The following is a 72089-nucleotide window of genomic DNA, read 5'->3' as shown; positions in this document are numbered from 1 at the left end:
CCTTCCAAGGAGTAAGCGTCTTTTAATTTCATGGCTGCAGTCACCATCTGCAGTGATCTTGGAGCCCAGAAAAATAGTCTGACACTGTTTCCACTGTTTCCCCATCTATTTCCCATGAAGTGATGGGACTGGATGCCATGATCTTCGTTTTCTGAATGTTGAGCTGTAAGCCAACATTTTCACTCTCCACTTTCACCTTCATCAAGAGGCTTTTTAGTTCCTCTTCACTTTCTGCCATAAGGGTGGTGTCATCTGCATATCTGAGGTTATTGATATTTCTCCCGGCAATCTTGATTCCAGCTTGTGTTTCTTCCAGTCCAGCGTTTCTCATGATGTACTCTGCATATAAGTTAAATAAACAGGGTGACAATATACAGCCTTGACGAACTCCTTATAGTATACCAAAAATGGAACATTTTAAATCATTAAAACAAAGGAGGGGGCCCATGAATTCTTTCAAGGCAAATTGTCTGCAATACATGGTTAACAAAATTGCAAAATAGTATGTTTAGAATGATCCCATTATTATTTTTTAAGTGTTAGATATTCATAAAAATTTGGAGTAACATACACCAAACTATAGTAGAGTTAGTCACTGTATCATAAATACCTATAACACTTGAAATGTTTATAACAAGGATTTATTATTCTTATATTCAGAACAAGTAGTTTAGAAAACAAACAAGCAAAAAAATTACCATTAGCAGACATTATTTTTCTAAAAGAGGCTTTTTCCTCCTCAGCCCCAACTAATCATCAGATGTCTTATAGCACTGAAGCACCAAGCAAGAGAATTTCTGGTCAAACTTTTTTTATATACTCAACTTCTGATGGCTCTTATTAATAGTTCTAGAAGGCATTAGCAAAACCATCATCATTGGCTCAAAAGTTTATATTGAATTTCATTAAACTCAGAAACCTGGAAATCTATAGTAAGCACATACTGTGAGATTTCCCTGCTGCCCCAGACGTAATAGTGATTGTTTATGAGTCCTACTATATATTATAAAATATAAGCTAATATATTCTTCTCATAGAAAATGTGACCCCATGGACTGTAGCCCACCAGGCTCCTACAACCATGGAATTCTCCAGGCAAGAATACTGGAGTGGGCAGCCATTCCTTTCTCCAGGGAGTCTTCCCGACCCAGGGATCAAAACCTTGTCTCCTGCATCTCCTGCATTGGCAGGCAGATTCTTTACCATCTGAGCCACCAGAGAATCCCAGTATATTCTTCTCATTGAGAATGAGGTAAATACAAGAATTGAAAGAACAAAATCTGTTACAGCTTCTCCATTCAAAGCTACTATAGTTAGCATCTACTTTTTAAAATCATTTTTCCCCAGTCTTCTTTTTTACAGGTATGTGATCATATTGTATAAACAATTCTGCATCTTACTTTCACTTAGCACATTTTGTCACATTATTTTAAAAGTTCTTTCATAAACATTTATATGGCTATATGATATTTTACTATTTAATAATTCCCTATACAGCTTGACATTTAAGTTTTTTTAATTTTCATTAAAATATAGTTCTTATTGAACATTTTTATATATAAAGCTTTTTCTTTTGTTCACGATTTCTCTTTAGGGTGATTCCTAGAAGTGGGATATCTGTATTCAAGGATGTCAGGATTCCTTACACAAATGACTAAATTTATTATTCTTATTTACACTCCCAACAATAAAGAAAGAGGATGCACCTTTTATTATACTCTTGCAAACATCTGATGTTATTACTAAAAACAAAAGAAAACCAAAAACCTTTGCTAATTTGATAGGTATTGAAGTCTTATTTTAATCTGCATTTCTTTTCACAAAGACATTATTTTTCTGTTTATCTGCTAACTACCTTTTTGTCTTTTGTGTGTGTGTGCTTGTGGATGTATGTACTGTCTGTTTATATTCTTTACCCATTCATCTACTGGGCTTTTAATGTTTTTTTTTTATCAAATTGCAGGAATTCTTGTATCAAGGGTGTTTATAATTTTTTAAAATAACCCTAAAGCTTACAAAAAAGTTGCAAATAGAATGTAAAGAGCAACATTCATTTTTGGCGTTCCTTGCAAGTATTACTTTTCCATTGTTTATCTTTCCGTTGTTAGGATTTTACTTTTAGATTTAAATTTTGAATTTACTGGGTATTTTGGGGGGCTGGTCAATTCTTTTTCTAATTGAAAGATAGTTAATTTACAATATTAGTTTTCAGTTCAGTTAAGTTGCTCAGTCGTGTCCGACTCTGCGACCCCATGAACCGCAGCATGCCAGGCCTCCCTGTCCATCACCAAATCCCGGAGTTCACCCAAATGTGTGCCCATCGATCGATGATGCCATCCAACCATCTCATCCTCTGTCGTCCCCTTCTCCTCCTGCCCCCAATCTTTCCCAGTATCAGGGTCTTTTCCAATGAGTCAGTTCTTTGCATCAGGTGGCCAAAGTATTGTAGTTTCAGCTTCAACATCAGTCCTTCCAATGAACACCCAGGACTGATCTCCTTCAGAATGAACTGGTTGGATCTCCTTGCAGTCCAAGGGACTCTCAAGAGCCTTCTCCAACACCACAGTGCAAAAGCATCAATTCTTCGGTGCTCAGCTTTCTTTATAGTCCAACTCTCACCTCCATACATGACCACTGGAAAAACCATAGCCTTGACTAGATGGACCTTTGTTGGCAAAGTAATGTCTCTGCTTTTTAATATGCTGTCTAGGTTGGTCATAAATTTCCTTCCAAGGAGTAAGTGTCTTTTAACTTCATGGCTGCAGTCACCATCTGCAGTGATTTTGGAGCCCCCCAAAAATAGTCAGCCACTCTTTCCCCATCTATCTGCCATGAAGTGATGGGACCAGATGCCATGATCTTCGTTTTCTGAATGTTGAACTTTAAGCCAACTTTTTCACTTTCATCAAGAGGCTCTTTAGTTCTTCCTCACTTTCTACCATAAGGGTGGTGTCATCTGCATATCTGAGGTTATTGATATTTCTCCTGGCAATCTTGATTCCAGCTTGTGCTTCCTCCAGCCCAGCGTTTCTCATGATGTACTCTGCATAGAAGTTAAATAAGCAGGGTGACAATATACAGCCTTGACATACTCCTTTTCCTATTTGGAACCAGTCTGTTGTTCCATGTCCAGTTCTAACTGTTGCTTCCTGACCTGCATATAGGTTTCTCAAGAGGCAGATCAGGTGGTCAGGTATTCCCATCTCTTTCAGAATTTTCCACAGTTTATTGTGATCCACAGAGTCAAAGGCTTTGGCATAGTCAATAAAGCAGAAATAGATGTTTTTCTGGAACTCTCTTGCTTTTTCCATGATCCAGTGGATGTTGGCAATTTGATCTCTGGTTCCTCTGCCTTTTCTAAAACCAGCTTGAACATCTGGAAGTTCATGGTTCACATATTGCTGAAGCCTGGCTTGGAGAATTTTAAGCATTACTTTACTAGCGTGTGAGATGAGTGAGATTATCAGACATATCATTTACAAATATCTTCTTCCATTTAGTAGGTTTTTTATTTGTTAATGGTTTTCTTTGCTGTCAAAAGCTTTTAAGTTGAATTCAGTCCCATATGTTTATTTTTGCTTTTGTTTCCCTTGCCTGAGGGGATAGATTCAAAAAAGTATTGCTGAGCCTTATGTCAAAGAGTGTACTGCCTAGTTTTTCTTCTAGGAGTTTTCTGGATTTTTCATCTTTACATTTATGTCTTTAATGCATTTTTAGTTTATTTTTGTATATGGTTTCAGAAAATGTTCTAATTTTATTTTTTTATATGCAGCTATCCATTTTTCCCAACAACACTTATTGAAGAGACAGTCTTTTCACCATTGTATATTTTTACTGTACTCCTTTGATTAATTGACCATATGCATATGGGTTTGTTACTGGGTTCTTTATCCAAATTATTTAATCATTTCTAAGGTAAATAATTTTCCCCACTTCAGAAATTCAATATTCACTTTTATTTTTCTCAAGACTTTTAAAATAGTTTGACTTATTTTACATTTATGTTTTTATGTATACCTAAAAATATGAGTATCTGAATTGATTTTTCCCAAAACATTTAATGAGTGTTTCCCAAGCAATTTATTGAATAATTTTTCCTGTTGTTACTGCTTTACAATGCTCCATTGACCACATATTAAATTCTCATCAACAATAGAGCCTGTTTCGTAGGTGTGTCTGCCTACTCCCATGTCTATATATGTGTTAAATTACTATAGCTTTAGATATGGCTATTCTTCCATTGAACAGTCATATTTATTTTTCCAAACTTTATGGTCATTTTATAAAGAAAATTGTTAGCTATATTAAAATTCAGTTAGATATATTAAATATGATAAACAAATTTACAAAATGTGTTTTCTCCATCAAAGAAGGTGATCTCTCTCCTTTTATATCTTTCAGGAGTTTTGTGAGTTTCTTCATATAGGTCATTCATGTTTCTTAGTCTGTTAGAATACATGGTGAACAGAATCTTTTCCCATATTTTATTATGTTTGATAACTGATTTCTGCTGCTGTGTCGAGAAATAGCAAAAATGTCTTCCAATCACAAGGAACCAATTGCATACTTATTTTATGTCCAGCACCTTATTGAGCTTTGAATCTAGAAATTCCATTTTTTATCATGGCTTTTCTAGTATATAATACCATTCATAAGTAATAATTATGTTTCCTCTTTTCCAAAATTTAGATCTCATTTATGTGCCATGTATGGTTTGCACTAGCATAATTCCAACTCAGTATTAATAATGGTAGAAGTTATATACCTGAATTTTGTTTCTAATTTTAATGAATATGTTTCTGTGAAGAATTATGTGGCTTTTGGTTTCAGATAGATTTTGTGTGTGTGTGACTTATATTAACCTATTTTTTTAACCTTAGGATATTTCTTTATTATGAAAATAATACATGTCCATTAGGAGAAAAATTGGAAGTACAAATAAGCAAGAAGAAAAAGATGAAAAGAAATCATTAACAGCAAAACCATCACTAACACTTAGGCATTTCATTCTTCAGGTCTTGTTCTGAGCATGCTAATGCAAATAAACAACTATACATTTTATAAAAGTGAGGGTATAGTATACACAGTCTATAACCTGTTTTACGACTTAAAAAACATACAGCTAGTACGTTTCCATGTTATTTAATGTTAGTGTCCCCAGATATCAGTATTCATGACAACTCCTTAGGAATTATCACTTAGCTTTCTAAACATTCTCTTCTTTTAACTATTTAAACTATTTACAAATTTTAACTGGAAAACATTTAAGTAGCTTCATGCATACGTTAGAATACCTAACCACATTCATCATTAGAATAAATTATTTGAAATGGAGATGTTGAGTCAAAGTTTTAAAGGTCTTTGAGTCTTGCTAAATTGCTGTCCCAATGATATGTGGGCTCCACCACCAGCAGGAAAGGGAAATGACTGTGTCTGAACCAACACTGCATGTTGTCATTGTTTAAAAAATTTTTTTTATTTAATTGGAGGCTAATTACTTTACAATATTGTGGTGGTAGATTTTTTAGACATTACAATAATAGTTTTTGAGTCCTGGGTTATTAAGAGCATTTTTTTAAAAAGACATGATTAATCTTGATTTTATTTTGTGCCTTTCAGCATCAATTAAAGTGATCTAGGTTTTCTTTTTTCTTCCTTAGTTGGGCTACTGATCTTATATATTAATATATTTAAAAATATTAAACAATCTTTAAGTTCCTAAGATATGTAAGCTTCTCTTCTATATTATAATGTATTATCAATTAAATTATATGTTTATAAGAAATCATTTCCTCCACTTTATCTCAGTGGATTGAAGGCTGCTTTTAAGAGTATGTGGAATATAATAGGATAGCAAAAATTCAAAATGGGAAATGTTACATAGGCTAGGCCAGAGAGAGGTTAAGTGACTTGCCCATGTTCTCACGGCTAATTAAGTGGTAAAGCCTAATTAAGTGATAATGCCAAGTTCAAACTCAAAGCATATGCTCTTTACTACCACAGTTGCTCCAGGAGTACCTGGCTTTCTGATATCCTTCTAGCTTGATCCTGGAGCACAGGTTTTAAAAGTGCATGGATCTTTGTAGCCTTCTGAAATTCTCCGTCAATACTGTGTTTCTCAGCTGGAATTTTATTAATGTTGGGCAACAATGAACTTGCATTCCATAATGAGTTCCCAGACTTGTTATTTTATATTCCCGGCTAAACAGAAACACGTTTTCCGTAACAGACAATTCAACTGAGGATAGACCTATATTATCTTATGAAAACAAAGGAGCTGAAAAAGTTCTAGAGCTGTAAATAAAATGCCCTGCCTGATAGAAATGAGCAAGGGAGGGTTCCAGAGGCAGGGTCAAGCTTTTCCTTACAAAGAGCTTTGGACCCCCTCTAACATAGGTATAAAAGGGTGGCCTTTGGTGCCAGGTTTTGTTTATTATATCACAGGTATGATATTTTTAGTCTGCATATATATAAGGCAGTAAAACCAGATGCCTGCTTTAGGCATGAAACAGATATATTAAAAATCATTGATCACTTAAAAAACAATAACTTCTTAAAAGTTACGTTACTTCTAGGAGCACTATTCAAGGTGAATGTGTATAACAGACCCTGCTGCTGCTGCTCTTAAGTCGCTTCAGTTGTGTCCGACTCTCTGCGACCCCATAAATGGCAGCCCACCAGGCTCCCCCGTCCCTGGGATTCTCCAGGCAAGAACACTGGAGTGGGTTGCCATTTCCTTCTCCAATGCATGAAAATGAAAAGTGAAAGTGAAGTCGCTCAGTCGTGTCCAATCCTTCGCGACCCCATGGACTGCAGCCTACCAGGCTCCTCCGTCCATGGGATTTTCCAGGCAAGAGTACTGGAGTGGGGTGCCATCACCTTCTCCTAACATACCTCTATGTTCCTGGAAAGTTAACTGTGTGGGATTATTATTTTAAATTTGTTGAGTAGTGGGAAAGACTTCCATAATTATGAACTTTGTTTCAGAACAATTCATCTGTAGTAATTCTGCTATGGCAATAATTAGGTAGCAGTGTCCATCGTCTTTAAAATCACTCTTGGTTTTATATAAAATTATAGTTATAGTATCTGCACATAAAAGAATGCTTTTCTTTCAACTGTTACATTCAGGTAAATCCCCAAATGACAGACTCATTAAAAACATGTTAAACAGCAATCCTGTTTTATCCTGTTGGAAAAATTTAACCATTTATGAAGGGGCTATTTCTTCTGCAAGTGTTTTTAAGTGTTGTTCTGTGTAAGACAAGTGTAAATGACTCTTAAAGTAATCAACAGAGGGTAGATTCTTCATTGGGGCTAGGCTATGTGAGTGCAGCTGGCTTAGAACAAATTCCTATCTGTGGATTCATAAACCAGGGCATGGAAATAAATGCCATAATCTAACATTGTTCCTGGAGATTTCTCAAGGTAGTAAAGAATATAACAAAGATTTGAGGAGAAACCTTTTGATTTTTGTATGTTGCTCATCTCACACGCTAGTAATGCTTAAAATTCTCCAAGCCAGGCTTCAGCAATATGTGAACTGTGAAACTCCTGATGTTGGTTTTAGAAAAGGCAGAGGAACCAGAGATCAAATTGCCAACATCCACTGGATCATGGAAAAAGCAAGAGAGCTCCAGAAAAACATCTATTTCTGCTTTATTGACTATGCCAAAGCCTTTGACTGTGTGGATCACAATAAACTGTGGAAAATTCTGAAAGAGATGGGAATACCAGACCACCTGATCTGCCTCTTGAGAAACCTCTATGCAGGTAAGGAAGCAACAGTTAGAACTGGATATGGAACAACAAACTGGTTCCAAATAGGAAAAGGAGTATGTCAAGGCTGTATATTGTCACCCTGCTTATTTAACTTCTATGCAGAGTACATCATGAGAAACGCTGGGCTGGAAGAAGCACAAGGTGGAATCAAGATTGCCGGGAGAAATATCAATAACCTCAGATATACAGATGACACCACCCTTATGGCAGAAAGTGAAGAGGAACTAAAAAGCCTCTTGATGAAAGTGAAAGAGGAGAGTGAAAAAGTTGGCTTAAAGCTCAACATTCAGAAAATGAAGATCATGGCATCTGGTCCCATCACTTCATGGCAAATAAATGGGGAAACAGTGAAAACAGTGTCAGACTTTATTTTGGGGGGCTCCCAAATCACAGCAGATGGTGACTGCAGCCATGAAATTAAAAGACGCTTACTCCTTGGAAGGAAAGTTATGACCAACCTAGATAGCATATTCAAAAGCAGAGACATTACTTTGCCAACAGATGTTCGTCTAGTCAAGGCTATGGTTTTTCCAGTAGTCATGTATGGATGTGAGAGTTGGACTGTGAAGAAGGCTGAGCACCGAAGAATTGATGCTTTTGAACTGTGGTGTTGGAGAAGACTCTTGAGAGTCCCTTGGACTGCAAGGAGATCCAACCAGTCCATTCTGAAGGAGATCAGCCCTGGGACTTCTTTGGAAGCAATGATGCTAAAGCTGAAACTCCAGGACTTTGGCCACCTCATGCAGAGGGTTGACTCATTGGAAAAGACTCTGATGCTGGGAGGGATTGGGGGCAGGAGGAGAAGGGGACGACAGAGGATGAGATGGCTGGATGGCATCACTGACTCAATGGACTTGAGTCTGAGTGAACTCTGGGAGTTGGTGATGGACAGGCAGGCCTGGCGTGCTGCGATTCATAGGGTCGCAAAGAGTCAGACACTGTTCTGATCTGATGTTGAATCATACAAAAGCCCTTCATTTTTACAACAAATCCTGCTTGAAAGTGAAAGTCACTCAGTCGTGTCTGACTCCTTGCAACCCCATGGACTTTTACAGTCCATGGAATTCTCCAGGCCAGAATACTGGAGTGGGTAGCTATCCCTTCTCCAGGGGATCTTCCCGACCCATGAATTGAACTGGGGTCTCATGCATTGCAGGCGGATTCTTTTCCAACTGAGCTAGCTTGGTTGTGGTATATAATCTTTTATATTTTGCTGGATTTAGATTGCTTCTATTTTTTTTAAGGATTTTTGTGTCTATATTCATAAGGGATATTGGTCGTTTTTTGTGTGTCTGTTTTGGGGCTTCCCACGTGGCGCTAGTGGTAAAGAACCCATCTGTCAATGCAGGAGGTCATAAGAGATGTGGATTCAATCCCTGAATTGGGAAGATCCCCTGGAGCAGGGCATGACAACTCACTCCTGTAGAAGTGAAGTGAAGTCGCTCAGTCGTGTCTGACTCTTTGCAACCCCATGGACTGTAACCTATCAGGCTCCTCCGTCCATGGGATTTTCCAGGCAAGAGTACTGGAGTGGGTTGCCATTTCCTTCTCCAGGGATCTTCCACTCCCAGGGATCGAACCCGGGTCTCCCATATCGTAGGCAGATGCTTTTACCATCTGAGCCACCAGGGAAGCCTGGAGAATCCATGGAGAAAGAAGCCTGGCAGGCTATAGTCCATAGGGTCACAGAGAGTCAGACATGACTGAAGCAACTTTGCACACACGCATGTGTCTGCTTTTGGCATCGGAGTAATATGGGCCTTTGAGAATGGGTTCCTTCCTATTTTTTGAAATATTTTGTGATGGATTTTTATTTCTCCCTGAAACATTTGGTAGTGTTCACCAATGAAGTCATCTGATTACTGTTGTGAGAAAAAATTTATTACTGAATCAATCTTTGTTAGAAGTCTGTTTAGATTTTCTATTTCAAACTGAGTCAGTCTGAGTAGTTTTTTTTTTTTTTTGGCCATTTCGTATAGGTCATCTAATTTATTGTTCCTAAGTATTGTTTATAAGTATTTATAATCCTTTATATTTCTATTAAGGTTGTTAGCAACGCCCCTCTTTCATTTCTGAGCTTAGTAATTAGTCTTCATTTTTAAAAAAATGATCACTCTAAGTTCTTTACTTACATTGATCTTTCCAAAGAACGAACTTTGCTTCATTTGCTCTAGTTTTTTTCTATTCTCTATTTCTACTGTTGATTTTATTATTTTCTTCCCCCTGCTTATTTTAATTTACCCTGCTCCTCCCACTTTTTTAGTTTAGTAAGCTGGAAGTTTAAGCTACTGGTATGACATCTTTCATTTTTTTAAACATAGGCATTTACCACTATAAATCTTCCTCTGAGCACTTTTCTTTTGCTGCATCCCGTAAGTTTTGGTATGTTGTGTTTTTGTTTGCATTTGCCTCAAATTACTTCATATTTTAAATTATGATTTTTGTCTTTGACCCACTTGTTATTTATGAGTGTATTGTTTAATTTCCATATATTTGTGTGTTTCCAAAATTTTTTTCCTGTTATTGATGTCTGAATCATTCCATGGTGGTCAGAGAATAGATTTTGCACGATTTGAACCTTTTAAATCTATTAACTTATTTTATGGCTTACCACATGGTCTATTTTGGAAAATGTCCCATCACACTTGAGAAAAATGTGTATTTTGCTGTTGTTGGGTGAAGTATTCTATAGATATTAGTTGGTTTAGTGTTGCTAAAGGCCTACTATGTCCTTGCTAGTATTCTGTCCAGTTGTTCATTATTCAAAGTGGCGTACTATGGTCTGTTAATGAATTTTGTTGAATTGTGTATTGCCCTTTAATTCTATTAATATTGCTTCATATATTTTGGGGCTGTTGTCAGGTGCATATGTAATTGGTAGCTCTCTTGATGGATAGAACCTTTTTAGAAAATGTCCTTGTCTCTAGTAACAAATTTTGTCTTAAAATCTATTTTGTCTGAGAGCTACCTGCAGTTCTCTTTTGCATATTGTATCTTCCTATGTCCGTTCACTTTCAACTTACTTGTATCTGTTTTCAAATCTGAAGTATGAGTCTTGCAGACAGTTTATAGTTGGACTTTGTCTTTTTTAAAAAAACATTTATATGTCCAAATAATATCCATAAACATACATATGTTATGTTTTTAAACAACTTAAAGTATCAAATATCTTGACACTCGTTTCCAAATTTCCATGCCTTCAATAAAACTTTCAAATTTGAAGTACTAAAATCACATTGCCACTGTGAGACTTTTTAACAGATTTTATTTTTTTAGCGAGGTTCTAAGTTCACAACAAAACTGAATGGACAGTAGAGATTTCCCATATAAGCTCTGTCCCTATATATGCATGGCCTTTGCCATTATCAACATCCCCCAACAAAGTGGTACACTTTTGATGGGCCTGTATTGATATCTCATTATCACCCAAAGATCTTAGTTTATATTAGAGTTCATTCTTGGTGTTGTACATTTTGTGGGTTCTGACACAAGTATAATGGTAAGTATTCACCTACATAGTGTTATACAGAAGTTTCATGATCCTAAAATCCTTTGTGCTCTGTCTTCATCCCTCTCCTCCCTAACCCCTCAGTGATCTTTTTACTATCTCCATTGTTATGCCTTTTCCAGGTCATACAGTTGAAAGGCTACAATAGGTAGGTAGCCTTTTCATATTGGTTTCTTTCACTTGGTAATATATTTATGGTTCTTCCACACCTTTTTGTGGCTTGATGGCTCATTTCTTTTTAACAGTGAATAATATTACATTGTCCAGATGTGCCCCAGTTTATCCATTCACCCACTGAAGGGCATTTTGATTGCTTCCAAATTTGAGGAATTACAAATAGGACTTCTGTAATACACATGTGCAGATTTTTATGTGTATATAAGTTTTTGACTCCTTTGGGCAAATACCAAGGAGCTTAATTGCTAGATTGTATGGTTAAGAGTATGTTTAGTTTTGTAAGAAACTGCCAAACTGTTTTCCAAAGTGACTGTAGCATCATTTTGCATTCCCACAGTAATGAGTAAGTGTTCCTGTTGTTCCATATTGTCATCAGCATTTGTTCTGGATTTTGACTTTTTTAATTGGTATGTGATTGTATCTCAGTGTTTTAATTTACATTTCCCAAATGACACGTGATGTATAGCATTTTTTCATATGCTCACTTGCCATGGTTCTTTTAGTTCTTTGAATATATTTAAAATAGCTGATTTAATGTCTTTGTCTAGTAAGTCTAATAGTTGTTCTTTCTCATGCTTTTTTCCCTCAGTATGAGTCATACTTTATCATTCCTTTCCATGTGTTATTTTTTGTTGAAAACTGGACATTTTGAATAATGTAATGCATCAAATTTGGGAATCAGAGTCTTCCTCATTCCCAGGGTTTATTGTCACTGCTTGTTGTTTACTGACTTTTCTTAATTTTGCAAAGTCTGTATTCTTTATGGTATGTATTCGTGTAAGTCTCTACTTAGTAACATAGTGGTCAGCTAATGACTGGAAACAGATTTCCTTGATTAACATCTCCCAGTTATTGATAGGACTGTGTGTGCTTGTTAGGGCATGCCTTCCATATTACCCAAGCAATCGAAACTGTTTTAGTCTTCACATGCTGCTTTTGCTGTGCGAGGTGACAGCTTATGACCTTCTCAGGTCTTTCCTGAACATGCACACACTCCTATCCATTTTATGGCCTAGCTTCAAATTTTTTACTGATCAGATTTAGACCTTTTTGTGTCCAGTTCAATAAACTGTTTCTACCTTAGGGCTGGAAAACTATTCTGTTTTCTAGTAATATTATGGGTTATTAGTTTTACATTCTGTTCTATGATCCATTTTTAATTAACTTCTATAAATTACAAGAGGTTAAGTGTTGAGGTTCTTTTTTTTCCATATAGGTATCTTGTTGTTCCAGCACTATTTATTAGATTTCCCCATTGAAATGACTTTAGTACCTTGGTCAAAATTCAGCTGACTATATATGTGTAAGTTTGTTTTTGGGAACAAACCTATTCTGTTCCATTGATTTGTCTATTCTTATGTCAAAAATCAGACTTAATTACTATAGCTTTATAGTAAGCCATCTTTTCAAAATCATTTGGTTATTTTAAAACCTTTTCATTTCCATATAAATTTAAAGTAATTCATTAATTTCACTGAAAAAACCCACTGGAATTTTGAAAGATTGTTCAATCTACAGATCAATTTGGGAGGGATATTTTATATGCTGTCGAGTTCATAAATATGATACTTTAACTTAAAAATAACTTTGTACTCAGATTTTTAAATATTTTTGTTCTATTATTGTGATAGTAACAATGAGCAAAGCGCGTAAAACATGTGTCCATGATCCAGTTCAAGACAAAACCCCATCAGCATCCCAGAAGTTCCCCATCTTGATGCAATCCTTGATCATGTTCCATTATTCCCCAACTAGAAATAACCATTACCTTGACCCTTACAACAGGTTTTTCTTTTGCTTTTTTCATAGGTTTAAACATCTATTTTAAACATCTTACATGAAAGGAATTACATATATATGTAAAATCCCTCAAATACAATTTATATACAGAATTTTATATATAACTTTAGTAAGTAAATTTAAATAAAAATGTAATTATTTTACTTAATATATAATATTGGATTGGAAAAAAAAAAAAAATTGGGTTTTCCCATAGTAGCTTATGGAAAAACCTGAACAAACCTTTTGGCCAACCCAATATATATAATTCCTCAAATAGCTTTTTTCTGTATATAGATTTCTATAATGGCAGTTATGTCATTCCAGCACATTGAGCTTACCATTCCCACTGTCTTTTAACTTTAAATGTTGCTAATGAGAAGTCAGCATTGGTATAATGTCTTATCATCAGTTACTTTTAAGGTTCTATTGCTGCTGGGTATCCTGCAGTTTCAGTATGATTGGATTTCTTTTTATTTATCCTGCTTTGAAGAAAAATTTTAGTATTTTTTCCCAAGAGCTTTAGTTGTGTCCAGTTGGAGAAGGCAATGGCACCCCACTCCAGTACTCTTGCCTGGAAAATCCCATGGACGGAGGAGCCTGGTAGGCTGCAGTCCATGGGGTTGCAAAGAGTCGGACACGACTGAGCAACTTCACTTTCACTTCTATGCATTGGAGAAGGAAATGGCAACCCACTCCAGTGTTCTTGCCTGGAGAATCCCAGGGATGGGGGAGCCTTGTAGGCTGCTGTCTATGGGGTCACACAGTCGGACACGACTGAAGTGACATAGCAGCAGCAGCAGTAGGAGTGTTGGTCCTGCCACTACTGGAAATGGGAATTAATCTTAATTTTTAAATAAAATTAGAATCTTATATACTTCTTTATAACGGTAAGGTACGTATTATGCCACAGTAGGAAAATGCCAATTTACTGAATCTCTTACTGTTGTGTATTCAGGTTGTTTCTCATTTTTTACTATAGTAAATACTACATGAAATACTTTACTTTAAAAATTTCTTCACATGGAATAACTAACATTAAGACTTGTATAAGATCAATGTCACAAATTAGATGTGTCACCCCTTAGTGACAGACAAGAGAGAACTAGTGATTATTTTTGCTCCAGGGGCCCTTAGTAGGTGTGAGCATGTGAGTGAAAGTTGCTCAGTTGTGTCCAACTCTCTGTGACCCCCACAGACTATAAAGTCCATGGAATTCTCGAGGCCAGAATATTGGAGTGAGTAGCCTTTCCCTTCTCCAGGGGATCTTCCCAACCCAGGGATCGAACTCAGGTCTCCAGCCTTGCAGGCAGATTCTTTACCAACTGAGCTATGGTGGGGAGACTACAAAACTTCCTTGAAAGTAAAATAAATGGGGTGTTTAATGTGGCAACAATCCCACTTATTCACTCACTTTCCAGTATCCTCTCAACAGTGTGTCTAGGGAGATCACTAGCAATTTAAGAAATATTAGAATACAGAAATCTGATGGAGGGCCATTTCAGCCCATTTCTCCCCTACACAGAAAGCTGACCTTGCGTTAGTCACCTGTAATTACTGTGAGAGGTACACAAGGAATCTAATACAAGAGATTTATATATCTTCAGAGGATTTATACATATTCAGAGGATTCCAATAATAAAAGTGTAAATTCAAAAGTATTATCTGTCTGTTCATATAATTAAGGAGTGGTAAGGAAATTCCTCCTAGCAACCAGGATTATTCTAAATATATTTCTTTGAAAGAAAAGACAATATAAAAATTATTGCTTCTATTTTCAACTTCTGCTGTAACATGGGACACATATAATAATATTGTACTTCTTATAAGAAAAAGGCTTACTATAACTTGTTAAATATAGTTGATGCCCAGTCTAGCCATTCTGGAGTTGAGTGAAATGACAGAAGCCATGCCATTTAATTTAAAAGGGGGGAAAAAAAAACACCAAAAGCAAAAAATTGAGCTTCCAGCATGAGGAAAGTGATACTGCCAAATACAGACAAATGATGAAAGGTTTATCATATTTAAAAGTTGTAACTGGCTAGTGTATTATCCTGCCTCTGTTATTGTTCAAGGAGCATTCTATTAAGTGAAGCACTTTGGTAATACTGTTGTCAGATTTCTTATGTAATCTGATTACTTGTTGAAATCAAGACTGTCTTTAGTAAACTACTTCCCTTCCCTAGGATATCAAATAAAAAACAATACTGTGGACTAAACATTGTTCATGGTACTTGACCCAGTGCAAAATAAATTCTGTATCTTGCTGTGTGCTTAACTGCTAAGTCATGTCCGACTCTTTGTGACTCCATGGGCTGTAGCCCACCAGGCTCCTCTGTCTATGGAATTCTCTAGGCAAGAATACTGGAGTGGGTTGCCATTCCCTTCTCTAGGAGATCTTACCAACTAGGGATTGAACTTGCTTCCCCTGCATTGCAGGCAGATACTTTACCGCCTGAGCCACCATGTAAGCCTATATCTATATCTATCTATATCCTATTTACAACCAAAAACAGATGTAGATAATAGTAGTGCATTATTTAAAATATAATCTTTAGTAGTCATGGGACAAAGTAACAAAGGCCTTTTCCCACAAAACATCCTTTTGAAACATATATATATATATATATATATTTTTTTTTTTTTGGTTACACACACGAGGCATGTGGGATCTTAGTTCCTTAATCAGGGATCGAACCTGTGCCTCATGCAGTGGGAATACAGAATCATAACCGTTGAACCATGGAGGAAGTCCATGAAATATTTAAAATTTGAGTTAAAAAAAAAAGTGTCCATTTCATCAAATACTTTTTGGAGCTTATGTATGTATTATACATTTTAAGTAACTCTAACTCTAAATGCTCTGTCTTATATAGAAGTGAGACTCCAGATTAAGAAAACATGGGATACACCACTGAAATAATCAAGTAATTCCCTGTTCTATACCTTTATTTGAAATATATAGGAAGAAGTATATCTAGTCATATTGATGATTTCGTTAGGTTGACTATTCATTATCAATGCAGTTTAGAGACAACTGTGACAATTTCTCTCATTTGTTTTTGGCTTTTTGTTTTAATGTTCTAGATACAAATGATATTTTAAAACTCTGTTTACAAATGTTAATCAGATCATTGGTTTCACACAGACAACAGCTCACACCTCCACCGCAATTAAATAAGACAGGCTGGGGGACTTAAGTTGAATTGTAAAACACTACAGGTAAAAATAAAGTCATACTTAACACTCATTTTAGGAGATGAAAAGTTTACTTTAAAATTGCAAACATTTAGCAAAGATAAGACATAAACGCTATTTTCCATATTCTACAGAAATATAATTTATAGCTGGCTTGGTACATGGTAACATGATTAAAAACAAATCTAATGGAAAAAAAAGAATGGTTTCATTCTACTTTTCTGCAACTTATTACAATTTAATAAGTGTACCAATAAGTACTGGAGGACAGCTGCATGGGAAGATTAGAATCCTAGGGCTATTTGCTAAATACACATTATTGTATTATAATGATAAGAACAAAATAGGTACAGATATACAATAAACATGCAATTTAAGCTATTATTTTGAAGAAACAGGACAGAATTTAGTGAACATATTGAAAAATGTATTATTAATAATGTGTGGTTATAATCAGTATATTATGGTATTTTACAAGGCATGGAATAACTTCCTCAAATAATGCTTGGCAAAATGAAACAGGTTGAGCCAACTTCTAAAGAAAATTTAAAACGAAGGCAAAGAAAAACAAGTGGATAATTCAGTTCGATTCTCTTCTAAGTATAATAAATAATTTTCAATGTACCATAATTTCATGCCTACCTCAGCATCTCTAATTTAAAATAAAGCCATACTTTGTACTCTATGAATCTGCTTTGTCCAACAGAGCAGCCCCCAGCCATAAGTGGCTTTTTGAGCATTTGACATGTAGCTAGTCAGAACTGAGATGCTCTGAGTGCAAAATACACGCTGAATTTTGAGGACTTTCTATGGGAAAAAAAGGTAAAACACCTCAATTCTGTATATAGGTTACACATGTAAAAGAATATTTTTAATATACTGGGTTAATTAAAATATATTATAAAGCTAATTTTATGTATTTCTTTTTTTAACGTGGCTACTAGCTTTAAAATTTTAAATTACGTTATGTAGCTTACATTTGTTTTTACTGGACAGCGCTGATACAGAAAATCTATAGTCATTATATCAGCCTTAGAATTTAGCATCACTCTTAAAGCACTCTGGACTATTAACTCACAGAACACCATAAGCACACACTGTAAATACATTATTTCAAAATTTATTTTTATCCCTCTGCAAGGTACACGTTTTAAGTGTAAAAAGAATTCACAAAATATTTAATCCTTAAAAAACATCAAGTAGAATATGGTAAATGCCAAATGAAATTCAATGCCGACTGTAATACTGGGGGAAAATAGTTTAAGAAAAACAGCAGTGCAATCAGAGTGAAGACAATTGGTATCTTCAGTAAAATAAGTTAGTCAAACTTATCTTTAATATCCAGGATCTGACCGTGCACCACAGATCATACATGTAACTTGTCCCATTTAATTATAACCTACACTGTTCATTTAATCTTAACACTGACTGCAACACTCCATTTTCTGGAAAATCTTTAAGCATGTAAAATTAACAGACATGGTGAATTCTAATAGCAGAATATAATATCTGAGAACTATACTTTAAAGTCCCTCAGTGTTAAAGTAAGCAACTGCCTAGTGTCCAAGAGACTTGAGTCCAAACAGACTTCGTGAAAAAAAAATTTTTTAGAAGCTATGAAGAAAAAATAAGATCACTGCTCTTTTAGCATTTTCTTCTTTTTAGTTTCTTTGTAGCAGGGTGTATAAATATTTGGTGTATTTATAATACCTCGTCTTTTATTTTGTCCAATTCAAAAACAAGTTAATCTGGTACATATTCCATATATACACCATTATTCTCCTAGGAACAACAAATACCAGTACATAATACCCACAGTGGTCACCTCAGTCAGAAGCCAGTGTTCGTCATGCATCAACAATCTCATCAGGAGGCACTGCCTAACTATGCCCGTGCTGCATATTCTGCTTGTCACATCTCAGGATGGAATGCTTGTTTTTAAATTGTTTAAATCTGTTTGAATTAGGTAAACTCTGTCAAAAATGCTCTGAAAGTCACAAATTAATAGACTCAAACCACTAGATTATTCATATAAATTTCTTCCTCATTTTGCTATCACTACTTTTAAGACACTGAAAAGTAACCAAGACTTAGGGAGAAATAAACAGAACTTATACCAGAAAACAGAGATTCCCAGATGGTGCGTGCCAATACAGGAGACAAAGAAACGTGGGTTTGATCCCTGGGTCAGGAAGATCCCCTGGAGTAGGAAATGGCAACCCACTCCAGTATTCTTGCCTGGGAAATCCCATGAACAGAGAAGCCTGGAGGGCTACACTCCCATGGGGTTGCAAAGAGTCAGACACAACTGAGCACGCACGCACAGAGAGAGAGAGACTAGAAAATACTAGACCAACACAGAATCTGACTGCAGAAGACTATAGCAATTCTCTCTAGAGTTCAGCAGCCTATTAAGACATTTAATCACATTCATGAATGTGCCTTGCACAGAGATACTACTTAAACTTTTCATATCTTCAGACCATTTCTACATAAACGATTAAAAAAATTTTATTACATGTTACTAACTCCAACTTAAATAAGCCTAATTCATGTCAAATGAGAAAAATTTCCAGTTTCAAACATATATTACTATAAAAATATACTCTTCAATGAAAAGATGACAACAGTCTCCTTTCTGAAAGCTGTTACACTGATGTTAGATCAATAATCCACCAAGTACTTATTGAGCACCTACTATGAGTGCATTCGTTCTTTAACTAGTAAGAAAAAAAATCTGCTCCAAATGCAAGATGACATTTGTGAGGGAGGATAAAGTATTAGCATTTCTAACAGACTGCTGTATGAATCAATATCTGAACGTGTGAAACTGTTCATCCCTATGACATTGAAAAATCTCAAATTTATTATTGATCGCTTTATAAAGACAAACATTTGAAGTATGCTGCATAGTACTTTGAGGAAAGTGACTGCCATACATAAAATTAAGGCTGATTCCCTATATGTATGGAAGAAGAGTCAAAATGTCATGGTTCATAAGCAACCGAAGACTTACTATGAACAGTTTACACCAATATCTGGTTAATTCAAGCAAATGGGCACTTGTGTTAGGTTTCCAATTTTGCTTGACGGGGGCTGGTGTAATAAAGAAAACTGCTTTTAAATAGGAGCACTTCAAGCAAGTATGAAAATAAAAGTCCTTTGGATAAAATTCTTTGTAAAACCACTATATAAGCTGAAATTCCAAATCTCATTTAAATATATATACATATATATATGTGAATACACACACATGTATGCCTTAAAAGTATCTAAATTTCACTTACAATGTTATATAGCTGTATATCATTGCTGTGTATGTTTGAACCTGATTATGTATCTTAAACACAATACTGTATTTCTCCTGAAGCTAAGAATATGGACAGTGATAAGATAAGCAAGCTAGTTTTAACTTTCTAGCCTGTAACAATTCTGACCTGTTGAGTTCCTGCCAGGCGCAAAGCGTTACGCAATGTACTGAACATGTACACAGACCTTTACGCAAAACACTCTCTCGGGGAGACTGAAGTTTTAAGAAGCATAAGAGTTATCAGTTTGAAAACCAACAGTAATCATTTTTTCAACAGGATTTCCAAAAACTGAGACTTATGTCAACTAAAACACCCCTACCTTTGCTAAACATGGAAAATAATACAATACAAAAGTCATTTCTGTAGAAGACATGTGTAAGAGAACATTCATAATAGAGCCACAGGGACTGAAGCAGCGAGAGGAACGCGGAGGCAGTCACCGAGCGCCTATGAGCTACTGCGCTGGTAGTAGTTTACAAAAAATACTATCTATACTAACATTTTTAAGAGCTAGTAATATATTAGCATATTTTCACTTTTTTTGCCACTGAATATAAAGTTTTGTCCTAAATTTACTAATTTTTCTACACCCTGAGGAATAATAACAGATTAATAAAAGAAGTGCCAGGGTTAAGCTTTGTGGGCCATATTATTGTGCAGAAAGCACAAACTCTATATAGCTAATATGCTTGGAAGCACAAGATTTCAACAACAGAGTAAGCTACTGCTATTTTTTTCTTCTTTCTTTTTTTTAAGTAAACAGTTTGGTTTTATAGTGTTAACATGGCCTGGTGAGAATACAGAAGTCAAAGTTGGAAGCCTGAGGTCCCTAACCCCCAGATCCACAACTGACACGATAGCTTTGTTTCCACCATAAACATGACCTATTGCTGTCCTTTAGGAATACATATTCAACAGTTCTCTGAAAAGCACTTTAGAATCTTAAATATAATTACCAGTTATTTGCTATCTGGAAATACGGAATTCTGATCCTTCCCCTCTTCACACCCAAATACATAAAAAGCCACATTTTAAATTTCATGTCATTATTTACTTCTGTTCCTCCAATATTTGAAAAAATTAAACTTCCATTTCCCCCCCCCCTCAACTATCATCCATAAGCCTGAATTTGGGAAGGAGTTCTTAAAAGTCCTTAAAATGATGCAAAGGATTCACTTAGGACAACCATATGGCATTTCTGTTAGGACAGAGAGCCACTGTTTCCCTTTAAGCATGGGCTATACAGGTTTCAGGCTGATCTTTAGTTATGAATATGCCATCCTCTAAACGTGATGCCTCCAACCCCCAAAAAGTTAGCTGTTACTGAGAAAGAACTAATTCTTCTTGGTAGGGTGCTTGAAAATGCAAACCAAAACATCCTTCTTGTTCATATCAGTAACTCACTTAAGGATAAAATATTCCACTAGACCATGTCTAGCAGTTGGAATAAATAAAATAATCAATCGTTTAATAAAATTTTCACCCTTTGATTTTTACTTAAAGGTTAATTAAACTTAAACATAATCTTGCTTCAGCGAAAAGTAAGAAAGGCACTCAAAGAAACACAGTATATGCACAGTTATTTTTTAAAAGACACTATGTGATGGTAAATGCAATTCTCAGGGTTGACTTTTCCTGCTCACTGCCTTCAAAACACTGAACTTGCCTAAGCTTTCCTCTGCTTTCACGCACTTCTCTACTGAACAGGAGCACATCACAGAGTATACCCAAGCACAGGAGGGTGGCAGCATGTAAAGTGCTAGGGTCTGTTAGCTCTATTTGAGAAATTTACTTAGAAGACAAAAAGTTCAGTTGTTACAATGCTGTTCAAATTTTCTAGCATACTTTCAATATTTTAAAGTTTTAAAATGTAATTTTCTAGTAAGAAAATAATTAAGCTTACAAAAGCTTTTTGCAAAAAAAAAAAGTGTTTTCTAACTTCCTTTGATAAACTAAATCTTTAGCATCTTCTGTAATACAGGGGAACTAAGGTCGAAATTAGATTGTTGCATAGCAAGTGGTAGCATTCCTAACTTATATTTAGCCCTCATGTCTGATATCATCTTGTGCTATTAAGAGAAAAATACTAGACTGACAATTTGTTCTCAAAAATACTAAGTTTTACACACACATACATGTATATATCTAGACAAGCATAAATTCACATGACCTGAATATATCTAAATGATAGTGTATCACTATATATATGCATTCCTACAAAAAAGCCACATAAAAATCCAAGAACTTCTGTTGGTATGTCTTGTGTTACTAAGTCCTTATCTGAAGACTTAAGTGGCTTTGTGTGACATCTTGTATATTTAATCTGATAAATAATGAAGCCTTGAATTTAAATTAGAATTGTACCACTGGAATAAGAAATATGACTCAAAGTCTGGGCCCAGAGAAAAAATGCTAAAACATAAAAAAGAAAAAGGGGACACTAAAAGGTATCAAATCCTTAAGTTTAAAAAAAAATGACTCACGGGTTTAAGAAATATCAAAAAAGTTCAAGTTGTGGAGGGGAAAAGGAGAAGCATAAAATGACTACTTATGCATAGATACAGATCAACAAATCTTTGAAATCAGTTTCCTCAGATACCCCAAAAGTGGCTCTGGCTCTATGGGCAAGATCTGTCCCCCAACATCATAAATGAATAGAAAGTAGTGTTCTTAATGAAAATGGTCTTCATTCTTCTATGAATTTTTAATATATATTAAAGTACAGTTAACTGATATTATACAGCTGCATTTCTTGGCTGGGATTTAACAAGCATAAACAAAGTAGTTCAATGAAGAAAAAAATCTAAATTAACTTATTCTATATGCAATAGCTGCTCCTAAGTATCATGAAGGCAGAATACATCATTCATTGACAATTCAGTGCTCTACTCCATCAATTTCTCAATCATAACTCACTCTATGCATCCTGCATGATTAATTTTCCCATCTTCAGTTAATCATTCATAAATTTAATAAATATTTAATAAGTCCTTACAATATGCAAGGCAGACAGAATCTGGGAACACATTACCAAAATAGGTACACTTAAAAAAGTAAAAGATTGGGGAGGAGTGATTGTACAGATATTTTATCTGTAAGATATTTACAGATCTTATTGCTTTTTTTTTAACTTGTCAGTAGTATTCTTGACCTAGGATGGTCTACAATTCTTCCAGTAAAAGTTGGATGAAATGTGTGTTAATCTAAATCATCTTTTCTTTTAACAGTGACATATTTATCGAAAAGTAAGTGAAGACTAATGAGTCTCTAAAAATAGACACATCCTTTCCACTGCATGAGCTCATTCAGTCCAAGAGATATTATCATGCTACAGCTAGTGAGCTGGATGTCCACCACTCAGAGTAAAGCACACAACTACACAGGGCAATATTATGTTTTTCTGTGAATGAACACTTGAAAACTACAAATTTTAGAAATAAAGTAGCACACAAGAGTCAGATACAAACTGTATCCTTTGGATATTTGTATTTTTACTTGGTACTTAAAACTATTAGGAAGACAGGAGACCAAGGTATATTAAAGGACTGCATGGCTTTGTGCAGGGGTGAGTTAAGAGACTTAAAACACAAGAAGACAGTTAACATCAAAGAAGGGCAAGAAACTTTGTGGAAGATATAAAAAAGTGTGGAACATTATAAAATTTAGCTGATGTTTCACAGGAGATTGTCTATACTCATGTCTTGACACTCTCACACTCACACACCAAAGCATAAGAAGCCCTATCAGTCACGATACTTAAAATGATTCTTGGAAGAAAACTAACAGTGAGGCCAAAATCTGGCAACGTACATTAGAGGAACTGACTGGATCTCCACGTCATCTGTGTGTAGTTTACCCCTTAATCCCTGCAGCTGCTAAAAATCATAAAGTAATAGTTTTATCCAGAGATCTAGGTAGACCTTGAGGTATTTGATTCAAAATATGCTTTGTACATAAAAGGTTATAAAATTATGCTCATAATGCCAATCATTTTCTCACCTAAATACTACAAAAAGTTATAAAAGGGTAATTTTTGCTCTAGGAGAGAAGAGCAGCTTCTGTCTATAAGTACCAGCCTAGACAAGCTTTTTGGTATTCTTAAGTCTCACTTGATAGTTTGCCACTCAACAAAATCATGATACACAAGTAAAGTACCTATTCTTTTCCCTTAAGGCAACGTTCCTCACTCAAGTCTAGAGTCTCCATAACAGTGAGATAGAAGAGGTCTGTTTTCCCTACATGTCTTCTTACCCTACAGGCAGCCTAGCATAAAAAGAGGAAAACAGGCAAAGCATGGTGGTCACACTGTTCCAGCCACTACTACATTTTATACACACAGGATAATAAACTGCCCCCCTAAAAGTTACCCAATAACATTATTAGGGTAACTTTTAGGGGGGCAATTTATACTCATATTTGTGTGTGTTTAATGGGGTATGGAATTAACTGGAAACAGGAGAATATCTTTAGTTTACATCTATGAAATATAATAGACAAGGAAAAATATACAAAAGTGAAGCTGACCAAAAAAAAACCACGGATGGGGAAAATAAAGAGAAAGGTATGTGGAAAGAAGAAATGCAAAGCACTGTTTCATATCAAGAAATCAGATATTACCTGATATTACTTTCAGATTATTATCAGATATTACTTTCACCACATCTGTCTCACCTATTTGAAAAATGCAGCCCTTATTATTGAAAAGGTAAGATGGATACTTTGGTACCTCATCCCTGATAAATTCAGTATCAAAGTTTCTAAATTGTTTTATTTTTTAAAATAAAGACTGAAGAACCAACCTTCAAGACTATTCTTTCCCCCTGGCTTTTGCCAGTAAACTTAATAATCCCTTCATAAAAATTTTGTAGTTTATCCAGTGTATCCTCAGTAACTTAAAAACTTTACAAAGGAAGGTTTTTAATGGATACGTTTTTATGCATAAGCCTGCCATATTGCATGGTGAATTTGGAGGAAAATAAGTAGTAATAACTAAAAATGGCGTTCTAGGTTTTTTTAAAATTGACTTTAATTGATTGAGGTAAAAAAACTTATCAAAGCTAGTAGTAAAAATAAGTTTCCACTACAATTACATAAACTCATAAAATTAGTTTTTTAAAATAATTAGTTTAAAAATGGATTATATTAGAACTACGTTGTTCATATAAATTCCAATACTTCTGACTTTGGTTACGTTGGCCTATGACTCGAGTATAACATGCTAGTGAAAGAGAAATGGTGTGTATTTTCACAAATTCATCCATCTGGCCATCTGATTCTCAAAACAGCAATTAGATCGAGTAATTCTGAATTTGTATTGTTCTTAAGCTAAACTACAGCATAACTTTTTGATTACCAAAAAAAAAAAAAAAAGCCTATACAGCAACTGCACTGAGGTGGGCTGAGGTGTGTGTGAACCAATCTGGAGAATCAAATGAGCAAAGTCTCAAAGACAGGAATATACAGGATGAGAAGTTAAAAAGAAAAAAGTTAAGACTCACTGTTTAGCAAGAAGGAACTACACAGTTATTTTATAGCCAAAGGAATGCCAGTTCTTAACAAAATAAATAAAATGAAAGATTTACTAGGGACTTTTAGCCTAAAGATGAAGATCACATAGTTAGCCAATAGTAGCAAACAGTTCATGCAACTATGTAAATAAGAAAGAAAAGCCATATTGCACTAAAAAGGGGAACTTTGCAGGACTAATTCACCTCTTTCATTGACTCAATGTAACCAGCCATTTTCTGTATGCATTGGCAAACCTGGCCTGTTCCACGTTCCGACAGGTGGACAGTACTTGATCGATGAACCTGTGCTCCATTTCCAGGCCCAGGGAGTCTGGAGCTGGGGTCCGCTTCAGGCGTTTGATTTCCTGGGAATAGCCTTGCTTGCTAAAGTCACTGAGTCCATCCACCTCCATTGCCTGAGACGTGTGGGGGCCTGCTGGGATACCGTGCAAGTCACTCAAAGTTCCCCCAGGACTGTCGGCAGGTGACAACTGGATCACGCTGTGAGGAAACCTACCATTTAAGTGATGCTGAAGGTAGAAAACATGCCGTCTGTGAAAGAAGAGGAGGAGGAATAGAAGAGAAAAGAAAAACCACATCACAATGTCAAGCTTTTCAGAAGAAAACAGAAAAGTAAGTTAGACAATTTCCAAACACACAGTAGTGTTCAGTCTCACTGCCTCCGGTAACCCAGAGCGATCTGGGGAAGGAGAGTAGTTAAGATGTAGTCTCTGGTATTCGAACAGAGCTTCACAAGTCCAGATTACTAGTTTGTTGAAATACTACCCCAAAGGTTTTTAAAAAAACGTTGACTGAGATGAGGACAATCACCTGGTGCTGTTACTCTCTGTAACTATGAAACCAGAGATGCGTTTTTGCCCAATCTCTGCTATAAATTAAAATATAAAACAAAACCAAAATTAACCTCATTGATAGCCTAAAAGACAAGTGATTTTCAGCAACAAGAGGATTAAATAGCTCCTCTAGAGGATTAGTCTATGGCCTCTATCCAGTACTTTCTTTAATAAGAACAGAACTGCTGCAACTGGACTTACTTATCTTAGAAACCCTCTGAATTTCCCCCTAATCCAGCACTACAGTCTCATTAAACATCCACATGTGCTAGAATGTGCTGGGCTCTGAGAAAAGTATGTTAAAACACACAGTTCCTGTTCTTCCCCTAAGGAGAGTTTTCCTGCTCTTAGAATCATCTGTAGTTATTTGTTAAAAATGAAGATCCATATGCCTAATTTCCAAAAATTGTGACAAAATGGGGTCCACATCTTTGTACAAAATAAGGTAAACTACATAGATTTTAGGTTGTTATATCTCATTTATATTAACAATTCTAAGCCTTTAAAAGAGAATTCTATTCATTTTCCTAGCTTATTCTGGAACAAAGGAGCATATAACATATTCATTTTACAGATAAATCTTAAAGGACAGAGAAGCAGCTTAAGGGCACTGAATCAGTAGAAAACTGGTCTGTATGATATATAGGTCTTCCCAACTGTCTCTTTTCCCCATTCCAAACTCCCATTAATCTTATGAACAAAGAAAGTTTCTGTTCTAACAATCTAGCTATCTTCCTAAAACAAATATAATTTTTAATATTCTCTAAGCCTAGCTATTAATGTGTCTAAATATGAAACAGCAACAAAAATCTAACACCAAAATATGCAAGTCAAGATCTCTCTCCTTTTCTAAAAATGTGAAATAAGACTGTCTTGTTTATAAGAGAAAAAGACAATTTTGTATTTATGAAGGTGCCAAAGAGGGGAGATTGTCTTTCATCTTCTAATATATCTTCCAAATATATTTAGTCTGGAAAAAGGGAAAAAATTTCAATTAACTTAAAAAAATACACAATTATTTAAAATGCCTACCTCTTGCCTAACACAGGCAAGTCATTTGTCTATAAGCATAATCTTGTAACTTGAAGTAAAATCTGTATATTTAATGCCAGAGATGCCTCCAACTAAGTGATAATCCAAAATAAACCAATCAGGGGATTTCCATACTTGGATTTCATTTCAAAATGAGAAGTACTGTCAAAGGTACTTAAAACTCAAGTTATGAGGTTGCTAACCCTCGTTCACACCTTCATAATAATCCTGAATAGTAAAATTAAACAAATATTAATAAAATATATTTTATTTTACCTTAAAAATAAAAAAAAGTCAAGAGATTATACTCAAAGTAAATTAATCTGCAGGCCATCATGGCTGAGAAGAACAGTAAAGCTTAACTATCTGTGTGTGCTCAGACGTGTATGACTCTCTGCGACCCCATGGACTGTAGCCCGCCAGGCTCCTCTGTTATGGAATTTTCCAGGCAAGAATACTGGAGTGGGTTTGCCATTTCCTTCTCCAGGGGTATCTTCCAGACCCAGGGATCAAACCCATGTCTCCTGCATTGGCAGGCAGATTCATTACCACTGAGCCATTTGGGAAGCCAAAGCTTAACTATTCGCAGGGTCTAATCATTGATTTCAACCCTGACTATACATCAAATTTACCTGTTAGGGTTTTTTCTTTTTTTCTTTTTTTTAAAAGACAGATGGCAGCACTCTATCGCAGAAATGCTAAGTATCAGGATCTCCAAAGATGGAGTCCAGAAACATTTTTTAGTTTGGAAGTAACACATGTTATTCTGTTGCACAATCAAGGATGAACACCACCATCTTGAGCCATTGGCAAAGATCTGTGCAAAGAACCTCATGCTCATGAAGACTGTGAGGAGGAGGCTATGGTAACACAAAGTCCTTTGAATCACTCAGGCAAAGTTCCATAGTTAAATTACCGTATTTACCCAAGGAGGCTCCAGTCAGATGTAAGACCTTCTGTAGCTCTCATAAGGACACACAGAGTTTCATGCAGGAAATACATCTTCCTTCTCTTACCTATGACACCAAAGGGTTTCATGTCCTGGGTAGGCGTCAATAAGATCAGTGCTGAATTCAACTTCTTCTTCTAGAAGATGGGGAAGATTTATCCTTGATTCCTCTGCTGAAGCCACTGCTTCTTCATCTTTTGGGAGAACTACAGTTGACTCACTTCTCAAAGGACTTTGCTCCAATACAGAACCGTCAGTCACAGTTTGGCTAATCAAAGACTTTAATAAAAATTGGCGGTAGTGAAATCCACTGTGGTCTGAAACATGCATGGATGCCCAGTGTTTAGTAGAAGATAGTTCATCAAGAAGAATCTTGTAGGAAGGAAAAAGGGAAGTGAAATGAGGAATTGCTAAAGGTTTTCCTTTCTCTGTTAATACTTTGAATTTCTTTCATTCATTCCTTGTTTTGATAATGCCATTCCTATCAATATTTTGTACATAACATCCAACACAGTGTTGTTGCTTAATAAATACTCATGTTCCATTTCTTTTAGAAAATAATAAATTTTTTTTAATACTACAGAATTTAAGGACCTTTCTAATTGGCATACACATAGAACAGCCAGATTCTAAAATAAGGAAAGACTCTGGGTATTCACTTTTAATTTAATGCTTATACTGAAGGGAAAATATAAATTCAGAGGTCACTTTGATGGAAACTTTTTTTTGCATTTAATCAATCTGTACTGTATCTATTTGTTCAACAATAGACTCGGTGTAACTATTTCTTTGGCACTATTAAGTGTCATCAGGGCAGAAACCATGTCTATTTCGTTCACTACTTAATTCTAAGGGCTTAGTACAAAAACATGATGCATGAATAACAGGAATTTTCAAGTGCTCATGACTTTCACTATTTGTCTCAAACTTATCACCAATAAGTGACTTTTTTAAATAGGTAAGACAAAATTCAGCAGTGAATTGTTTAAATCTGCAAACTAAAGAATTTCAAATGGAGATAAAAAGGAAAGCAGCATTTCTGAAAAAATAAATTATTTGGCAGTGTCTCAGACAGGTTAGCAAACGAGTTTTGATCAGAAAAAGGTGTATTGAGGGCCTACCACATCTGTCAGAGAGAGGATTTTCAGACCACCTAAGGAAAAATGACATGTACTTATCAACAGTGAACCATACAGACCACACAATGCCAAAAAGCTCTTTTACCTGCTCTTCAGGGAGCTCAGGCAAATGCCTTCTCCTTAAGCAAGATCCCTCTCTACTTTTCATAGAGAAAACCAGAAGTCTTCCCTCTTCTCAGCCTCCATAGTTCTTGTGTGTTCCATCATATATATTATAGAAATTCCTGTACACCTTTTCATCCCCACTAAACTATACAAGTTTTTTAAGATACTTATTCATTTCTAATTACTGTTCCCATCACCCTATACCCTATATAAAAATGTTTAATGAATGAATGAACAATTTAATAAACAAAGTGACTGGTAAAGACGGATATGATTACTCCCAGCTAGGATGGTCAAGTTTTATCAGTGAAATGTTTTAAACATCTCCTTTAAATTATAATGAGTTAATTCACAGCCACATAAATTTATTTCAGAGGCTATTGCTAGTGAGTCTCTGAGAAATGGATAACGAGATTATTTGATTTAAAAGGTGGGCAAAATAAACCCACCAGATAAACTTCTACCTGCAAAACAAAAACTAATCTTAAGGTTTTTGTTTTGTTTTTTTTTTTAATTATATTTTTGAAGACTTAACCTGCAGGAAATTCAGGCCATAATACAGCAGCATTTTAATTATGGTACAGCTTCTTACTATGTATTGAAAAGAATAGAAGACTTGTTTAAAATGAATTTATATAATGTGAAAAACATTTAGATTATTTCTACTATATATTTTCTACATGTAAAAATTAAAAATTCATTGTAATTTTGAGGCAAAAATAGCATATATTTAAAAGGTTTTCAACAAAACTAATTCAATTCCTAAAAACTCTTTTCTGAGACTATTTAAGAGAAAAATTCACTATATTCTTTTCCCTAAGATATAAAATGCCTACTAACTAAAGAAGAAATCTTTTAACAGGAATTTCAGGGTGTTTTCTTAGTAGAATAAAAGGCAGTGATTTTTTTTAAAAAGAAAGCAATTATTTTTAAGTGATCTTAAAGATACTGCACAAAGATATGGCTTAACCGGAAGGCACTGACAGAACAAATGACCTTTGTATAATTATTCTTTTCCAACATTCCACATAAAAATGAGTTAGTGAATAAATAAATTATAAGAAAACTATGGAAGCAGGGCTATGAAAGAGAAGATAACAGGTTTAAAATGAAAGACTACTAGAAATGCTAGTTCTTATAGACACATACACCATGAGTTCTGTACATTTTTTAAAAAACATTTGGTTTTTCTTCTGATTATACAAGACGATCATTATATAAAAATGTAAAAATACAGAATATAAAGAAGTAAAAAAATCCCCACATCATTCATTATCCTACTGACCAACAATGACTAAACTTTTAATATTCTACCATACAACCAATCTCAGCTTTTTGCAATAATGCATCTGTATAATTTACTTAACACAAATTTTGGATATCTTTTATATCAAAATTTTATTTTACTTAAATTATAAATTTATTCCAATTTCATTAAGTATTATTCTACAACATAATTTTAAACTTTTGCATAATACTTCATCCTAAAGATTATCACAATTTAAACCATTCCCTCCTTTTGTTTCCACTTTGCGTAAGTAACACGCCTATGTATACACACATTTTAATCTATGTACATGTCTTATTTTTATTTAGGAGAAATTTCTAGAAGTACACTAACTGGAACAGTGAGAAAAATTCTGTAAAGTTCTTGATGTGTATTTCAAACTGCCCTCTGGAAGGCTGTATAATTTATGCCCCTATTGGAAGAAGATCTTAATGTTTGTTTCCTAAATTCCTCACCAATACTTTAGTTTTAGTTAATTTAGTAAGTGGAAGTCAAAGTTAAAGTTGCTCAGTCATGTCCGACTCTTTGTGACCCCATGGACTATACAGTCCACGGAATTCTCCAGGCCAGAATACTGGAGTGGGTAGCCGTTCCCTTCTCCAGGGGATCTTCTCAATCCAGGGATTGAACCCAGGTCTCCTGCACCGCAGGCGGATTCTTTACCGGCTGAGTCAACCAGGGTAGCCCAGTAAGTGGAAAATCACATTTAATTTACATTTCCTTAATTATGATTAAAGCTAAATATTTTTCCTATTCACTTATCTTTGTTTCTTTTACAAACTGCCTGTTTGTCTAATTCTCTTTTATAATTTGCTCAACTTATTCTTTATTAAAGTCATTACTGTTCTTATGGGTTTGTAAGAGATCTTTATATATTAAAGGTATTAAGTTTCTGTGTTGTAAATATTTTTCTTAATATATTACTGCAATTGATTTTTTAAATTCCTTTTTTCTTCACGTTTTTATTTCACTTAAGAGTTCAGGTTGGTATGTGAGATTAAAATCTAACCACTATTTTCTAAAAACTCAATCTTATTAGCATCACAAATTGAAAAAAGAATCCCTTCTCCAATCATGTGAAATGCCATATTTATCATCAATGAAATTTGTACACACTGTGCACTGGAATTAGTTTCTAGGCTTTTATACTCTCTCTACTGTGTCTATTTTTTGAGCCATATAGCAATATGTTTATATATTTAAATGTCTATAGAAATAGACATTAAAACTGTAGTACTGGCTCAAAAAATAGAAACATATAGCAATATCACTCTAGTACTCTTGCCTGGAAAATCCCATGGATGGAGGAGCCTGATGGGCTGCGGTTCATGGGGTTGCTACGAGTCAGGCACAACTGAGCGACTTTTCACTTTCCTGCATTGGAGAAGGAAAGGGCAACCCACTCCAGTGTTCTTGCCTGGAGAATGCCAGGGATGGTGGAGGCTGGTGGGCTGCCATCTAACGGGTTGCACAGAGTCGGACACAACTGAAGCAACTTAGCAGCAGCAGCAGCATAGCAATATACAGAGTTCCTTATTTTTCCTTTTTTTTCAACAATTTCTTAACTATTCTTGAAGCTTTATTTATTAGAATTAATTTTTGAAGTTGAAAAAAAATTCTGATTTTTAGTATAGTCACAGAGTTGTATAGCCACTGCTGCTGCTGCCGCTAAGTTGCTTCAGTTGTGTCCGACTCTGTGCGACCCCATAGACGGCAGCCAACCAGACTCCTCCGTCTCACTACTGTCATCTAATTCTGATACACTTTCTTTCTTCTTTTATTGATGTATAATTGATTTACAGTTTCAGGGGTACAACATAGTGATTCAATATTTTTATAGACTATACTCCATTTAAAGTTACTATAAAATGGCTATATTTCGCTGTGCCACACAATCTATCTTTGCAGCTTATTCATTTTACATATAGTAGCTTTTACTGCCTAAATCTCCTACTCCTATCTTGCTCCTCATCCCTTCCCTCCCTACTGGCAACCACTAGTTTGTTCTCTGTATCTGTGAATGTTTCTGTTAAATTCATTCGTTTACTTTATAGAGTCCACATATAAGTGATAACACACAGTATTTCTTTTTCTCTGTCTGGCTTATTTCACTACGCGTAATACCCTCTAAGACCGTCCATGTTGCTGCAAATGCTGAGTAATATTTCATTATATATATTTATATACACATATATATCAATCACATTTTCTTTATCCATTCATCTGTTGATGGACACTTAGGAAGGTTTTGTAGCTTTCAATTCATTCTTTTTTATTGCTGAGTAATATTTCATTATATATATTTATATACACATATATATCAATCACATTTTCTTTATCCATTCATCTGTTGATGGACACTTAGGAAGGTTTTGTAGCTTTCAATTCATTCTTTTTTATTGCTGAGTAATATTTCATTATATATATTTATATACACATATATATCAATCACATTTTCTTTATCCATTCATCTGTTGATGGACACTTAGGAAGGTTTTGTAGCTTGGCTTCTATAAATAATGCTGCTATGAAAACTGGGGTGCATGTACCTTTTCAAATTAGTATTTTTGTTTCCTTTTCTATTGCTGAGTAATATTTCATTATATATATTTATATACACATATATATCAATTTCATTCTTTTTTATTGCTGAGTAATATTTCATTATATATATTTATATACACATATATATCAATCACATTTTCTTTATCCATTCATCTGTTGATGGACACTTAGGAAGGTTTTGTAGCTTGGCTTCTATAAATAATGCTGCTATGAAAACTGGGGTGCATGTACCTTTTCAAATTAGTATTTTTGTTTTCTTCATATACATAACCAAGGGTGGAATTGCTAGATCGTATTGCAGTTCTATTTTTAATTTTCTAAGGAAATGTCATACTGTTTTCATTACTGTCTGTACCAACTTACATCCTTATCAACAGTGTACAAGGGTTTCCCTTTTCACTACGTCTTTGTCAACACTTTGATGACAAATATTTTGATGACAGCCATTCTGAAGGGAGTGAGGTGATATCTCATTGTAGTTTTGATTTGCCTATGTCATTATTATAATTTCAAAACATTTTCATCACCTTCAAAACAACCCTTATTCCTATTAGGAGTCCTCTAATTCCCCATTCCCCCCAGTCTCTGGCACCTACTAAACCGCTTTGCTTGTTCTGAATATGTCTCATAAATGGAATACTACTTCTAACTGTTTTCAACTGTGACTGTTTCCCTCCACCCCACCCTGAAAAAATAGATTATTTTAAAATTTATTTCAATATATGTCCACTGAAAAATACAAACATCATAGGGAACAAAAAATAGAAAATTAAAACCTCTTATAATTCTACCCCATAGCACTAGTAAGTATTCTTTATTCTGTAATCTATTTTTTTCCTGACTAGAAAACACATGCTTATAGAAAATATAACAAAATATATCCATAATGGCACCGTGTTGGTGTGTATAAATATCTGTTGCACACTTATAATATGCCAGGTACTATTCAAAATACGTTAAATATTATTCAATGCTAATAACATAAAAAATTATTAGGCCCATCTCATATTTAGTTTTATATCCTTAACTTATAATTAACATTTTCCTTTAAATAAAAAGTATAATTTCTAGTAGCAACAAAATATTCTACTTTGTGATGAACTGCAGTGAAATGCATTCCTTGTTATTAGACTGTCACCAGTTTTTCACTATTATATACAGTATTTTTATATATCAAACTCCCATATTTAATATAATATTCAATGTTTACTGATCACTTAGTATCAGCACTAGGGACAGCCACTTTATGTGGATTCTCCTACTTAATTTACATCACTTGAGGAGGTAGAATTGTCATCATCCCCAATTTACAGATGAGGAAACTGAGGTTAGAGACGCTAAGAACCCTTTTTAAGGCCACATAGCAAATTGCTAGTAGAGTTAGCATTCATATCATGCTTGTATGACCACTGAGTGGAGCCTTTAATCACTATATCATACTGCATCTCCCATTTTTTCTTTAGGATGAATGCCTAGAACCAAAATCGCTATATTAGAGATAACACACATTTTAAGGTCTGGTAAATGCTGCCATGTTGCCCTTTGGTAAGATTTTTATCAATTTCTATAATGCTTGTCTTTATATTATACCCTTCCTTTGTGGTTCACCTGGTAAAGAATCTGCCTGCAATGCAGGAGGCCTGTGTTCGATCCTTGGGTTGGGAAGATCCACTGGAGAAGGAAAAGGCTACCCACTCCAGTATTCTGGCCTAGAGAATTCCATGGACTGTAGAGTCCATGGGGTCGCAAAGAGTCAGATACAACTGAGTGACTTTCACTTTATACCCTTACCAAGCTAAATATGAGCACTTTAAAAAATCATTTTCAATTTTCTAAGTAAAAAAATGCTACTCATTTTATATGTGTTTTTAAGCTGCTCTAGATAACTAATACTTTTGTGATTACTTCCTCTAACAGACAAAGCACTGTAGGACATGATCTCCCTGTTGTTCAGTTGTGTCAACTCTCTGTGACCCCATGGACTGCAGCACACCAGGCTTCCTTGTCCTTCACCATCTCCTGGAGCTTACTCAAACTCATGTTCATTGAGACAGTGATGCCATCCAACCATCTCATCCTCTGTTGTCCCATTCTCCTACTGCCTTCAGTCTTTCCCAGCATCAGGGTCTTCCCCCATCATCATGATCTCCTAGCTGGGCCCAACAGCTTATAAGAACAGAAAGTGGATTTTGTAAATTCAGCACCCTTCACTGAGAGTAAGAGATGGTGGCAGTGGTGATAGGAAAAGTGCCAAGATCCCCAAGGCAGAGGAGGGCAGGCTGACAACATGTAAGCCTAGCAGTGGACCAGGGCAGATGAGTTCATACATGACTTATGAGATGGTCTCAAGGAACCAAGAATTCCACCTTGGCCCTGTGTTTCTGATATATGGACTGCTTCTTTAAAAGGTCCACATCAAGGCAAGAAAGTTTCCAAAGAGCTCTCAGCTCACCTGGACTCTGCCTTCCTTTATCCACAACCTTCCCCTTTCCTTTCCCTACCTCCCACAGGACACCAAGTTGTGCAGCTGAGATGACTGACTTTAAAGCACTCCATATCCCCTATACCCACCAGATAACTTGTATTCACTGCTCCAGGCCCCTGAGAATGTAGCATCGCTCCCTCTCGCAGCTGTTGTCAATGAGCCCAGTCAGAGGAGACATTTCTGTGCTCCCAATGTGCCTGGAAAATTCCCTCAGTTTCAGCAAGTGTTACCCTGCTTTGTAACTGTCAGTATCTGTTTCAACTAGATTTTCAATTTGTTGGTAGTAAGCTTTTTGTCTTTATGCCGTATCCAATGTATAGTACAGTGTCTGGTAACAATAAAATTTCACTACTTTTTTCATGAATGAATTGCACTGAGTTAACCTAGCTGGCAGCCAAGTTCCACCTAAGTTTTCTACCTATGCGGAGCAGAGAGAGGAATTCTGTGAGCCTCTACTAGGTGCCCAGTACTTTATACACATTAACACAAGTAATTTTCACAATAATCCACGGAGGCAGGCAGCAGAGCCCCTATCTTATAGATGAAAACATTAAAGCCTTACTTTACACAAAGAGCTAATAGGGCCAGAATCTGAACCTGGGTTAATGTGATTCTGTTTCTCTTTCCATTCCATTAGGTGGCCACCCCTCCTGAAATGCAAAGCCATGTAAGCTGCAAAGAATGCCTTCTCTTTTAGAATCATTGGCTTAAAATCCCTCAGAAGCGAAAGCTCTCCTATTTATTCTGGAGGAGTCTCTGGCTAGCACACAGAGAGAGGAGAGGGGACCTGAAAGGAGATACAGGAAGGGGAGGTAAGCAAAAATGGAGAATGCGAGCCCATTAATCTAAAAGCGCCATGTGAGACATTCTGACTCCTTTAAATTGTCTTAAGCCTGGAAAGCTTTTGGAAGAGTACTCTAGATTCTAAAGCACTGATACCATAAGAAGTGAAGAAAAAATAGAGAAGCTGTAGTATGTAAGAAGGAGTACAGGGATACCTGGCTCTCATTCTGATGAATAATAAATGATACAACTGTGGCTGAGTCCAAGCCATTAAAATTCTCTGGAAACTTCCATCTCCTCATTTCTAAACTAAAAGGATTAGGCAGTGACAATTCCCAACCTGGTTCTGCATCCAAACAATCCCCTGAGCCTGTGAAAAATACTGATCTTTAAATCCTACCCTCATTTCGATTCAGTAGATGTAGGGTAGGATATAAGAATCGTCAGGTAATTTACAGACTCGGCCAAGTGTGGGAACACCTGGGTGAGATCTCCCTCCCCAAGAAAAGAGATTGTGAAAAGGCAGCCAGCTGATCTAGCACATTAAGTCACATAACAAAAGGCTACCAAGAAAGAACAATTTCAATTGTATCAAGTTTAATCATCTCTTCCTATTTCAGGGCAAAAGGAGTTATACTCAGTCTTCCTTACTGCTTAAACCTTCTTTGTTCTACCAGTACACTAGCCTTAAACAGTGCCAAAGCTGTGCGGGTGAGGGATGCAAACTTGTTTTAAATTGCCAGTTTCCCTCGAGGTATCAGTTGTTGCAATCCTCTCTGGGCTACTGGGCCATTACTTCTCTCTTTAAAAGCTCCTCTGAGAAGGAATTACTACATACTACCAGATGATTTAAATGGCAGACAGACACGTGCCTAGGGACACAAAATAACACCCTACCTTGGTGTCTAGCTTAGCCAGGTGCTGTAAAACCCAGATGCGATGAGACCAGGCATTATAGTTGCTTGGGTATCTCCCTGCTGCTTCACCACAGACCTCCATCTCTTCTCGTATTAGTTGCTGTGTCCTTTCTGCAGGAATTATTCCCAAGTTTCCTTTGGTCATAAAGGAAGGCAAGGAGGTTTCCTGAATTAGCTGTTGTAGCACCCATCGCCTGTTAAGGTAACATGTGGGCAAGAAATGAGTAAAGAAAATAAACCAGAGAGGGAAACAACCAGAGTTCTCTTTGTTCTCAATTTAATTTCTATTCATAGACAATGCAAAGTAATGCCCAGAATTCAAGGGTCTTTTTTTGAGGGGGAGAGTTGTTTGTGTTTTTAATGATAATAATTTCAGCACCACGGATGTAGGCAGGGTGTGGAGGGGTGGTGGGGGTGAGGATAAAGGACAAAGATTATAGAAAAAGCATTCTAAAATGTTAACATCTGTCAAAAAGAAAACGTCATCAATTTGGAAATGACAACTCCAAAACTTCATTTGGCCAGGAAATGTAAAGGCAACAGGACTGTTTGTGTGTGTGTGTCTGATTGGTGGTACTGTGGGTATGGGAAGGAGTGGTATTAATTATTGGCTGGTAAATACTCAAAAGAAGCACAGTTCACTTTTAATTATATGTGCATGCCTCACCCTTTGTGTGTTTGCAAAGAAGAAGCTGCATTAAGCTTTTATAAAGCAAAATTTCTATATTATAGCATAGAATCTTGAAGAAAAAAAATCAATATAATTAGTGAAACCATCACGGAGGTTTTAAATTTCTTCATCTATAATCTTCCCCTTATCTAAGATTTTTATTAGCATACATTTAAATGAAAAGCACTCAAAAGTGCCTCTAACCACTTACTGTCTTTAGTTTTTACAAATATTTTCTCATAAGAAAGCATTCTTTATAGATTAAAATTTTCAAGCCAGGATACAGGAAATTGAGTAACAAAATTCACTTTTGTCATTTTCAAATAATGTTATTTTTAACAACCAAAACTTGCTTTATAAAACCTTAGACAAGTCAATAAACCGATGGATGCATCTATGTTAGTAATAACTCCCTTCCTCTACCATCACCCCTTTCCTAGTCTCCATACACATAATCATACACTTCTCTGTAGTCTGCTATCCCAATTTCTAATAGGGAGAAAGTACAACCAACTGCATCATTTGGAAGCAGCTGCTCTGCAATGCTCGAGTAAGGCAATGGCACCCCACTCCAGTACTCTTGCCTGGAAAATCCATGGACGGAGGAGCCTGGTAGGCTGCAGTCCATGTGGTCGCTAAGTCGGATACACTGAGCAACTTCACTTTCACTTTTCACTTTCATGCATTGGAGAAGGAAATGGCAACCCACTCCAGGGTTCTTGTCTGGAGAATCCCAGGGACAGGGAAGCCTGGTGGGCTGCCATTTATGGGGTCCCACAGAGTCAGACATGACTGAAATGACTTAGCACCAGCAGCTCTGCAATGCTAGCCAAAGGCAAGGTTACAGTTAAGATACCTTAAACTGACTTTAAGATCCTAAAAATGCTCAGGATTTAAGAAAAGTTAAAAGCGGCTTAATAAACTAAGAACAGATTTCTTCAGAGAATCTCCCCATTGACCCCAACCAGTAAGCCCAGACCATCTCATTTTAGTCAAAGATGTTATGTGTGATTCAAGAGTAAAATGCTTCCAGATAGCCAGGATTTTGAAAAGAGTTCTTACATGCACTTCAATTATCTGCCTCAGCTTTTAACCTAAAAATACTCTTTGCATTTATGGTCTTAGCAACTTTAATTCAGTCTACACCCCATTCACCTCAGTTGCCTTTATTTGGTTGATTTTAATAACCATAACAACCACCACCACCATTTTTACCAGGAACACACCTGACTGAATTAAATCCAAGTTTAATTAAAACTCAAGTTGCTCATTATAGTTGAATATCTAAGTGCAATTTCCATAACTGCTTCAGGTAGTTAGTAATAACATAAAATTTACTGAGTATTTAACATATGTCGAGCACTGTGCTTGTGTTTACATGCATTACCTCAAGTAAAACTCAACCACTAACTCTGAGATAGATGTAATTATTATTCTCATTTTACAAATGATAAAACCAAAGCCTGAAGAGATTAAATAATCTCTAGATATCACCTAAGTAGAAAGTGATGGCATCTAGGCTTGAATGTAGATATAATCTGACTTCAGAATTCAGTAATCAGTATGTGACCTGCTTCATATTCTGTGTTTTTTTTCCTCCACCCGTTCTAAGCCCTAAGAATTCCGTGGTGTAAATTAACCACACCTGTGAATCCATGTTTCTGGACTCTTCGGAAACTTAGTTAAGGCCAGTTTTCCCAGATGTAAGTCCTTAATTGGATTTAAAGTACCTGAGAGGATCAGCTCTTTTCTGTAAAAGAAAAATAAAAAGAACTATTACTTTATTTTTCTACACAATTGCATGACTATTAATATAAACTCATTGTGAAGCAAATTTCCAAGAATTAAAAAAATAAAACTCTCTTAAATGTTACACACAGTAATCAAGAATGTATTCCCATAATCTTGAAATAAATTAAAAAACAGAAATGGAAGCTCTTAAATCAGCAGTGGAACTTTAGTGGTCTATTTGGTAGAGGGCAAAGGAGTTTTCTGGCCTGTATCATTTCCAAAACTTATAAGGCCTGACTTCAGTATATGCAGGGCAGATCCCATACTAATCAAGAATTATTCTAACTTCCTAAGTAGGACTCGATATGGTCTTGTTCATTACCAAAACCACACATACAACAACAAACACATTGGATTGAGATGTAAGGGAAAAAAAAAATCATTCATTCACTAGCCATCCTAACAAACTTTATTTTTGAATTTTTCCCTTCTACTTTTCCTCATATGCATCTATATTTTAACATGCGATTTTATATTCTGTTCTTATATCTCGAGGATTATTTCCACAGTTCTTTATAATCTTTAAACATTTTAAATGGTCACATAGTTTTTGTTCGGAGAAGGCAATGGCACCCCACTCCAGTACTCTTGCCTGGAAAATCCCATGGATGGAGGAGCCTGGTGGGCTGCAGTCCATGGGGTCGCTAAGAGTCGGACACAACTGAGCGACTTCACTTTCACTTTTCACTTTCATGCACTGGAGAAGGAAATGGCAACCCACTCCAGTGTTCTTGCCTGGAGAATCCCAGGGATGGGGGAGCCTGTTGGGCTGCCGGTCTATGGGGTTGCACAGAGTCGGACACGACTGAAGCGACTTAGCAGCAGCAGCATAGTTTTTGTTCAGTAACTATCTGATAATTTAACAACCCTTCCCCCTATAATTAGATGTTTCAGGTTGCTTTCAAGTTTTTGCTATTCTAAAGGCATTCTGACGGAGAAGGCAATGGCACCCCACTCCAGTACTCTTGCCTGGAAAATCCCATGGATGGAGGAGCCTGGTAGGCTGCAGTCCATGGGGTCGCTAAGAGTCGGAAACGACTGAGCAACTTCACTTTCACTTTTTACCTTCATGCATTGGAGAAGGAAATGGCAACCCACTCCAGTGTTCTTGCCTGGAGAATCTCAGGGACGGGGAAGCCTAGTGGGCTGCCGTCTATGGGGTTGCACAGAGTTGGACACGACTGAAGCGACTTAGCAGCAGCACCAGCAGCAGGCATTCTGAAACAAAAACCTCTGCGCTTATAACTTCATTTGTACTACTACTTAGGGTAAGTTTCCAAAAGACATTACCAGGAGAAATACTTGAATGGCTCCTGATACACTAGACCATTCCTTTTTGAAATATAAACAAAAGTAAAAGGAATAGGAACTTTTTGTTATTTTAAAACTGTTCAAAGCTTCAGTGCAATTATAAACTATGTCACGCAAGAGAGCCTCACCTCTCTAAGTTTAGATTGAATTTCTCAGGTAAGTTTTTGATAATAAGCTCTGATATTACTGATTACACTTCGATTTTTCAATTTACCTATTGTTTTATAATAAAATTAGGTCATTTGCTAGTTTTTATTAATCTTACCACATCTTTCCTGTAGTAGGGGCTCATCATTTATTTTAGAGATGTTAATCTCAAAACCAGAGCCCAGACCATATATCTCACCTACTTAGATGGACTTAGTTCCTAAAAACCGCAATACATTTCCTTCCCAACAGATTCTTATTTGATAAGGAAAAGAACTTCCTTTTTAATGAAAATACTAAATAATGATAATAAATACTTGCATTTTACAATCAATTTTATTTCAGGTAAGTAACTTAACTCTGTAAAATAGTTTGAAGTGATACCAAGGTTTATGGTTTAAAAAATGATTTATGATTTATTGACTATTTTTCTTTCAAGGTACAGGAAATCTATGTCATCAAAGGAATATTTATCACAATAGCCAGTTACTTTTATAGCTCTAGATCCTTTTTCTTTTGAAATATGTAATGTTTTGTTCAAAGGCAAAATGCTACTCTATGTAAGTTAAGCTGTTTAGTATTTTGTAGGCACACTGTTTCTGAAAATAGTGTCCCTAACTGCAATATCATCATCATTTGGAACTTAAGCCTCACCTAGGCACACTTAATCAAAAAGTCCAGTGGGGCAAAGCAATGTGTTTTAACCAGTCTTCCAGGTCACACTAGAGTTTAAACACCACTGCTGCTGCTGCTGCTAAGTTGCTACTGTAGACAATTTACTATATTAAGCCAAATTTCCATTTACTAAATTTAAACCTCTCCTTACTTACAACTGCCTACCTATATTCCCATATATGTCTATGTGTGTTTGTGTTAGTCACTCAATCATGTCCGACTCTGCGACTCCATGGAATTCTCCAGGCAAGAATACTGGAGTGGGTAGCCATTCCCTTCTCCAGGGGATCTTCCCAACCAAGGGATCGAACCTGGGTCTCCTGTACTGCAGGCAGATTCTCTACCATCTGAGCTACCAGGGAAGCCCATATATATCTATACATATAAGAGGAAATAAAATTTTCTTCAGAAAAAAGGAAGTTACCCTACAACTGAATCTTTATAAAGTTTCTTAAATAAGGGCCATCTCTTAATCTCTTTATTTTGAACAACAAAGTTATACTTGTAAAGATATCTTAGTCTGAAACAACCTCAATCAATGGTACAGATGGATGCTTAAAAAGACTGCCTGGCAGAATCATTAAAAAAAGAAGGAAAATTTTACCATCAATTTAAGAAACATTCCTAGAAGGACTGAACATTGCAGGTGCTGGAACGTTATAAAGAAGTTTTTAAAAGACCATATTAAAAAGAAATATTGTAATTGGTTTAAGTTATAGCTATCAGCAATCACATAACCTAGAGATCCAACAGAAAACACCTACTTTAATGTATTCAAGTAGGAATACAGCTTGAGATAAAATTTCCAGTCACACGTGAATTTGGAAAGTACTGTATCTGGAACAACTTAAATGTAAGTAAGCACAATATGCTCTGGAAAACTGTGCCGTGTTGTGCTTAGTTCTCAGTCATGTCCAACTCTTTGCGACCCCATGGACTGTAGCCCCCCAGGCTCTTCTGTCTGTGGGGATTCTCCAGGCAAGAATACTGGAGTGGGTTGCCATGCCCTCCTCCAGGGGATCTCCCCAACCCAGGGATCAAACCCAGCTCTCCTGCATTGCAGGTGGATTCTTTACCATCTGAGCCACCAGGGAAGCCCAGAAAACTGTGCTAGATAACTCAAAAAAATAGTTCTCATGATGACAAAGTCACTGATGTTAATAAGCCATGTGAGAAGATTGAATTAAACTAATGAGATATGTAAATAGGAAAATGAAGAATTTATAAATTAAAATATTTCATGTTAACATGATAAAGGTTAAATTGAAAAATTAAATATCCTAAGAAGTTAGTTATTTCATGTACTTATACCTTAAAGTTTACAAATTGTTATTTGCATATTTCTGCAACATTTATCTTATTTTATAAAGTTTTAATATTTTTTCTCCCTTCTCAAACTATTAGGGGTTCTCTCTGCTGTCACTCTAATCAAAATTTGTAGGAAACCAGGGGCCATGTGTATTATGTCCACGGCTAAATCTCCACTGGTTAGCCCAGTACCTGGTATACAGTAAATATTGACTAAACATATGCCACCTTTTTTTCACTCTTTAATCTTAAGTTATTGTGTAAAATAATAATGATGATAATAAAAGTCATCCTCATAAAAACCACCACTTATTGAACACTTCTCCTGAATAAGGCACAGTGTTAAGTGATTTACATATATTTTCTACTTTAATTCTCACAAAAATCCCATATTATGTTGAATAATATGAAATTGCCAACGTCAGTTTTTCTAAAAAATAAACCTTTTATTTAGAATTGCTTTAAATTTATAGAGAAGTTTTTAAGAATGATTAAGAGAATTTCTGTATGTCCTGTACCCAGTTTCTATTATTAACATTTTATATTATTATGATACAACTGTCACAACTGATGAACCATTACTTATAGATTAGTATTGGAAGTCCATACTTTAATTAGAATTGCTTCATTTTTACCAAATGTCCTTTTTTTAAATTCCAGGGTCCCATTAGGATATCACATTATATTTGGTTGTTATATCTTTGTAGGCTCCTCTTGGTCCCTTAGCTCCACCTTGTTTTTGATCGCCTTGACAGTTTTGGAGAATACTGATCAGGTGTTTTATATATTTTTTCCAGGGTTAGACTACAGTTGCGAGTTTTGAGGGGACCACAGAGGTAAAGTGCTATCTTCATTATTTTGTATCAGGGGTATGTAATATCAGCATGAGTTGCCACTGTTGATGTTGACCTTGAATATCTGGCTTAGGTAGCATATGATTGATTTTTCCACTCTACTTTTTGGGAAAAGGTTACACTTTAAGGAGTAGGGAGATATGCTCCATTTCCTTGAGGGAAGTTATCTAGATAAATTATTTGGAATTCTTCAGTACTGAAGAGTTGTCTATTGTCTCTGTTTATTCAAGCATTTATTTATATCAGCATGGACTTATGGATATTGATTTTATACTTTGTAATAATCCATTATTACATTATTTTATTGCTCAAATTGTTTGAGCTTTGGCCAGCAAAAGCACTGCCTTACTTTCTGGCTCTCTTAAGATGTTCCAGATTCATCTGGTACATTTCCTGACCTGGTCCTAGAATCAGTCAGTCCTCTAAGAAGCCCAGTTCCTTTTATTAGAGAATGGTGTTAGAAACCAGGATCTGGACATTTGGACTTAACCATTTCTGACCTACAAAAAGGATGATTTCATATGGTGCAGCCCAAAGTTACCTCAGTTTTACAGATAAGGAAACTGAAGCTGGGGGAGATTCAGTAACCTGCTCAAGGTCTCCACGCTGCAAGTGTCTGAACAAAACATCAAATCTGCACAAAGCTACCAATTTAAATAGGCTGAGGAAAGACTATGAATCACTGGAGCCTGGACACAAGCTCTTGTAGTTGCTCAAGGATGTTTTGCTTACTCTATGTTCACAGACTGGAGGAAAAATAGGACGTTATTATGAAGTCAACCTCTTTCGTCCATTAATTCACCAATTTTCAAAGCAAATTCAAAGCAAAAAAAAAAAAAAAGTACTAGTCATTTTTTTCTAGCACCAGCCAGATTTTTAAACTATATGCATCATATACTATAATTACAGATCAGCTCAAAAACTTATTGTCTGTATTTTTTCCCTAAGACTGCAACAACTACTGATGTGTTACACAATCTTTTAGCTGTTTATAAAATACAGCCAAAAATCATTCAATGCTTCCTAAAGCTTCAGAAGAAATGTACCAACAATCAGACATAAAATGCTGAGTATTTGATTTGTGAGACCTTATAGGGTTAGATCAGTTTACTTTCAAAGTTGTTCGTTTTTTGCTCAAATATATACTCATGATTCTATGTCTTTGTACGTCAATCTTACTAATATAAATTAAAATTTACTAGAACACATATCTACAATGGATTTTTTTAAAAATCACGATTTCCTTCCTACTCATCTAGCACAAAACTTACTAAATCACCTTACTAGAAAAGCTTCAAGATTAACAGATATTAACATCATTAAAGATAGATTTATGGAGCAACTTCCCTTCATAAGACTAAACCACACACAATAAAAACACAGACCAAAAGAATCATACAAAAAAAAAAAAAAACCCACCTTATTCAGATCTTTTATTTCAAAGATATGAAAACTAAAAGTCCTGAGAAGTTAAAAGTCTTGTCAAAAGTCAACTGCTTGCTAGTTAACTGATGAACTAGGACTAAGATCCATACATCTAAGAACTAGGTTCTTCACCACTAAACTGCACTATGAATATACAATGAATTATGTGTTTGTGTATATACATTATGCTAATAAAAATCCTTTTTTGTGGGAGGATTTTTCGATTCCTCTGTAATGATGAGGAATATGTGAACATAAAAATGGTACTTCCACTTCTCTATTACACTCATTCTTTTTCACTGAATTTAATTATTTTCAGTGCCAAGTCTGCAAACAGGATCTGTTATATACCAGGCACTGGAGTGTTAGAGGCTAGGGAAATTAAAAAAAAAAAAAAAAAAGAAGACGACATTGTCTCTACCCTTAAGAAAACTCTCAGTTTTAAGTTTATAGTACCTTCCTAAAAGTCTCCTTTGTTGATTCTTCCTCATCTCGCAAACTCTAGAACAGGGCTGTCCAACAGAAATATAATGTGAGTCATACATGTGAGCCATATATGTGATTTAAAATTTTCTAACAGCTACATTAAAAACAAGTATAAAGTAAAATTTTATTTTATCAATACATTTAAAATATTATAATTTCAACATGTAATCAATATAAAATTATTAATAAGAAAGATATTTTACTTTGGGGGGTTACTTAGTCTTCAAAATCTGATGTGTAGTTTACATTACAGCACTTCTCAATGGAGACTAGTCATATTTCAAAGGCTCAATAGCCACACGTGGCTAGAGACTACTATACTGAAGTGTGCTGCTCTAGAAACCTGTAGTGTCCCAGTGTTTAGTCTTTGGACTGGTTCTTTTCTAATATCTATACCCACTACTGGTATCTCAAACAATCTCAAGGCTTTAACTATGATACATTTTCCACTGACTCCCAATTATATCTGGCCTAAAACTCTCACCTGAAATTTAGTCACACACAGCTACTTGAACACAAACCTATCATGTCCCAAACCGAACTCCTGACTTCCAACCAGCAGACACCCCTCTGCTCTTCTTCCAAACATCCCCATTCCAGTAAATAGCAACTTCAACCTTTCAGTTGCTCAGGCCAAAAACCAGAGTCAAGACTGACCCTCTTCATTCTCTCATATTAAATGTATCCTCTGTGTCTAGGACCTAGCATAGTAGTTAATCAATAAATACTTGATGAACAAATGTTGTCAAGTATTGTGTGGACTAAATGAGATAATGTATAAAGTTGTAGTATGGTCCCTGGAATAGAGTAGCCACTCATAAACATTTAGTCTACTCCCTTACTTGGAGTTTCCCATAAAAGAAAATGAAAATTCTAAACTTTGTAAATTTTTAAAACCTTCTAACACATTCCATCCGTGCTTACTCTTTAAACATCTGATCATTAGTCAAAAGAAAATGTAAAACAAATCAAGAGGTTACCTAATTTAATTAAACCAGCTACAAATATAAAATTCAGTAGGTATTATAAAACACTAACTTGGAATTAAAATTCACAGAAAATTAAAGCATTCTTTAAGTCATATTTAAAGATAAAGAGCTATAATCTACGGCTCTTTCCTACAAGAAAATTTTAAATGAATTCACAATGTTCAACAGGACTTTACTTTTATTTATCTATAATTTGTATCTTGCTTTCTTATAAGAAAACTTGTGTTAGTCTAAAGAACCATCAATTTTTAAAAACCATACACACTGTTTAACTGAAAATTAAAAAAAATAAACCTGGTCTGAATTTTAATATTTCTATAATGTATTCTGTGTTTAAAGCTACAACAATCAGAATTAAAGAACTTAAGACACTCATAAAATGTGGTTCCTCTCCAAAATACTGAGTGGAGAGATGTCAAATGATCTGCCCACAGGGGCCACAATGTGACTAACCTAACAGTTTGTGACCTTTAAAGCTTACCTTTACACATTCCATTGCACTGCTGTGCTTCTCAAATACACTAACCAACACTTTATAATCCAAACAATTATACTGATTCCCTCTACCCCCACTAAAAAAAAGGAAGTTAAAAGCATGTATCAAATGGTATACTGTAATTCAACATGAAAATTTATATTTTCATGAATTTGAGGGAGAATAGACATAAACATGCAAAAAGGAGTAAAGTGTATATTAGAATTGTCATGGAGATATTATAAAGAAGAAATAAGTGTAAGATGCCATGAATATGTGATTTATATTTCACTTTTCAAAATGCTAACAATTCCTGGTCTTATATGTCTTCAGAAATTTCAACAATTTCATTTTATCGCTGATGAGAATGACGTACCTTACGTTCCACGCAGTGGTAAAGTCTGGATTTAGAAGTAGCAGGGTGCATGTGACATCTATCAATTCTAAAATAAAGAGAAGTCATATTAAAAACAAATAGTCCTATCCTTGAAGATGTGACTTCTCTTTCAAGGTCCTCTTTATTTTATATATATATATATATATATCTCACATTATACTTATATTTCATGTCACAGTAATTTTAATGATAACATTTTTCTAAGCTGTCAGAGATATGAAGATTATCCTCAGGTACAAAGATATGAAGATTTTCTTCTACATACAATAATGTAACTTTTTAAAAGTTGACACTGAAATTATGTCTACAAAGAATAATCAAACTAACCTATTCATTCTGTCAGTAGTTTTGGGCACAAAAAAAGAAACAGAATTTCTATACCACTATTCATTTAATTTCACAAATATTTCAAGAATTAACTCTGTGCAAATTTTTAAAAGGGAAAAAGAATCACATATAATTCAACTTAGTTAACAGTTCATTTACATTCCCCTGCAAAATTATTCTTTTTTACACACATTTTTACACAGTTATAGCAATGATAAATTCACAATTTGTTCTACATTTTTCACTCAACATTATTTCTTATACGCATTCTCCTATACTACTACAGTATACATTTTTAGTGAAGTCACTCAGTCGTGTCCAACTCTCTATGACCCCATGGACTATATATATAGCCCACCAGGCTCCTCTGTCCATGGGATTCTCCAGGCAGGAATACTGGAGTGGGGTTGTCATGTCCTTCTCCAGGGGATGTTCCCGACTTAGGGATTGAACCTGGGGCTCCTGCACTGCAGGCAGATGCTTTACCCTCTGAGCCACCAGGCAAGCCCAATATATTTTTAACTGCATAACAATTATTTTATCATTTATCTTATTCTTTAGGCTGTTTCCTGTTTTCTTTTTACTTTTATGGATAGTATTATCACAAACATTTTAAGCACACTTTTTGTCTCACAGATTCATTTCTTTGGATATACTTCCACGAGTAGAACTGCTATGTCAAACAATATAAATATCAATATGGCTCCTAATAAGCATTTCCAAATTGTCCTCCAAATGAACTATATCTATTTATATCGCCAAGAGTAACATAGTATACCTGTGTCCCTATGACTCTGATTTATACAATTATATTTTAAAAAATGAATGTGGCAGGTAAAAAAAAACTATACTTTGTTTTTGTTTTAATCTAATCTTTAATTATAATTATTAATATGAACATCTTTTCATTTTGTTTACTATTTTCTATTTTCATTGTATAGTCTATTCATACTCATTATGTATCTATTATGATCTTAAATAACCTTCATAAACCTATATTTAATAACACAAAGTCAATAATATTTAGACATATCATCTTCATTTTAGTAAAAGTGAAAAAGAGAATTTTAGGATAAGATGATCAAGCTAGCCATAATACTAAATACAATAACCTCTAGCAAGCTCATATTAAATGCTAAGTAAATAAAATAATAAAAACTTATAATTATTTAGAATTATTGTGTACCAAGTAAATTATTATTTATTCACATTATTTCATTTAATTCTCACAATCATAATCCAAGATACCTTTATTTCACCTTACAGATAGGGAAACTGATATTTGGAGAGTTTAAGCAATTTCCCCAGATCAATTAGTATGTGGCAATGTCTGTATCTGACTGCTTTTAATAACTGCAAATGAAATGTTTGTCTACAATAAATAATTGGGACATTCTCAGTGTTTGAATAAAAGAGAAAATTTAAAAATCTAAGAGTAAATACACATAAACACATTCCTATTGTCATTTAAAAATATTTTAGTGAACACTAAAATCAGTTATTCTATTCTCAATCATCTTAGTAAAAGATGAACACTTATTGTTAGCAATGTGGGAGACCCGGGTTCGATCCCTGGATTGGAAAGATCCCCTGGAGAAGGGAAAGGCTACCCACTCCAGTATTCTGGCCTGGAGAACTCCATGGACTACAGTCCATGGGGTCACAAAGAGTTGGACACAACTGAGCAACATTCACTTTCACGTTCACAATGTACTATAACTTTACTAAACGAGCAACAAAAGGTAGGATTAGCACACATTTTACTTTTGACCTTTACCTTCCTCATCATAAGTATCATGGTCTATACTAATACTTACTATGTTACATCAATGCATACTGATGTGTATATATATATATATAATGTCAATATGTAATGTCAATATATATGTCAATATATCCGTATATATAATGTCAATATGTCCGTAAAGAACAATCTAATAAAATTCTTCCTTCTTTCACTCTTAGGCACTAATTTAGTATTTACCAGGGAAATTAAATACAATTTTCTATACCATTATCCCTTTAATTCCAAAATATTCCAAGTATTAATTATGTGCAGAGATTCAACTGGGCCACAGGACTGAAAGAATGGATATTATGAGAAATGGAAGACCTGATCTTGCCTTATAGAAGGCTAACCTTTAGCTGGAGAGAACATGTAAACAGTTAGAAGGCAAACTAAAATAACTGAAATAAAAACATATACCACATTGTGAGGACCACCAAAGCAGCCACAATTAATTCTCAGTGGAGTACCCAGGAAAGACTATAAATGAGTCAAGACAGTAAAGGGCACTGCAGACTGTGCTTTGAAAAAGTATGAGCAAAGGTAAAGAGGGACCTTCCCACACAGGCTGCTCTTAAAAGATTATGGGTTCCACATGGTGACTAAAGCTCAGGATGCTGGAGAAATATACCTGGAAACTAGAATCTGGTCCGGATCTCCTCATCAGGCTGGTGTTCCATTACTTTCGCTTCGTGTGCTGTGCTCCAAACCCCTTCATTCCCTAAATGTACCGCCCACCTGCCTACCTTTTCTTCTTTGGCTATTAACTCAGATTTATCTGCTTGCTATTCTCTCTGCCAAAAGTGTCCTCCTATCCCTGAACTTAAAAAAAAAAAAAAAGCACCTTTCTTTATAAAGGCCTTCCTCAGATTTCTCTGGTGGCACAGTGTAAGAATCTGTCTGCTAATGCAAAAGATATGGGTTCAATTCCTGGTCCAGAAAGATTCCAAATGCCACAGAGCAACAAAGCCTCCGTGTCCACCACTGGGCCCTCAAGCCACTACTACTGAAGCCTGCATGCCTAGACCCTGTGCTCTGCAACAAGAAAAGCCACTGCAATGAGAAGGCCACGCACCTCAATGAAGTGCGGCCCCTGTTCACTGCAACTAGAGAAAGCCCACACAAAGCAACGAACATCCAGCACAGCCAAAAATAGATAACAATTATTTTTTTAAAACAGGAAGGCTTCCTAACCTACTCGGCTGAAAGCAGTCTTTCATCTCTGTGTTTTGTGTATATCTTACCTGGTGGTTTAGTCACTAAGTCGTGTCTGACTCTTGCGACCCCATGGACTATATATAGCCTGCCAGGCTCTTCTGTCCATGGGATTCTCCAGGCAAGAATACTGGAGTGGGTTGCCACTTCCTTCTCCCTATCTCACCTAGTTAACCTCATATAAATATTGTTCTCTTAATGAGGCTATACATTTTTTGGATGCAGGTCCTCTTTAATACATCTTCAAATTAGCCATTCAATCATCAAAGATGAAAAAAAATATGGTCTCTGCCCCCCAAAAATTCCATGTCTGCCCACAGCAAACGCCTTAAAGCCATTCTGCCTGGGTTCAAATCTCAACTTCTCTACTTATTGCCCATGTAACTTAATGTCTTTGAATTTCAGTTTTCTTATCTGTAAAATGGGGATCATAGCATTAACCTTAGTGTTATAAGCAATGAGATTCATCCCATTTCTCCAGAGTGGTTTGACACACAGTTTGACTCAATAAATATCTGTTCAACTAACCACCATTGCTACTTACCAAGAAATGAGTTTTTTCAACATCAATTAATCAGGAGTAAAAAGAAAAAAAAGAAGCAGTTGTTCTCACAATGAAATGGTTTAAATTTCTAAACTTGTATGATAAGCAATAACCAAAAACCAGTTGGTTATTAATTGACTATGTGAAAATGTTTGTACATGATGGCAAGGTCTCTGGAATTTTTCAAGTCCACAGTTTTTCAAAATCTACCACACTACCCCAGATAATATGATAAACTGGTATTTAGTTTATTTAGTTTCTGGGACCCCCCTTTTCTGCATTAAAAAATATGTGTACGTGATCAATTGTAGTTGCTATTTGTTCATACTTCTAATGCAACCCATAAATGAAGATGACTTCATCCTCCACAAGATACTTCCCATAGCAGCACAGGCAAAAACTAACACAGAAAATACCCAAGTCCCCACTTTTCAATTTGTGGCTGTGTGGAGAGAGAGGAAGGCTAATCAAAGTAACATTTCTTTTATTGGAGGGCAACAGCAGCTGCTGTGTTCAGAGCCCAGGTCTACTAGTAGCTGGGAAATTCCTAGGCACATCACTTAATCTTTCTGTGCCTTAGTGCTGTCCTCATACATAAAATTGAGCTAATAATAGTGCTATCTCATAGGGGTATTAGATGATTCATGCCCATGAAGTGCTAGAGCAGTACCTGACACAGGGAAAGCACTCAATGGTAACTCCTGTTAGAAAGCCTGTATCTAGCCCAGTTATAAAGGATATTGGCATGGGATGCCACCAGAGGGATGAAAAGAATCTCTTAAGCTGGCTGAGCAGTGAATGCTGAGCACTCTCTCAAACCACCACCCCACTGCCCCAATTTTCTAAACACACTTGTTCTCTAAATACATTACAAACTGCTAACTCTTCCTGATTTAAGACTCAAGTTCAGATGGGACTGCTTTTAGAAAGCATTCCAGTCAGATCCAAGAGGTGTGGGTGATGTATTGATAGAATATCTGAAATGGGAAAGGGCCAAGGAAGGAGAAATAATTAAGTTATAAATACTGGACATAATTAAGAATCCTTCCCGTATTACTTGTATTTTTCTACTCTTCTACTGGCTCTGGATAAATGAGAGAAAGGAAATCTGTGTTTCTTGAGTCTATAGCATGCCAGTTTCTGTGCTGGATGCTTTAATTCACATGTGATACTTACAACAACCCCCTGAGATATGTTAGAATTCTCTTCTTTTGGTGTGGAAATAGGAGGTTAAGTTATTTGCTTAAAGTCACTGTTAAATGACTTCAGTGTGCTAATACATTGAGTCTAAATCCAGATATGTTTCTCGTAAAGAAGATGCTCCTTCCAACCTAGCACACTGTCTACCATTACTCTGCTGTCTTCCAGTAAGGGCTGAACCAAAGATCTAAAGATAAACATGCAAAAATCAACAGTTGACTCTATATTTCATCAATTATATACCAAGATGTGAGCTACTGATATCTCTACAGTCCCTTGAAATTAAACAGATCTCTATCTAAACACCAGAACATATACCAGCAAATAACTGTTTCGTGTTACACTCACTCCAATATATGACTGGCTCATCATCACATCACAAGGAAAAAATGAATTAGGGTACAGTATACACAGGAAAAGAAGTAGCTAAATTTCACCTGTAACAAGAAGATGCAAGGATGCTATAGAACAATCAGTGAAAAATCAATATGCTTTCTTGGCTCCACTGCATTCTAGAAATGGCCCAAGGTGAGGAGTCGCCTGGTATGGGTCACTGGGTCTGACAACTGTTTCTGAGAGAGATACGTTTCCATGCATCGAAAAATAAATCCAAGGTCAACGTGGACTGATTAATCTTTCCTCTAAAATACATGCAGGTTAGCACAACAAAAGAGGCTTGAGGTAAGGTTATGTGGTAAATACCAGAAAGACCCTTTTATTATTATAGAATACGTCACCGAATCAATAGCCAGACTAAGCTAAAACCTCTTGCTTACCAAATTCTTGTTATTTATCTGACAAATGCCTACTGAACACGTTCAGTTCAGTTGATCAGTCGTGTTCGACTCTTTGCAACCCCATGAACCGCAGCACGCCAGGCCTCCCTGTTCGTCACCAACTCCCAGAGTCCATCCAAACCCATGTCCATTGAGTTGGTGATGCAATCCAACCATCTCATCCTCTGTCGTCCCCTTCTCCTGCCCTCAATTTTTCCCAGCATCAGGGTCTTTTCAAATGAGTCAGCTCTTGGCATCAGGTGGCCAAAATATTGGAGTTTCAGCATCAGTCCTTCCAATGAATATTCAGGACTGATCTCCTTCAGAATGGACTGGTTGGATCTACTTGCAGTCCAAGGGACTCTCAAGAGTCTTCTCCAATACCACAGTTCAAAAGCATTAATTCTTCTGCGTTCAGCTTTCTTTATAGTCCAACTCTCACATCCATACATGACTACTGGAAAAACCATAGCCTTGACTAGACGGACCTTTGTTGGCAAAGTAATGTTTTTCAATATGCTGTCTAAGTTGGTCATAACTTTCCTTCCAAGGAGTAAGGTTCTTTTAATTTCATGGCTGCAATCACCATCTGCAGTGATTTTGGAGCCTGGAAAAATAAAGTCAGCCACTGTTTCCACTGTTTCCCCATCTATTTGCCATGAAGTGAAGGGACCGGATGCCCTGATCTTAGTTTTCTCAATGTTGAGCTTTAAGCCAACTTTTTCACTCTCCTCTTTCACTTTCATCAAGAGGCTCTTTAGTTCTTCCTCACTTTCTGTCATAAGGGTGTCATCTGTATATCTGAGGTTATTGATATTTCTCCCAGTAATCTTGATCCCAGCTATATTAACAGTGATGAATAAATAAAGACAAGCCACAACCCTTCTTTCTAACAAACTCATAACCTAGCTGGGAAAAGCATTGTTTAAATAACCAACTACAATAAAATGTGATACGTTCTACTACGAATTCCTAATGAATAAGGACTCCCACAGGAGTGCAGAGGAGTAATTATTGCTTCCTGGAGTAGTCAAGATGCTTCACAAGTGTGTGTATTAGCAAATACAACAATAACAACATTAGACCTGAACCTGACCTCTGCAAAGGCATGGAGTTAAGGCAGTGGTACACAGCAAAGTCCAAGAATGGAACAGTGGTGTGACTGGAATGTATATCAAATAGCTGCAAACTCAAACGTTTCTAGGGTTCAAACAAATGGCAAAAAAGAGGCAAAGCAAACCTAGTAAGTAGTAACGATACTGCCTCAGTGTCTGAAGGACATGGGAAGTTGTGGTCAACTAGAATAGGCTTGTCTAGTCAAGAAAAGCAGAAGCTATGATGCTGACAAAGGTCCGTACAGTCAAGGCTATGGTCTTCCCAGTGGTCACATACAGTTGTGAGAGCTGGACCATAAAGAAAGCAGAGTGCTGAAGAATTGATGCCTTTGAACTGTGGTGCTGGAGAAGACTCCCGAGAGTCCCCTGGACAGCAAGGAGATCAAACCAGTCAATCTTAAGGAAAATAAACCCTGAATACTTGTTGGAGGACTGATGCTGAAGCTGAAACTGCAGTATTTTGGTCATCTGGTTGAAACAGCTGACTCATTGGAAAAGTCCCTGATGCTGTGAAAGATTGAGGGCTGAAGGAGAAGAGGGCGTGAGAGGAGATGGCTGGATGGCATCACCAATGCAATGGACATGAACTTGGGCAAACTTCGGGAGATGGTGAGGGACAGGGAGGCCTGGCATGCTGCAGTCCATACGGTCTTGCAAAGAGACACGACTGGGTGACTGAACAACAAATGATTTCCAACCAACCACGGCTATGCAAAAATGGACATACCCAACACTTCTGATGTTTCAAGTGAAGAGAGAAATCCAGATTTCCATCCTAATTTTAAAAGTTCATCACCATTTAGAATGTTAATCCGATTAATTTTTAAAAATTTAACAACATTATATAAGCTGAAACTAAATAAACATGTGGGCTGGCTTCAGCCTGCAGGGTTGAGAGTCTACAACCTCTGATGCTGACTATAAAAGAGGAAAAAGCTGGGGATGTAGCCTACAGACAGTTCATGAAGGCCCTTGCATACTATGCCACAGAGAATGACTCAACCTTAACCCTGTAGACATCAAGAAATAAGAAGATAGATATTTCAGTAAAGAATCTTTCAAACTGTGTTTCTAAGAAGTGTTGTTTAAAATGCTTCATTAGTGGTATGATAAACACGGATTAAAGAGAGACTAAAAATGGGGTAGACTAGCTATGAGGTGATAATATTCGTCCAGATGAGAAATAAGTGAACGGATGAAACCCGTGCTCTGTGACAACCTATAGAGGTGGGATGGGGTGGGAGGTAGGTTTAAGACAGAGGGGACATATGTACACCTATGGCTGATTTATGTTGATATATAGCAGACACCAACACAATATTGTAAAGCAATTATCCTTCAATTAAAAATAAATACATCGAAAAAAAAAAAGAAGTGAAGGGTTAAGGGAGAGCTCAGTGATGAACTGACAGCAGGTGTTGTGAGAAAGAGGAAAGAGCAAAAGAGAAGGGGTGACTTGGGGATAGAGTATGGGACTACCAAGTCAGAACTCCGATGCTATAGACTGCTCCCTTGCTTTCTGTTTCTGTCATGGATTTTTCATAAATTAGAATTACAGTATCTCACCTCTCTCAAACCAAACATGGCTATTACTGCAGCAGACTTTTAAAAAATATTAGTTTCTAAGTTACTAATCAGGGAGGCTGTGATGGTTAGTTCTGGTTAAACTATGGTTAAATGTGACTGGGGTGCACAGATTAAACATTATTAAACATGATTTCTGAGTACATCAGTGTGAGGGTGTTTCTAGATGAGATTAACATTTGAATCTGCAGACTCAGTAGACAGCCCTCCCACTGTGGGTGAACATCAATCTGTTGGGGTTTCTGAATAGAACAAAAGGAGGAAAACAGAATTCAGCCCTGTTTTGCTTCTTCTCTGTCTGCTTGTGATAGGACACCTCATCTTATCTTCTCTAGCTTTCAGACTGAGATTTAAACCATTGGATTCCCTGCTTCTCAGTCCTTCAGACTCAAGGAATTAAATCACCAGCTTTTCTGGGTCTCTAGTTTGCAGAAAGCTGAGTGTGGGACTTCTCAGCCTCCATAATCATGTGAGCCAATTTGTCATAACGAATCTTGTTTTTTGTACATATAAAACTCTACATATATGTAAAATTTTTTCTATTGGTTGCTGCTATGGAGAATCCTGACTAATACAGGTGATTTCCAAACACCTAAGGAATTCAGCACATTAATGAGAACACAAATTCAGTTTGGATAAAAGGAAAAACTTATGTCTACGGAATAAAGGTCACCTGCAGTTAAAGATTACATTCTTAGGGGAATGCCTAGGATTTTGGCATGATCAATCACACAGACACTGACATTTCTGAAACTGTTTTTAAATTGTCAGCTTTCTTCATGTGGTTCTTAAACATGTATATCTACAAAAACAGTTTTAAAAGTATAACATTTTCATGAAACAACTGCTTTTTCCTAATATTTTTAACTTTTTTCCTGAGTAAAATTCACTACTGTGTTCTTCAGTTCTCAAGTTTAGCAGAGTATTTCTATGTTAGTTAGTTTGCATTTTCAGGTATCTTTTCTGGTCAATCAGAAACTCACTTCCATATTTTTACCAATACAATATGCAACCTAAGTAGTATATGACACCTCACTGAACCATGCTGTCCCTGCTCCCCAAAAAGTGAAATTGAAAACTACTTCCATGAGGATACAGGTTAGGATAAAACCAAGTTGCTCCTGTATACACACACGCACAGTTGCATCAGAATTCAAATCTTAGACGTCAGCTATTCATGTGAGTGAGCTTAACTGTTTGATCTTCTACCTGGGTTCTCCTGGGTTGATCAAGATAAAATTATATGATGAGATGATTTAGCAAAGCCTACAGTGCATTGCCCAGAAAGACAAGAAACAGGGAAACAGAGACAAGAACTTGGAAGACTACAGGAAGAAGGCAGGTTCGGCTAGCACATGTCAACGAGCAAAAGCCAATGATCTGAAACAACAGCCTTTGACACTAAAAATTCATACTTTTCTTCTATGCAAGATCATCATTTATCTTCCCCATACAGAATTAGTTACGTGTTGGCTCAATTATACATTTCTGTGTGCCAGAATATACACAATATAGCTTTGTTAGGCAAAATAGTAACAACTTCATGGATTCACATGGTGCTACTTTGTAACTTAATGTCACTGAAAACTACAGTAGGGTAATGGAGAATGAAAGGGGATCTACCAACAGATCAATGTCTTACCTTTAAATTTATGCCTAACCTATGCCTTTAAATTTTTGCCATAAACTTAATAAACTTAGACATAGCCTTATAATTAATAAATAAATATCAGTGGACTAACTGATTGAAACACAGGAAGTAGAAAATACTTCACATTAAATCTTCAAATCAGATTCTTTTTCCTACTGGTCTAAACAGGGAAAGTGCTATTAACCTGTAATGACAATACATTAAGGACAATGCCAAGAGGAACACAAGGAAATCAATATGTTACTTTTGGCAACACTGTTCTCTACTAAGAGATTGTTTTTCATTCAACTGGAAGCTTTCTGAGTAAAGGAAACATGTATTATGCATCTTTTTATCCTCCACAGTACTTAGAGCAGCTTCTGGTATGAGTAAGCCCGTAGTAATGGCTACTGAACTTATAATTAAAATTCTCTAAGGAACACAGTTTTTATTCAAAATTAGCCACCAGGCATACCAAGACATTTAAGGTACTGGTGTATGTGGGAAGGGAAAGGAGCTTTACAGAAATCGTCAAAAATATGATCTTGGATGAGTATTCTCCAAAAAAGTGAGAACTCAGGTCTCTCTTTTACCTAAAATATAAACAGAATTTGTGTACATGTAGGCTTAGCAGCCTCTGGAGAAGGAAATGGCACCCCACTGCAGTATTCTTGCCTGGAGAATCCCATGGACAGAGGAGCCTGGTGGGCTACAGTTCATAGGGTCTCAGAGTCAGACACGACTGAAGCGACTTACCAGACACAGGGGGAAAACAAGGAAAAGACACCAGGTGGGATGAACAGGGATTGTCTGATGCAGCAAAGAAGTTTCTCTGCAGAGAAGCAGAAGAAAGGAAGGCTGGGATGATTTTCTTTTGCTCATTTCAGCACAGAACAGGACACAGAGGGCCAGAGCTTAACTGGGATCACAGTACAACAGCACCACCGTAAACCACTGAGCCGCTTCACAGTATTACCACCACCATCAAACCTTGGTTATCTCACATGAACTGTTACTAAATGAGTTCTGTTGCTCATAACTTACTTAAGGATTAGAAACCAAAGAATCAGAGCTTGTAGGGACTAGAGTTCACTTCACAAATTTTCAAACCTTTTTTACTCATATATTTTCTTCAAATACCTTACAAATGACTCTAGTACATTAAAAAAAAAATCAGAAGTAGGGAACCTGGCACCATGGTTGAAGTACCTTCCAGAGAATCACAATGGATGCAAAATTAGAAAATGAGTGATGAGTCCAAACTCATTTGACAGAGAAGTTAAGAGCCTGCCCAGTCAATGAATGAAAAAGCCAGAACTAGAATCCAGGAATGTCAACATCACAGAGGGTTCTTCCTACAATACTTCATGCTGCTTCTGAAAAATCAAAGAAAAAGGACAGTCTCAATACTTACCATCTTTGTTCAGCCACTGCTTTCTTGTTCTGTACAAAAGGAGCTTGTTGTGGACATACGGTAAAAGGAACTTGACACACCAGCTCTCCACACCAAGTTTGTTTTCAACCAGGACTATGGGACTCCGGTTATACCTAGCTTCAGGACATGGGATCAGGCCAATTTCATCTCTTAATATGTAAAACATAAAAAGAATTAAAGGTAAGAATACTAACTTTAAAAAAAATTTTCAAATCCTACAGAGTATTAAAAAACTGCACGTATTTCCTTTTCTTACAAATATTCAGTTCACCCACTGGATTGGGAGAATTTAAAAATTTCCTAATACTCACAAGAATATGGAAAAAATACTATTTGTACTTGTAGTGACAGGAATGAAAGCTGGTCTAATCTTTGAATAGAGATTTGAAAATATCTGTCAATTTTTAAAGTACATATACACTTTGACACAGCAATTCTACTGGTCAGAAATTATCCTATGCCAAGATATAAGAATTCATTGGCTATTCATAGCAACATTGCAATAAAACTTGTTAATACTCTAAATGTGTATCAAACAATGTAAGACTGGTAAAATAAACATGGGCCATCCATGTGATACAGTGGTAAAAAAAAAAATGAGGTAAATCTGCATATGCTGGTATGGAAAGGGTGCGAAGATGTATGACACAAAAAAAGCAAAATGCCAAAAAAAGTGTACAGCACAAAGCCCTTTTAAAAAGATACAGAGTTGCATTAAAAATTTCCTTTGTATAATCTTTTAAAAAGATACAGAGTTGCATTAAAAATTTTCTTGGAAGGATACCAAGAATCTTTGGGAGAGAGGGTTTTATTTTTATATAGTTTAAATTTTCTAATTATTTGTGCATATTAGCTTTGTATTTTTAAAAATGTCAAAATGTATTTATGCTTGCCTGCTAACAAATATATGTAGGCCAAATCACTAATAAAATTATATTATCAGTGAGACTGTGAGCCATTTTTTGTCTTCTTTATAATCCTTTACACATTTCTAAAATAAAAAAAATATGCTAATAAATGTTGTTAAACCACAAATATTTCAAGATTTGATCATTTTCCTCTATGGTGGCCTCGAAATCCATTGATTCACCTCAACTTAAACTGAAAATTTACATTATTGGCAGAGATTTAACAAACAAGAGGGAGAGGACATATGTATACCTCTGGCTGATTCATGTTGATGTTTGGCAGAAAACATCAAAATTCTGTAAAGCAATTATCCTTCAGCTAAAAAATAAATACATTTTTAAAAATTTGATAACGTGGGGGAAAAAAAAAAAACAATACATAGGGCAGTTGACTTACACAGTAAATGAACCAACAAACACCAAAATGTTTTTGTAAAACTTGTACACATGCCTTTCAACTATATAGAATTTACAGTTCTCATCTATAAACATCCTTTCTCAAACAGTATGTTCTTCCCTTAATTAATGAATAACAAAAAGCCTTTTAACAAGAGCAGTTGACATAAATACTTTTAGAGTGTCTAAGCAGATTTTTTAAAATGTGTTTTTAAAAAAACAGAATAAAGAACTGTTTTTCAGAGCTTGTGTGTGACATTATCTATCATGCTCTTGGCTTCCTCTGCCAAAAGTGTGTTGGCTGATAGATGCAAAGAGGAAACTTGTTCGATTACAGATTATAAGAAAAGACTCCTTTTTTTTGGTTAGGTCACCATCACAAGCTGGTGGGAGGCTGTGGAACTAAAATAAAATCCATCCTGGAAACTCTTAACTGCATAGTTCAGAAGTAACCTACTTTCTACTGATCACTTCTTTAGTGACACAGGCATATATCAGTAAAAGAGGGTGTGCTAGGGGTTGCAAGTCACTATTCTTTCAAGCTGATCTAACTCCCAAGAAGCCTTTGGGACCTAAGGCTTTTTGTCCTGACAACTTACTCAGCTGATTCAGGGTGTTTTGGTACACCTGAATATGCCAATATTACCTAAACATCTTCTGAATACTACAATGAATTAGATACTGCATTAGGTTCTGAAAATGCAAAAAATGAATAAAATAAGGTGGTCCCAGACTACACAAAGCTGATGGTTTTGCTGGGGAGTTGTGTCAATATCTGTAATAAAATGTTAACACACTTTGCCATTCCAGTAATATAGATAAGGTTTTTAGGAAGAATAGGGCAATAATGCTGAGGGCATCTAAGGCCAATGTCCAGTATTTCTAAATATATTTTTGTATTTGGTGATATGAAATCTAATCTAACTCACTACTGGGATAACTAGCCACATGGTCTATAACTGACTAAATACATGATTGAATTGCTGATATTTTCTGGGGTTCAGGTGTTACTATGTAAAATATTTGTTTAAAAACAAATAGACTTATAGTAAAGAAAATAATAAACTCAGTGTAATTATTTCAAGAAAGTCTGTTTTCTAAGATCTAACAACCACTTACAACACTTAAAAAGCTGCAAAAGTCAATATGAATGTTAGAGTAACAGGAATAAAAGAATTCTAGCTTCTGGGTACAGTCCATTTTGGGGGAGTATTTTTTACTTAAATTCACAATGTAAAAACCTGCCTTGTTCACGACACCAAACATAAAATGCCCAACTAACAAACTGGTACCTAAATGAAAGGACAGAACCATTTGCACAAATAAAAAACACATTTCTTTAGTTTGGCTACTATTCTTCCAAGAAATGCTTTTACAAAACAAGAATGCCTTGGATATAGCAGGTGGCCAACAACTGCTACTGAAATGCTGATTATCAGTGCACTTCAGTGTTATATTCGAATAAACAGTTTTCAAAGACTATTGCTTCTTGACTCTCCAAAAGAACATTACCTCTGACTTCCTTCTAATGCAGGTCCGAATCCTAGTTCTGTCAATATGATATAAATACATCTCTCTCTGTATATATCATTATCTCTGTCTCCTATCATTTGGCCCCAGCAGACCTCCATTTTTTCTCATTTGTAAAATGGAAGTATTACATTATATTTCTAAATAAGGAAAACAGGCTGCTAGGTTTCATCCAGCTTTCAAAGTTTATAACCTAGAAACCCAAAAACTATTCTCATGCAAAGAGAATGAAAATGGTCATATCAGGGAATACAAAGCACTAGGGTGGGGGGTGGGGGACGGGGACAAAAACATTAGAAGAGAGGTAGCAGGATGCATAGACCTTAGTCTCCATTCTACCACTGATCAATGTGGACCTGAGTAGGCACACATCAGTATCCTCATCTGAAATACAGGAATGACAACCCTTTCCCTGCCACTTATGAAAGCAAGTAATACAATGTAAAGGATGTGGTAAGCTACAAAGTATCAAGCAAAGATGAAGTATATTATCATTAATTCAGTTAAGAGCCTGAAGTCAACCAGAAAAGTTCATTGGTTAGCAGATAATAGGAAGCTAAAGCAAAGAAAGCTAATAAGCCTTTGTCAAGTTATTTGACCCTAAGATACAGTGCTATGCTGCTTCCTAAAAATATAACATGTACTTTATAAAGGCAGGTAGGTCAGTAAGATTCCAAATAAGTGTGTTTGACTTCAGACTTCGCCTATGCCTAGTCCCACTTTTTTTCAGACACTTTAGAATTCCAGAATCATTCTGAAATTGGAAGGGGCTTCATTCCTCCAGTCTCTCATTTTGTCAGATGAGGAAACAGATCCACTAAGGTTAAGTGATTAACCAAGGTCACAGTGCTTATGGCTTAATTCAAAATCTTAGTCACTCCACATTATATGGTTCAGTTTTACTATTTGGGGACTATCCTTCCCTCACCAATAGGAAGCTGGTAAATACTACTTTTATAAATAATTGGACCTATTCCAGCTTAAGTGATGTTTCTGAAAAGTAGAGATAAGAGACGCTCTCTAAACATGAGGAATAAGGTCAGTCTTATGTCTCCATCTAGATCTGCGCTGTGCAATACAGTTGTCACCAGGCATGTGTGCCCATTATGTATGAATCAATCAAAATTAAATAAAATTTAAATTTTAGTTCTTCTTTCACACTAGCCACATTTCAAGCACTCAACAGCTATATATGGCTAGTGGCTATGATTTGGATAGGACAGATTAAGAACATTTCCACCATTATAGGTATTTCTGTAAGTGCCTAAGTATAAGAACTGTATTTTATACTTCCTATTTCTTTTTTTAAAATTTATTTTAGTTGGAGGCTAATTTTTACTTTACAATATTGTAGAGGTTTTTGCCATACATTGATATGAATCAGCCACGGGTTTACATGTGTTCCCCATCCTCAATCACCCCCCACCTCCCGCCCCATCACATGCCTCTGGGTCATCCCAGTGCACCAGCCCTGAGCACCCAGTCTCATGCATCAGCAGAAAAGATGGTAGCTCATAAACAATAAGAGTTCAATCAATATTACAGTAATAAAAATTAGTAACTTTCTGGACAAGAGAACTTTGACATGACTCTAACTGCACTGTAAAAAGCTGCCCTTCACATTAGCACAGTGTCTGTCAGTTCAGTTCAGTCGCTCAGTCACATCCAACTCTTTGCAATCCCATGGACTTCAGCACACCAGGTTTCCCTGTCCATCACCAACTCCCGGAGCCTACTTAAACTCATATCCATCGCGTTGGTGATGCCATCCAACCATCTCATCCTCTGTCGTTCCCTTCTCCTCCCACCTTCAATCTTTCCCAGCATCAGGATCTTTTCCAATGAGTCAGTTCTTTGCATCAGGTAGCCAAAGTCCGCACATTAAGCTAATACCTGTTCTCTGGGTCAAGCCGTCTGTTGTTTTTCCAAAGTATTCTCTAGGAGTCAACCATACAAACATTTGCATGGTATTTTTCAGTTTATAAAGTGTTTCACATTCATCATTCAGTTGGCCAATATATTTTCTAAGAAACACAGGGATTCAAGTTAAGTCTAATATTTATAGTAGTTAAGTCTGTAGTGGCAACTAAGGGCAAGACACTGTGTGAGGTAATTTTCCTGTTTTCAGGCTGAGAAGGGGTAACCAATCCATGCTGCTGCTGCTAAGTCACTTCAGTCGTGTCCGACTCTGTGTGACCCCATAGACGGCAGCCCACCAGGCTCCCCCATCCCTGGGATTCTCCAGGCAAGAACACTGGAGTGGGTTGCCATTTCCTTCTCCAATGCATGAAAGTGAAAAGTGAAAGTGAAGTCACTCAGTCGTGTCTGACCCTCAGCGACCCCATGGACTGCAGCCTACCAGGCTCCTCCATCCATGGGATTTTCCAGGCAAAAGTACTGGAGTGGGGTGCCATTGCCTTCTCCGAACCTATCCATACCCACCAGTAATAAAATCCACATTTCACCCACTGCATCTTCAACTCCTACTGGTTAGAAATTTTCAGAGACAAAGTCAATATGTTTACTACAGTAAATGTTCTCCAATAAAATTACAATCTTATATTTGTAGGAAAGAGGAAAACAAAAAAAAAAAGAAAAACTTTTTTTTATAATACTGAACAATATAATTAAGTACTAATTTTGATGTTAACTAGTGCTTTTTCTTTTAACTAGAAATAGACCCTTTACATTTTGGAAGTAAAAGCGTTAGTTAGATGAGGGGAAGAACTATGAACAATTCTGAAAAGTCCAAATGTCCAAACACATTTTTAAAGTTACACTGTAATACTACTGAAGACATTGTTACTACGGGGAATATGCACTAATATATAGCTGAATATTAAATAACAAGTTAAGCTATTTACATTTTTCAGTTCTACATCATTATTTCATATTATTTCTAATGCCCAACTTATTTCAAGCTTTAAAATATTGTATGACCCAAATGCTTATTAACAATTTTAAGTTATGCATTGACAGTACATCAATGAGATCTCATCATAAAAATGCAACTGGGAGGGGGCAATTAAAATCATTTATGAGTTTTAATAAAAGCACTTCCCAGGTGGCTCAATGCTAAAGAATGCCTGCCTCCCAATACAAGAGACTTGGGGTTCAATCCCAGGATCGCGAAGATTCCCAAGAGAAGGAAATGGCAACCCACTGCAGTATTCTTGCCTGGGAAATCCCATGAACAGAGGAGCCTAGCAGGCTACGGTCCATGGGGTTGCAAAGAGTCTGACACAACTTAGCGACTAGAACAAGAAGCTTCAATAAATTATGATCCAGAAGAATTGGGATGTGTTCCAAACTGCATTGTGTCAACGTGCCAGGCCAATGAACATTCAATCTCAGGTTTTTCAAACTAAGATGAATACTGTACATTAGAATTCTTTCTAACCTCCTCCTTAATTTATTTAAGAAATTAATTCTTTAAGAAAAATAACCCCAAATGATAAGAAAACAGGCCCTTCGTTTGTCCAATTTTTTTTCTTGAGGATGTCTCTTATTTGCAATAAAGCTCTCATTCTCAAAAAGGAACTGAAAGACTGATATACAACAAGGCATCAAAGCATTCTTTAGAAGGCCCAGTACCCTCTATGGTTACTGCCAGGAAATGATTCCAAACACTCTCATTCTGAAAAAGGCACCAGTCACAAGGGGAAAGGAAGTGGATGCTGTCAGAGGTGGCAGGTGTGTTTTGAGGCCAGCAGTGTCCTGTTTTTAATGAGGCACAGCTGCACGTCTCCAATTGTGTGCCCCAAGGGAGCAAGACATCTGAGAGCATCACCTTGAAGGAAAAGAACATTTCATTTAGATGAAGGTTTGGCATCTCTTTTAAGCAGAAAAACTGAAGGAGTTAGAATGCTTAAAAAGAATAATTCATGCGTTCCAGTTTAAAGAACAACAACAACAAAAATAAACTCCACAAGCAATTAGATAAAGTGAAAATAATGTATTAATAAAACGGGACTCCCTGTTTATTTCTTTTGAGGAGAGGAAAGGAAGGACAAGAAAAGAGCTACACTCTTGGTTCTTCCTTATTCTTTTGTATAATGTGTAAATATATCTCTCCTTTAATACTTTCCTTTTTACTGGTTACATAAAAACAGAAGTATCAGAGTGAATAGTTTCTTCTGGGATCTTCCTGGAGAGCTCTTAAGTAAAATGGAAAGGAAGGAGGGAAAAGATACATGTGCCAGTTTCTGTGGTGTCCTACTTAAAGAGGGTAGCAGCTTTTGAATTAAAAAAAAAAAAAAGAATATGCTCCCTGCAACTATGAATCAACTAATGCTAAAAAGTATCAAGGTTTCTTTCATTTACTTTACACCACACAACCTGCGCTTACTGAAGCCACACTCTTGAGAATGCCCTGTTAACCTTTTAAACAAAATGCTTCATCGAAATCCCTCTATAATCTTAGGACAAGTGAGGGCAAAGTCAAAAGCAGCCTCAAACTACCTTGAGCTAGTAAACTGAGGGGTTTTTGCACCACAGAGAAGAAGATGATCTGTAACCCCTTCCTACCAAGGTCCGGGATGAACCTCAAGAGCTGTGTTAACAAAGCACATAACAGACCACACCGAGTGCCTGAAACGGATGTAGGACGTGGACACACGGGTGAAATCTTTCGAGTTTCGTGAACTCCTGGGAAAAGGGTTGGAGGGAGGAGAACCAAACAAAGTCACTACGATTTGATTTTCCGAGGTCACTTCTAAGGATGAGCCCGCGAGCGAGTTCCGGTAGCGGAAAGCTGGCCCCGCGGCGGCCGACAGCGGTCGGGGACTGACCAGGTTCCATCCGCTCTAGCGAGGAGGGCGCGGGCCAGGACCCGCCATCGGAGGTCAGCTCCAGGCTTGACCCCGCCCCCGCCCGTCCCCGACGACCCCCGCAAGCCGCGGAGGCGGGGGCATAGTCGGCGCGCGACTCACATGTGCGGGTTTCTCCTGAAGGCATTGGTGATGTCCTTCACCACCCGCTGCACCAGCACCGCCACCTCTTCGCTCGTCTCAGCCATGTTGGCGGCGGCCGCGGCGGCTCGGGCGCGCCTCCGGGAGAGCGCCGAGCAGCCCGCGGGAGTTCCGCGGGGAGCGCGCGCGTGTGCGCCGGTTTGGCCGCGCCCCGCCCCCACCGCCGAGGCCGCCGCAGAGCACTTCCGGGTCAGGCCGCCGGCGTTAAGGGTGTGGTCGTTAACCGGGCTAGAGTAGGGTGTTTGGTCGCGGACTTCCTCTAGGCAGCGAGTTTCAAAGCGTCCGAGGTTATGCTGAAGATTCATTTGCAAAGTTACCTCAGGTCGCTGTTTCCACACATTTTATTTTAATTTCTAGTCCACTCGGGGCCGTGGAGTGAGGGGTCCTAAGGTCACTTCCAGAGCCGGAGTCTGGCCTGAGCACCCTGCCCAGACCACCAGTCTTCAGCCTCCTCAGGCCTTGAGGAAAGGAGCCGGTCCCCAAATGCTCATGGAGAAAAGTTCAACTGAGAGTGAAGGTTCTCTTAAACAGTCCGTTGACGTTCTGAGAGTTCGTTCCCTTTATCGGAATAAGTTGGAGGGATGAGGCCGTTCAGAGACGCTCGCTCTTGGTGAAATGAGTCCCAGTGGGACTATATTGGTGACCTTTTGTAACTCCGTGCCAGTTTCGGCCGCTGAGCAGCCGTTTTCAAAAAGTTAATTTTAAAAAGTTAATAAATGGATTAAAGGAAGAAGGAGAAAAGTAAAGGAAAGTTATTTGCTCTTTCCATATAGGGAGTTGAAGTACAGAGCTATTTTAGAATTTTTTACTTTGTACTTCGTGTTGCACATCCTTTGATGTCCTTTAAACACTGCATTTTAATTTTGGAGTTTAAAAACAAAGTCCCTGGCAAAGTTTGCTCTTAATAGCTATTTGCCTTCCTACAAACAATTTGTGTAAGAAAAACTCTTGCAGGTAGGGGGACCCTCTTCTAGGGCCTGCGAGTTGGCTCTTGTCTAACATGCAGAAATGTCAGAGGACACACACATGATGAGGAAGCAAGAGACTTCTTGGGAAGGGGCGCCCTGGGTGGAGAACAGCAGTGTAAGGGAATCCAGGAGGGTTGCTTTGCCATAGTCTGGGATTTTTGGTGATAGGATTAGTTTCAGGGTTGTCTTTGGCCAACCATTGTCACTCGAGGTCCTTCCTCGTGACGCCGGCATCACTCAGGCAAGAAGGATTCCAGCATGGAGGATTCTGAGATGTTGGTAGGACATATGGACTCTTGTCTCCTTATGACCTTTTCCGAATTCTTCTAGTTTGGTGGTGGCTTATTCCATGTTTCTTATAACTCATGCAAATGGTTACTGTGGCCCCTGGCCAGGATGGGCATTTTTCAGTCAGTGTTGCCCCTAACAAGGCTGGCTTTTTAGTCCATTTGGATTTTGAAATGCAATAATTCAAAATTTCATATATCAGATTTTCTTTCAGTCTTTGTGTTAGAAAAATCCAGCTGCTTTTGGTTCAGGTATTTTTACTTAAACATTGAAATCTTGCCTATTAGAAACTTTTGTTCTTAAAGCAAATTCAGAATCTGTTATGTAGAGCATTTGAAGTAGGTTTGAAGATTTCAAAAGTAAAATTGTTCATTGGATGCAAAATTATAAAGCAATGAATGAGAAATAGGTATTAATCATATTGATTTGTATCCCTGCTGCTGCTAAATCACTTCAGTCGTGTCCACTCTACTCAACCCCATAGACGGCAGCCCATCAGGCTCCCCTGTCCCTCGGATTCTCCAGGCAAGAACACTGGAGTGGGTTGCCATTTTCTTCTCCAATGCATGAAAGTGAAAAGTGAAAGTGAAGTCGCTCAGTCGTGTCCAACTCTTAGCGACTCCATGGACTGAAGCCTACCAGGCACCTCCATCCATGGGATTTTCCAGGCAGGAGTACTGGAGTGGGGTGCCATTGCCTTCTGCATAGACATTGGCCTTTTGGTTTTAAAAGAAATGATAGAGAAATTTCATAAAATTGTAGAAAAGCAAGATGGACTTTGATTTAGTAAAGTCAAACAAACTTTAACCTATTGACAGGTTCTCAAATGAGGCAGTGAAGTGAATTTGTGTTTAGATTCCAAGGCCAAAGACAACTTCAAATGTCCTAATTACTCTTAAAATGAAATACAGATGTTGAAATGGTTTGAGTTCACTGATAAGTTTTTTTCATATTCAATTAATCAGAGCCCTGCATCCTTTCCTAATCAAAGTGGAAATAAATCCTGACTTCTGGGGCAGAGCTTAATGGAACACACTCATAAATATGACATTTTTAAAAATAATTCATTTTTATCTTAAAAATTAGTGTGACTTTTGTATTTCATTCTACTCTTTTTAAGAGGAAAAACTAACAAACTTTGTCCCTAAATTCTGAAAGGAAATTGATACTCCAAAAAGACAATTCCTCTGAATGATTTTGTATGTCCCCTTCCCACATGCATGACACATGCACATACACACACTATTTGTACTCATTTGAAAGGTATGAATTATATGTCTCATGTTTCTTCTAAGAGTTCATGAGTTGTTTCAACCAATTATTAAAGATATGCTATGTTTAAAACTTGAATTTTTTATAGTTAGAACATACTAGAGCTCTGTCCAAGCCCCGCCTTTTTTGCAGATAAGGAAGCTGAGGTTCAAATAATTGAAATTCATGTGATTTCAATAATGATATGTTTATAAGACTCTGTGTGTGTGTGTGTGTGTGTGTGTGTGCATGTTAAGTCGCTTCAGTCGTGTCTGACTCTTTGCAACCCTGTAGACCATAGCCCACCAGGCTTCTCAGTCCGTGGGATCCTCCAGGCTTGAATACTGGGGTGAATTCCCTTGCCTTCCTCCCGGGCATCTTCCTAATCCAGGGACAAGAAACTTTGTAATCCAGGGATAAGAAACTGCATTGGTAGATGGGTTCTTTACCACTAGTGCTACCTGAGGAACATGAGGATATGATAAATTTAGCATGATTTTGCTGAAGGAGTCAAAGATTTATGTTTAAGAATCTGTAAAATATACTTACTAATATTGAAATATTGTAAATAGCTTAAATGAAATGCTCAATATTGGAGATTGATTAAATTATAGTAAATCTATGTGATAAAATAGTTTAGTCATTTAAAAGCTCATTGTAACTAGGACAGTATGTACCAAACTCTTAGGCAAGGTAAATTTAAAGGAGAATTTTACTTTCTAAGTAACACAAAGAACAAAATAAAATTTTTGTAATTAAATAAAAATGTTTTCAAAGTATACTTTAATAAAAACATGTATATATTTATTTGTTAATTATTCAACAATCTCTTATTATGCTTATTAATTTTCTTAGAGATTGATTTTTAAGTGACCATGACTCTTGTAACTCCCTCATACTGCCCCCAATTATGCCTTTCATAGCTTAGAAGACTATTTGACAGTCCTATGAATGTACTTGATAATCCTTCCATACCCCACCAAAATCATTCTTTTTGTATTTTAGAAGAATATTTGATGATGGGGAAAGGTGTGTGTGTGTGTGTGTGTGTGTGTGTGTGTGTGTATATATAAAATAAATGACAAGTACCAAAACAACATACAAGACAGTTATAGACAAAAATTATGCAATAGTCGATCTAAGAAAGAAATGGAAAATTTTATTCAAGCCAATGACTGAGCACACACACACACAGACACATTACACACAGACACACAGATACATTACATGTTAAATGATTTATCATAGACAGTTTACATAATCCAGTTCTTCACATACAAAATGAATAATGAGTCATGGGTCATCATGGCCCCTCACAAGATTAAGAAGGAAGGTTATTTCTTAAGAAGTTGTGACTCTGTGAAATTAATAAGTAACATCTCCTAAGGAGGTCTGGCTAACACAAATTCACAGCACATGCTAAGGAGAGGGAGGAAGCCCAAACAGGCAAAGAAAAATTTTATGTTTAAGTATTTCTCATCTAGCCTTAAAAATGAATTTTATTTCATCATATATGAAACAAATTGTACATCATATTTATATGTATTAGACTGGGATGTTATAAACTAAAATGTTAGCAATAGTTATCTCCATATGATAGAACTACTATAGATGATTAGGACCTATAAATATAGATTCTTTATATTACTCTGGATGTTCGAAACTTTCTAGAGTAAAAAATCTAATGTGAAGCACTATACAAATTATTGCTTATTTCTATGAGTAGACACATCAGTATTAAAACGTAGTAAAGCTAATACTAGTTTTCAAAACAGAACTCTATTGTTTAATATTCTAAAGAGAATTATACCACTATTACAATTAGTTTCTTAGTTAAAATATGAACTTTTTTTAACATATCAGAAAGTAGATAAATGTTATAAAGATGCTAATCATGTTGATGACTTTAAATGATCAGTTGTTAGAATCCATGATGATAGAGGAATGAAGATACTAGTAGCATAGTGTGGTTTTTGTTGCTGAGTAAAGTGCTGTTTTATATTTATTGATATTTAATAGTTCCAAAATGTTATTCTTTATCTTCTTCCTATCTATAGGCCCATGATGTAATCTTCAGAAAAGAACAAGAGAAAATATCTGGAGAGAAAAAGAGCCAATCCAGGCCTTGCATATGGAAATGGCTAGGGAGATGGGTATGTCTCCATGATGGATTCAATGTTTCTCATGTACAGAAGATATCAAAATTTTTGTAGGGATTTCTTATGCCGTTTAATGGATGACTAAAGTAAAGAAGTATCC

At 36.3% G+C, this 72089-nt stretch overlaps 1 protein-coding gene across 4 annotated transcripts; it reads right to left on the bottom strand.

The window, feature by feature from the left end:
* Positions 1–25077: 25077 nt before the first annotated feature.
* Positions 25078–67468, bottom strand: PTAR1 (protein prenyltransferase alpha subunit repeat containing 1). Of its 4 annotated transcripts, none has more exons than XM_010860641.1 (7): positions 67285–67468; positions 59499–59668; positions 47887–47953; positions 39695–39799; positions 37360–37573; positions 28165–28469; positions 25078–25814 (listed from the first exon to the last, which is right to left on the bottom strand). In XM_010860641.1, the coding sequence occupies exons 1-7, from the start codon at positions 67368–67370 to the stop codon at positions 25472–25474; spliced, it is 1290 nt and encodes a 429-aa protein (XP_010858943.1). In that variant the 5' UTR covers positions 67371–67468; the 3' UTR covers positions 25078–25471. The 4 variants fall into 4 exon arrangements, with proteins under 4 accessions (XP_010858943.1, XP_010858945.1, XP_010858946.1 ...); XM_010860643.1 differs by lacking the exon at positions 59499–59668 and adding an exon at positions 46017–46072; XM_010860644.1 differs by lacking the exon at positions 67285–67468 and adding an exon at positions 46017–46072 and having other exon boundaries at positions 59499–59587.
* Between the last annotated feature and the right edge of the window lie 4621 nt (positions 67469–72089).

Source organism: Bison bison, unplaced genomic scaffold (genome assembly GCF_000754665.1).
Source record: "Bison bison bison isolate TAMUID 2011002044 unplaced genomic scaffold, Bison_UMD1.0 scf7180017864469, whole genome shotgun sequence".
In the NCBI taxonomy this organism is placed as follows: Eukaryota; Metazoa; Chordata; class Mammalia; order Artiodactyla; family Bovidae; genus Bison; species Bison bison.
Note: the sequence above shows the minus strand (reverse complement) of the source record. Positions and strands in the feature narration are given on the sequence as shown.

What these genes read in the sequence shown, in the direction of transcription:
- PTAR1 (XM_010860641.1), bottom strand. Translation starts at nt 67,370, where the DNA reads ATGGCTGAGACGAGCGAAGAGGTGGCGGTGCTGGTGCAGCGGGTGGTG. An exon ending in GCAGTGGCTGAACAAAGATG is followed by an intron (nt 47,954 to 59,498) that starts GTAAGTATTGAG and finishes TCTTTATTTTAG; the next exon opens with AATTGATAGATGTCACATGC. An exon ending in CCAGAAACATGGATTCACAG is followed by an intron (nt 37,574 to 39,694) that starts GTGTGGTTAATT and finishes TTACCTTAACAG; the next exon opens with GCGATGGGTGCTACAACAGC.